The sequence below is a fragment of the Nanorana parkeri genome, unplaced genomic scaffold (genome assembly GCF_000935625.1).
Source record: "Nanorana parkeri isolate BGI_ZX_2015 unplaced genomic scaffold, ASM93562v1 scaffold525, whole genome shotgun sequence".
NCBI lineage: Eukaryota > Metazoa > Chordata > Amphibia > Anura > Dicroglossidae > Nanorana > Nanorana parkeri.
The window spans coordinates 204,524-266,927 of NW_017306793.1; the positions used below are offsets into that span (position 1 = coordinate 204,524).

The window sequence follows — 62,404 nt, forward strand, 5'->3', positions numbered from 1 at the left end:
ATAAAAAAAAAAAACGCAATAGGGTATCAGACTATTTGTAGAAATGTGTAACTGTCTGTGACCCAAAAGATTTGACGTTTATAGACGTATGAAAGGGTCTATTGTTTACCAAAGATTCACACAAATTTCACCCAATACATGGCTTCTAATTGAATCTTTTGTGAACATTGGTGAATGTTGTGTAAATCTCGGGTGAAAACATTGACACAGAGAAGAGTACACCCATCGCGGAGGTCAGATGACACCATTAACCACTTGCTTTCCGAAGCAATTTCTTACTATTTGCGCACACATGATAAAATCTGAAATTTTGGCTAGAAACCAGCTTAAAACCCCCAAACAATGATATATGTTCTGAAAGCAGAGGCCCTGTAGAATAAAAAAAAATGCTAGTTGCAATTTTTAGGTCACAGGATATTTGCACAAATGTTTATAAAACCAGTATTTTTAGGATACAATACACTAAAGTAACAGTGCGCCGGAACAGAATATAATAGACAGCTTTTTTGGTAAAATGTCAAGATGGAGTCAGATTGGAAAAATAGACACCAAAACATATCAAGCCTTAAAATTTGCACGCTCGCGTGAAATCGCATAAAACTACCATACCTCAAATTTTCCATAGCTGACGCTTTAAAAGCTTTTACTGCTCATCAGTTTAGTATTAACTTTGACTGATGACCCTAAAACTATTGCTCGCACTCTGAAGTTCACGGGCGATATGTAACATGTGTGGCACAACTTTCAATTTTGCATGTAAGCGCACCTAACGCGTGTTTGCCGTGGTATACACCGCACTGTACACGCGATCCAGCAGCTGTATAGCCGACGGATCGCTTGTATGTAAACATCCTTCTCCTGGACATTCCAGGAGTCCCCCGCTATACGATAGCTGCTCCCTGACGCCCGCAAGGGAAACATTTGATCCCAGAAATGGTTAAGGTGGCCATACACCTTATAACCATTGTACAACTTTTTTTGTACTGACATCTCACCCTCATTCAATTTTTGTTCAAACAGCCCATCATACACAGACCAATGTAGTCTGTGATTATCATGTGTCAGCACCACTAACTGGCCGATTTTCGTCGATCGAAAGGCCACATTTTCGTTTGCGCATGTGCAGTTTTCATCGTGCGATTTTTGTTGTTGTACGAAAACGCCACTAATCTGTCAATTTTCATCCAAGTCAACGACCTGCAACAATTCCAGGCTGCTTGAAAGATGAAAAGCGGCCAGTTGTACAGTAATAGAGGTTGTGCACTTCCCATCAACTGGCAGATTTTTGCACGAAAGCACAGTCGCGGCCGAAAATTGTCTGATAATTTTAAGGTATTTGGGCACCTTTACCCTGCTCTATCTAGCAGAGTAAACCTTTCTGGGATCCCATGCTATCTGTTTGTTTGTTTGTTTTTTGGGGGGGGGGGTTAAGTTCTCCTTCAGGTCCTCCTCTGCTGATTGACAGCAGCAGTGGGCGCCTTCTATCGGCTATCACAATTTGAAATGGCTAATAGCAGCCTAGCTATTCATCCCCCTGCTATCTGTTGTTGTTTTTTTTAATTCTCAAGGCAGCCGCTGTCAGAATACAAAAAAAAAACAGCAGATAGCAGGGGAACCTCCATTAGCTCTTCTGCTACCTGCCATAATTTCAGGGGGGTGCCCTCTCCCCAATCCACCTGAAGATCAGGCGAGTATATCTGCTTTATTTTATCCCCTTGACCAAAATGAGCACTTAACCCTTGCAGTGAGGGGGTAGCCCCACCGCAAAGGTTAATTATTACATTACCTGGAGTTCTTTTTTAAAACCCTCTGCCAAAAAGAAGGGAATGGATGAATAGATAGTGATGAGCTGGGGCTTGGTGTGAGGCAGGTGTCCTGAACCCACACTTTTTAAAGGGGTGGGAAATGCCCCTGCCGCAACTGATTGGGTTGGGAGAGTTACATGGTTAGTCAGGTTGGTAAAAGACAAGTCCACCTAGTTCAACCTATAGAGATTGGAGGGTATCGGTCACAGTTTTGAGCCGGCTTGGGTGAACTTCGTTCACACTTAACCCAACCTCATCACTAACTGTGAGCCATGTATCCATATGCCTCAAGCAATGACACATAAGCATTTCTAGACATATTTAAATGCATGCAATGGTATAATAAATGCATTTAAGTGTGTTCAGTTTAGAGAAAATAGAATTCTGTGCATCCAGTGGCAGATTAGACACTTTCAACGTGTCTAACCATGTGTAAATGTGAGTACATAAGCGCAGGAGAACTTGACCTGGAAAGCATTACATTTCTTTATACTTCTGGCATAATTTTCCTGCCTTTTAAATAAACCAATCACAGATGGCAAGCGTAAATATAGTAAATATAGCCTAAAAGGTTAAACATGCAATCCGAATTGTTTCTTATAAACAAAGTAGAACTTAGTTCACTGTTGTTGACATCTTCTCGTCAGCTTCTTCTGGGTGCAGGGTCTTCGGCTGTCTTGATTGGCAAGCGGGGATGACGTAACTCCCACACATGCACACAGGGGTTCAGTCATCCAGGCATAGAGGTGTGCTGAGAGTTACACAGAGCTGCACATGGGCAGCTCAGTGTACTAAGACGATTGCGAGCAGGCAGGCTATTTGGTTTGACTTCAGTAGAGACACTATATGGCAGTGGTTCTCAACCTTTATAGGGCCGGGACCTCTTGGTAACATTTGCCAGGTTGTGGTGACCCCCAACCGTAAAATTTAGGGATGCACCAATACTAGTATCTGTGTGGGCTCTCTGGAGGCTATGCGGGCTCTCAGGTGGCTAGTGGGACTCTGGTGGTGCCCAGTTGCGGGCTCTGTGGTGCCCAGTTGCGGCTCTGTGGTGCCCAGTTGCGGGCTGTGTGGTGATCAAGCACTCGCCTCTTCTCACTCATGCCTACTCCCCTCTCTTTGATCCTCTCCGGCGGCTGCTGATGCCGCGCCATCTAGGAGAACTGACACTGCTGCGCTAGGAGGAGGCTGAGGAGCCTCTTACCTAGAGCAGCACAAGGCACGTGGGGACCCCCTCAAGTTTGGGTTGCGACCCACTTTTGGGTCGCGACCCACAGGTTGAGAACCACTGCTCTATGGGGCAGATGTATAAAACCTCCATCCAGCATATAGCTGCACAAATCCCCCTCACATGACATTATGTTCACTAGATTAGTGCTTCTCAACCTTTTTCCAATCACAGCACCCCTTTAAAGGTATGGATTTTAAAGGACATTGATGCAAAGACACATCAAAGTCCCCCCTTCAAAACAGAAGCCCTCCTTTATATCAGAGCCCTCCTTTACATTAAGATCCCCCTCCTTTGACATCAGAATTCCCTGTTTCACATCAAAGTTCCCCTCTACATCAGAGCTGTGGCAACATTGCAGACTGTGGGAGCAGGCCCGGAAGGAGGCAGATTTTCATATTTTTTTGAATGGATCCCACCTTCCCTGAATTAGAGTTATTTATTTCCATGGAGGTGGTGCCAAAATTTTGAGGCACCCTTGAAGAAGCAAGAAAGCCCTGAGAAAGCCAGAAGGCACTCTGAGGAAGGTGGCTCTAAATGAAGCTGAGGAGCAAAACAATGGCCCTGTTGGCACCACTCTGTTCTACATAAGTCAATTCAATCAAATTTTTTGCGAAGGACCCAGACCTAAGACTATCGGCTGAACAGTGATTGGAGCCAATCCGCTGTAGTCACTGTTTAGGTATTGAGACGACTGTGATTGCCGACTGTCAAAATACAACAGTCCGGCAGAGGGGATTTCCCACATCCATGCACAGTGAATGGCCAGCTTTACAGTTTAGAGACATGTGCTGTTTATTTACATTAGATGTTTGGTAGCCTGCCAAAATCTGTTCTCATAGAAAAACAAAGTGCCTGTGTTGTGAACTTTAAACATTACTTTTTCCACACTGCTTGTAGATGCAGAGATAAAATGAGGGTGTCTTATGGTCAGAATATGTAAATATTTTAGTGTGCATGTTCACTTTAATATAACCCACTTAACCTGTTGTGGTCCAGAAATATTCCAAGTTCTCCAGTACTACTGCAATAAGAAAACCTTATTCAAGTCTGTGTGTCCTGCTGTCTAGTGCATTATGCTTTCCATCTCTATTTTGCTTTCCATCTCTGAACTAGTTTAGCACAGATAGAAAACACAAGTAGTGTGTCAATGAAAGTGACACTAAACTCAGGAGTAAATCTTAAAAATGCAATCAAGTACCTTATCATTTAACAAAAGGTGAGATTTTAGTCCATCACAGGAACAAGCTTGGAGCTTAAAGGAGAAGTATGAGTGATTTCCACTCATTCTTATAGTTAGAGCCGACCTGCGACAATGAAACTGTCACACGTTGACTCTATAGATCGGGTAGTGAGCGAACACATACCGTCGCTCACTCACTTCCCGCTCATCTCCTTGCAGAGAGCAGTGACTGTCAGTCACCGCTCCCCGCAGGGATCCCCCCTCTCCGATCCTCCAGCGCTGACTGGAGGAACGGACGGGAGAGGGGGCGGGCACAGCTGGCTCTGCCTCTGGATTGGCAGAGCCAGCTGTCAATTAGCCAGCTGGGTGGATCTCGACATTATTGTTGGGATCCATCCTGGCTGTGGCTCTCTCTGTATATAGTGGTCAATACCTCGCTATATACTGAGCTTTGGGTCACGGGAGGAGATTAGTATATGTCCATCCTAAAGAGAACTATGGGATAAAAAGGTTACCCCATAGTTCTCTTTTAGCACACACAGGGACCATGGGGAACAAAAGTAGCCCCCCTCCAGAAGGAAGGACAGTGTCAGCAACAATTCAGAGATGATTTGAGGATCTACAGCTGAGTGATACATAAATAAACTACATTATTGTTAATATTTTAGGTACTTTAATGTATTTTTTAATGTTTAGTGCCACTTTGAACTCTCAGATCCCACCCTGTGCAGATATTTTACTGCTCTTGTCCCCTCACCTATTTGCCACTCTTCTCTCTCTGCCAGCATCATGGTCTCTGGTGTGATGTAGTTGGAGCAATATTTTCCTTCCTTCAAAAGCTACAGCTGCATGCATGCCCTTTTTATGTTCTCTAGAAGCATGCACGTGGAATCAGTGTAATTTTTTGGTAGCCCTATTATCGAAATTCTCAATAGTAGGCAATTCTCGCTTACTATTGCTTTTTCCTAAAGCAGCTATGCACTTAATAGTGATGTAATTTTATGTTGGACCTCTGCATATTTTGTCACTGAAAAAAAGATCTGTGACCACATATGCAGAAGTCTGATTGTAGTGTGTCAAGATAAATAGACAGAGATAAGATGGTGGGGGTGAAGAGAAGCAGAGGAATTAAGAGTGTTGAACCTTTGTAACCAGTGGCAAACATAGATTAAAGAGAGGCCTTTTACAAATACCCTACCCCGCTCCTCACACATAGGAGCATTCACGCTTGCTACGTGGTGGTTCCTAGCATGTCCTTGAGCATCAATTTACACAACTTCCACCTCCTGTGAGCACATTCACACATATGTGATTTTCATGAGGTGCAATTATAGTGCCTTTTAGATGCATTTTACACAAGTTTATATTACTTTTCATCCTTATGGAAGATGTTTTTTTTTGCTGGAAGCAACATCAAAGATGTGCAAGTAGCATTTTTCTTTTTAATTTAAACCACAGTAAGGGCCCGTTCACACCAATTACACACACCTCCACGCTGTCCTTTCGAAGATAAGTGCAGGGGTACCAATATCTGATTGTTTCTGGTTAGTGTGTTTTTTACTTCCAGTCTCATCAAGTACTGAATGCACATCTTTATTGCATAAGGTGGTCCCACAGACTTCCATTATCATGTCTGTTCTCAATTTGTTGGATTTCTGTTTGTGATCTTAGTATCACAGAATGTGAATTTCTTTTTCTTCACATGCCATTATTTATTTTTACAAGTTTTCCAGCAAAAGTGGCAGTGTTAGTTGTTTGGACCATCTTTAATACTGCCAGAGATACTTAAAGCGGACCTTTACCCATATCTTCAAAATAACAACAAGCGTCTTATTTCTCTTTTCTTTCCCAGTCTTCTGACAGTGGCCATGATTACTAAATTCAGATTACTAGATCTCCCTTTACTTCCTGAACATCTGGCACATGTGACTAGACATGTGACTAGGACATGTGACCATGCACATCATCTCAGAGGAGGAAAATGCCTTTCCATGAGATGAGATTTCCCAGCAATGATCTGCTGATGTAACCTTCCCAGTGTGCATTTCTTTGGCAAACTGAAGTCATTTTGCCATTTCAAAGCAGGAAGTGAATGCTCTGCAAGTTTCAAAATCCCAGCATTTTACACCTGATATGTCTATGTTGTTATTATTGATCACACATGCATTGGTAGAATTAGATTTTTGAGTGTAATGGTCCGCTTTAAGCTGTTTTAAAGAAAAAGTATCATCACAACTTCAAAATGTTGAATCCCCTAGGGATCCAAGTACATGTAGCACTTGGTCCCATTCTGACCCAGCATCATTGTACAATAAAAGCACATCTTTGTCTGTTTGTGCTGGTTGTCAGCGCCACCCCAGGGAGAAGCTCAATATGTGGGCATTCCTATGGAGCGGCACAGCCACTGTCCCTCTCTTCCGGGGAGCTTTATGTTGTGATCCAAACTGATAGGCTGTACTACCTGGGGGCTTGTGTTGGGATCCAAGCTGACAGGCACCTAATCTACTACATGTACTAGCTGTTGGCTTGTGCTGTGATTTGAGCTGACAAACACCTCCTCTCCCTGCTGTGGTGAATGATGACACTGTAGCCACCACCCTCTCTCCTCCATGTACTGTCCATGTACTGTCACTAAGACCTTAAAAATTTGTCTCCTGCTGAGTTTGGTCGAAGGGGAGGGGGACACAAGTGTCAACCGTGCAAGCTCAGGGACCACAGCATTGATCAGAGTGGGACCAAGTGCTACATGTACTTGGTACCTGGGGACTTCAATGAGGATTTTGAAGTTGTGGTGAAACCATTTGAATAAAAGGTGACTGTTGTTATATTCTCTGGCAGAGTTGTAATTTGTTCCAACCTCTGTCGATATTACTTTTGCTGGTCATCTAGATCTGCATGTGATAAATGTTAAAATGTAATCCATAACTCCAGAGTAAGAACATTTTGTCTAAAAAGAAGAGGTATGTGTAGTATTACTTATAGTAATCTTGGTGAACTTTGTATTTCTTCCAGATCTGTGCCGCATGAAACTTTACCTCTGTGCAGAAGCTTCCTGTAATAAAGATTGGTCACTTCTGCTCTCTCTCCTTGTGCAGGGTGGCTGGTCCTCCTGTAGTTTTCTGCAGGCAGCCTATATCAGTTGGGCCTTCTCCTGCCTCCCACAGCTTTGCTCTGCTCTCTGTGTAATGCAGAGTGATAATGTCACTGCTACTTTGCACGGTAATATCAAATGTGCTACTGAGGAATATACTTAAATGAAGTGGTTTTTTTTGTCTGGAGTTCAGCTTCAAGGTATGTGAAATACTAATAGTAGAATCATACTGAATCATTTTAATATGTTAGCTACATACTGACATTACCCAGATTAAACCCCATATCTCTCTTCTCCTCTAGTGCATGTCCAAGCATTTTGTTTACTGTATTCCTGTAATGTGAGCTTTTATTACTACTCTATCTGGCTTGTAAAATATTTGCAAGGACTACTTTTAGGAGCTCAGTTGCTATTACGGTATGCATGTCCCTAAAACGATATCTCCCAAGAGCCCTTTCCCTACACAGAGCCAAGGCAGCATGATTGTTTGGATAAGAAAAAAATATATGCACAAGAGTAGGACAGAGAGGAGTGGCGGTAGACAGAGTTATAAAGTCCAGCAGACGGGACTTACAATGCTGCTTGTGATTTCAGTGCATCAAAGACACCGTGTTTGTTTCACCTGGCCCTATTACAGCTTGCACCTCTTTCCAACATGAGGGTGTCTCCTTGGCTGGTAGGTTCCTTGGGAACCACTTTTCTGGGCATGCTCCTGGCAACAGGACTACTTGCTGATGCCGATGGACACGGGCAACCCAAGAGGACAACACACAGAAGACATGCCTCTGCTCATCCTCCAATGGAAGTCCTCTGTCACTCTGTTCACTTGGAGGGGGAGAAGAGCCGGTCTTCTTTGTGGTCTCTTCTGGGGCTGACAGTGTATGTCGGCACAGGCAGTGTCCTCACATCTGCCCAGTTTTAGAAATGCTGGGTTATGCATGCGTGTTTGCAAATGAATGATGGTGCATGTAGTCACTGGGAAGAATGTTATGAGTGTGTGCTTCCTCATTTGGTGCACACAAAGTGGACTTACGGTATATCCTTTGTGGCTATTGAGGAATTTATTTCAAATTAAAGTTATTGTGCCCAGAGTTCAGTTCTGTTGATCACATATTTTTATGTATTAGTCATAGTCTGGCCATACACTATGCCAATTCACACAGTGGGTGCTGCTTTTGGCACCCTTCCGGCTGGCATCCCTCAATCAGCTGATCGAAGGAGCCTGTTGGAAAATCTTTTGAACAAACGGGGCTTGCAGGGAAACAGAGGATTTCTCCTTCAATGCTTGTTAGCGTTGAAGGAATCTGTTCTATTTTTTTTCCGTTCAGCCCGCAGGTTGAACGAAAAAAATAGAACAGTGAATGGCCAGCTTTAGACATAAGGATAGCTTTAGAGTCTAATGGCAGAGAAATAAAGTAACCAGCCTAGACTAGATACATGTGGTAAAGTCTATTGAGAAATTCTAACCTCATTGTATTGATTGAAAGTGATTAGTAGGTAAAGTGCAACATAACAATAGAGTAATAAAATGCAAGGCCATGGTAATAGATTTGTTAAAGGTTTGTTTATAGGATATCTAATCATTTGTAAATGGTAATAGAAACTTGAAATTCTAAATGCATGGAAAATAGAAACTCTAGAAAGAGCTCCTAGCTTACTTGATATGGGTCACTGCAATTTCTTAAAGCTCTAGGAAATGTTGTCGTTCTGATAAGTTTAAAGGAAGTACAACATAGAGTAAAAACTAACAACATCAAACTTGACCTGGACTGGGATCATTTATTTTATACTCCACACATAAGATACAACACTTTTCCTGGTACAGCTGTTGCAGCTGTTGGATGTTCAGAATCTATTCCAAAGGGATTGCTTTGTCTGCTGTTTCCAAAACCCCCCCACAAAAATTAGGGTTTACTTTCAGTATGAATAAACAATCTAGCACTTTATAACTGGTAAATGCAGTTTAGTATAGCAACTACTGTAACCTAGAACAGGTAGCAGTCAAAAGGAAATAAAGCCTAGATGTCCCATATCTCATATTCTTTTTACTTTGAGACTCCGTTATCTGAAGGGAAATTTACAATATATTTACAGTTCATTAAGATATTGACTTATTGTAATTAGTTGGGAGCAAATAACCTTATCAATAGGTATTATTTACAAAAAAGTGTGTATTTATATAATCTGTGAATATACTATGAAAATTAAATATAGAAATAACAATTTATTTTTAGTTTTTGACAGATACCCTTTAAATGTATTTGCTACTGAGAGATTTAACCACCTGTTGGCAGATGTCCCATTCATTTGCAAAACTCTGAAATCAATATGATGCTAATGAGAGAACAATCCATGAGATAACTATCAACAAGTTTATTTGCCCTAGTCTAAAACTGGCAAAACACATGGCAATTTCCCAGCCATGTCAAACACTTTGGGTTACGCTGGATTTGAAATACCAAATCAATAAACATAGACATTAGTGGTTTTGATCCAGCACAAGGAGATGGGATTAAACTTGCCTTGATTGGAACCAGCAGAACAATCTGATCACTTGCAATGAAGTTGCTGTAGATTTTTCTGACTTTGATCATTTTTTTTCACACCAGGGCGGGTGCGGATCAGCACGGTTTCCGCACGATTTTTAAAAAAGGTGGTTTTGGGCGCTTTGAATTTAGTTTCAGAGCAGAAACGCAAATAAAAACTCCCAAAACCTGCGCTGATCAGCGCAGTTCCATTGAAAGCTGTATGGAAACTGTGCAGATCAGCGTGGAAAAAAAAGCTCAGGGAGCAATTCGGGTGGGAGGTGGTTCGGATCGTGCAGACCCTGGCGGTCGCATGAACGGTCCCCATATCAATATATGGGATCATTCATGTCGACGGATACGCATTGCCAAATCCACACAGCCGAACCGCCCCGATGTGAACGGGGCGGTTATTTGTAGCCCAGTTCAACTGATTGAATTCCGGTGATCATTTGAATTCATGGGTGGTAAATTGCTGCTTTTTAAGCAACCAATTTCATTCATATGTTGGAATGTTAGTTGATAGAAAGTAGTTAAGACTGCTTGAACATTTCCACATATATGGCTAGTATTAGAGTCAGGTATGACCTGATTGAAAATAACAGACTCTCCAAAATGCTAACTGAACTTAGCAGTCGTTAAGCAGGGGTGCTAATCACATTTCCAAGAAAACAGATGACCTCTGGGGGAGCATTTCTAAAACAGTGTACAAATTACGGTAATTAAAATATGGAACAGCAAGCAGGTAAAAATGTTATGTTGAAAATTACTTTCAGGTAAGTGTTACAATAATAAATGAACTTTTGTACTTGCTGATAGTCCACAATCCTTTTTGTCTTAAAATGGCCATTCAGCAGTAAATGTTTAGGCTGCAAGATAACCTGGTTTTCATATGACATGCTTGTGCACTATTGAGTAAATGTCAGTTGACCTGCCCATTAATGTCTTTGAGGTAAAACAAATCCTAAGTACCGGGCAGTCTCTGTTTATCTACAGAGATAAACACGAGCTTGTAAGAAGAGACCCAACCTACTGGAGTGATAGCAACAGTTGTCTTCCACCATCCGCTGATGGTATCATTTGGACTCCATGCACATGGAAATTATTGCACAATAACCAAGCAATAGATGGTTTAAGGCAGAATTGGGCCCTAGGCAAGGCTTTTAGTACACCGCCAATCCCTTCTATTGACATTGAAATGGGTTTCAATCGGCAAAGTGAGGGAGTCCCATTTGCATTCTTTGTACTGCCATCGTCCCAATAGGCACCAACTGCCTAGAAGTACATTCTCCCTTGTGAAGTAACAGACAGGTGCACAGCTTTGACCACCTGCTTTACTACATTAGGAAGTGTGAAGGTTGTAGCTGGCTACCCAGGACATTCACTAGACCCTATGCAGGATACTAAAGTGGTTCTTGACTAGAGTAGTCAATAAAACAGAATGTATTACTAGCAATAGTGTGCATATTCATGACCAGGTTCATAGGAGTGAGTTAGAAGCCCACAGAACTTGGAAAAATAAGGTCCATCACAAGGTAATTTTACTTCATAGTCACGGCAATGTATCGGTAGAATAGACACTTCCTTAGTTGCTCTCATCATTGAATGAGGGTACAATAGGCTATAAACTGACAATTTCTAACCCGATAGCAGACTTCCTGCTTTGTCCCACACTGACATCCAGATTTTCATGTGCTCATGCTCATGTGATGGTCATCTGCTAAACAATTGTGCAATGATTTATTGGCTTATGACAGTGAGGTAGTTCTTGGTTGCTCAGTAGCAAGATCAGAGAATTATCTGAGAAACAAATCTGTAAAACAGGTACACAATATAGTGTGTTTAGCAACTGGTGTTGTGCCCCACCAAGGATCAAAGTCTGCAGTGGCTCAGTTCCTAACAGGTGCAAGTATTGAAGGTGTTAAAGTCAGAGAGCAAAGATCATAATGGAAATAAGAAGCAAGACTATTTGACAACATAGAAATGATTAATCAATGTTTCTGCTTTTAATTAGGTATTTACTGACCAGAATTATTTCCATCCTAAAGGAATAAAACAAGAAATTGTTTCTAGGATTCCCAACTAAAACCATTTAATCATCATCTGAGGACATCATAGCCAAGAAGGTAAAGCACGTCTCTGGCAGATTTAATACTCATTCATTGTGTGTAATTTCATTCACATTACAGCATATAGTTTGATGTTTGTTCTTCTTTTTCAATCCCACTGAATAATTTATCTTTAAACAGCACATTTTCTATTTTATAAGATGCATTTAAATGTGAATTCTTGCTGTTAATTATACAAGTAGGGTTGAATAAGAATAACATAGATAAAAAGATTAAAGAGATATACCCATTACTGTTTTTAAAACTTGTTTTTTACATATATTTTTCAATATAGCTTTCAATGTATTTTAAGGGAAGAAATGTTGGTGGAATGCATAGGAATTGCACTGTTTACTTGATGCTTAAGGGTCTATTTATAAATTGTTTTTTTTTTCCCACAAGATTCACCCAATTCACAAATGTTTTTCTAATATTTTTTTTTAGGAAAATGTGTGAATCCTGGTTGAACGTTGTGTGAAAACATTTATAAGTAGACCCCTTATATTGGATTGACCATTTAATTAGGATAATCATATGTCATATATAAATGTGGTTTTACTAGAGCAGATTTGTCCAGGATGTCTGATAACATGATAGTTTGAAGCTAAATGTGCACATTTATTTTTTAATGATTTAGGCCACTTTCACATGAGCTGAGCAGCGGTACAGATTAGATGTAACCGCTGTGACATCCGTGTACGTCCAGTTTTCATCTGGTACATCTTTCAATGAAGGAACAAACTGAAATGACGGAACCCTGTGACGGTCAATGGGGAATCCGATGTAAACAGACAGTCTGTTTATATCAAATTACTCCCGATCCGGCACAATCAGGTCCATCGAAATGGAACACTGTTCCATTTGTTGATAATGACCTGGCCGAAGTCGCGGGTAACCGGCTGTAAACAGACACCTGTCCGTTTACACACAGCTGCCATAGACTAGCATTGGTCATACAATCAAGTCCACCTGAAAAACTCAGAGGCGGACTCGATCGGACTGCCCATGTGAAAAGGGCCTTAAACAATTTGTGTATTAGGATTCCCCCCAGTCCCGTCTCCTCCTCCTCTATGCTTTAGGGCTGATTCACACCATCTCTAGACCAGATCTGGATGCATTTCTGCAAACGCGGTCATGTGCATTTTGGATGCATTCCTGTACTTTTTTAGTCTCAGTTGAATTTCTAGTGCATTTCAGTGTATTCTGGTTCATTTGCATGCATTGCATGTTTTGGTGAATTCCTGACCAGAAAAAAATAGTGCATGCAGTACATTTTGGAACTAAATGTAATGGTGTGAACTAGCCTCAACATTTAACCCTAGGAATGAATGGGCATGTGTTTTTGGACCAGACAAAAAAGTTGTGGTCTGGACATGGTGTGAATGGGCCCTAAGTGCAGAGTGAAACATGTAACAGGAGGAGCCTAGGCAGGCTGTGCATTCAATTCTAGTCAATAAAGTTTTATGCAGAATCAAAGCATAGCATGGAATGATCCTATTCCTGCACATACCCATGTCTACCTAGACCACCCAAATGATTTAATTTTTTTTAAATAATAGCACTAATTTATGAGCTAAATAATAAGATAACAAGTTAGACTTGCAAATGTTTTCAGCAGTTAATCTACAAGCCCTAGAATAAAAAATAATGTATCTATGATACTAAAATGGTATGCCTACACAATATGGCAAAGATCAATGTGGTGTTATAGCTCTGTGCACAGCCTTACCAAAGTAAAGAGGAAGTCTTCTAACTGGAGGTAATGGAACAAAAGCCAAACATATGTTCTAACGCTTCCCAACCCCATCAAAAACTGGAAGAATAATTCTGCATGGTGATCAGATTTAAAGTGACACTAAACTCAGGAGTTAAATCTTAAAAATGCACGTTTTTAGCAAAAAAAATTGTATTTGTGTATAACATGCTAGGAGATCCTTAAATCATCTCTGAATTCATGCTGAAACTGTCCTTCCTTCTGGAGATTATATTGTTGTTAATAGTTAAGGTATTTAAATGCATTTTTAAGATTTAACTCCTGAGTTTAGTGTCACTTTAAATAGTGCAAATTGCATTGCATTACTAAAACCTTCCAGACATTTAATTGCATGCACTTACTGTCATTTTACACAACCACTTAAATATAAAGAAATGTAAAGTACAAATATTTATAAAGCTGTCGAGCCTACAATGTTTCCAAGTTTTGTTTCTCTGCAGTTACAATACATTTGTTTGTATGGCACTAGCTGAGACATCCATTCTGTAGCTTGTCTGTGAACTAAGGACATGGTGTGGGGGTGGGATTATTACCCCTTGCATTTACATAGAAATTAACCTGGTTTTGCAAGTTATCTGAAAGAGCTTTTAGCAGTCACTTTTTGGTATTAGTTGTCTGTGGGAAAGACATGCTGAGGATCAGTTACCTGTCTATCGAAGCTTTTTTCTAGTTGTGTAAGTAACAAGCTATATCTTTGATTTTGTAACTCAACACAGCTAAACACACTTGCTTAAAAGAACTGTTACAATTAGGATAACTTATTTGCAAAAAAATGTTCATACTAAATATTTATTCAATGCAATGAAAAGATCAGTATTTGCAATGTGCTCAATTTGGATGCTGCATTTTTGGAGTTTGCAATAGGAACACATCCAAGGAAATGCATATTTTCCATATGTCTTCCCTTCTGGAGAGTTTGGTCAATATGCTTAGTTAGGAATTATGTTGTAAGGTAAACTATTATTATTTCGGCTTACAATATTGATGGATTTGCAGTATATTTAAATTCAAGTGTAGAATTCGGGAATTAACCAATTTTTGGTGTTTTCTTTAAACTGACTATTTCACTAGACTGCTGAAAAAAAGTTTCAAGCTAGTTTCTTCATTTCCTTTTCTGTTATAGAAGTGAGACAGTCAACAGATATTCCTTTCAATTCATGTATGTCAATTCATATATGTAAACACATCAAGCTTATCCTAGGGCTTGTTCACACCAAATGCAGACCAGATCTGCATGAGTTTCTGCACACACAGTGCAGTGTGTTATAACGTGTTTTTTGCCGCGTTTTTGATGCGTTCCGGGTCTTTTGGATAAAAATAAAAGTTTTTCGTTTAAAATGGGCTTTCAGTGCGTTTCAGGGCATTTGCATGCGTTTTTGATGCGTTCCAGAGCAGGTAAAATAGGGCTTGCTGCAGTTTTTTTACATGCTGTGGAACTGAACGCTGCGGTGTGAACTAGAGCCCTAAATACCATTGGAATACATTGGACACAGTTTTGATCCGGTCTGTTACTGCTCTGCTCCTGGAACGTGCTTGGTGTGAACAAGCCCTAAGGGTTTGTGTATTGCTCATGATACATGTTTGAGATACAATTATGAACTGGATTGCGTCAAGCAGTGTTCATTTGTGTTTATTGTCGCTGTTGCTTGGCTTCGAGTTCAGTGTATTTTGGTAATCAGAGCATGCCCTCTTCTGCTGTGTTTTAGCTATGTTTTTTCCTATATGCAAGTCAATGGGAATGGAAACAAAAGCATCTCAAAAGCAAGGTGTTTGTTTCCCTGAAAGCACATAAATGCATGCTGCATTTGAGTTTACACTTCTCACAATAAGATGATACAAAGAGCAATGACATGCAAAGTGCTCATAGTAACCAGTTATCACCTTTTACTTTGCCAGAACAATAAAACACGATTGCTGATTGGTTGCCGGGGTTTCTGTACTTTGCACATTTGCTAAGCTAGTTATTCATAAGTCCTATGGATAGTGTAAAAGGCCCAATTTTCCCTGTTCATATGTTAATTAGACATGTGCACTGACAAAAAAATGGTTTATTTTCATTTTGTTTTCATTCGGATTTTCCGTTGTTTAGGTTTTTGGGATTCGGGTCCTTAAGTGAATTCAGTTCAGGATTTGGACGAAATTCGTTAGTGGTTGTCTCTACGAATTTTCGTTTGTGGACTAATTTTCGTTGAAGCAAAGGGACATTAAACAAAAAAATGTTTTTATAGTCTGCAGAAGAGAAAAAAAAAAGCGTGGGGTCCCCCCCCCCAATTGATACCAGACCCTTTAGGTCTGGTAAGAATGTTAGAAGGGACCCCCCAAGTGGAAACAAAAAACGGTGTGTGGGGTTCCCCCCAAAATCCATACCAGGCCCTTTAGGTCTAGTGGAGATTTTAAGGGGGAACCCCACCCCCAAAAAGTGGGGAAAAAACGTGGGGTCCCCCCTAAAATTCCTTTCAGACCCTTGATCCGAGCACAGGCCCGGCAGGACAGGAAAGGGGGGGGGGGGGGCGATCGAGCGCCCCCCCTCCCTGCGCCTTACCAGGCCACGTGCCCTTGGCATTGGGAGGGTGTCCCTATGCTGATGGGAAAAGGGCCTCTTCCACACAACCCTGACCTGGTGGTTGTGGGGGTCTGCGGACAGGGGGGCTTATTTGCATCAGGGTACCCCTTTAATTAAGGGGGCACCCAGATGCCGCCCCCCCTTGTAAATTAGTAGGGTGTACTTGCACCCCTACTCATTCACTAAAGGGTTAAAATTCAATGTAAATAAAGAAACCACACTTTTATAAAATAATCCTTTAATTGAAAAAAAATCTGCTGACATAAAAACAGTTCCGCTGCACGACGACTCGTCCAAGCCCGATGAAAACTCACCGCAAAATGTCATCTCCTGCCACATAGTATTCGGGCCATAGCATTCGGGCCATAGCATTCGGGCTACGAATGCTATTCGTGAGCTCCGGAATGCCATTCGTGTCTATGAGCAGACCCGAATGGCATTTAAAAAAAAAAACATTTACTATTTGTTTACGTTTTTTAAATATTTTTTCAACTATTTTTTTACCCATTCATTTAACTGTTTTGCTATTCAGCTCGGTACCTCACAGGTACCGAGCAGAATAGCCGAGCTGAATGCTGCTTGGCGGCATTCGGCTTTTCACTTACTGCCATTCGGCCCCTATGAGAATAGGGGCAAACGGCAGCGAGTGAGCTGCCGGAGCTTCGGCTCAGCCGATCTAGATGTTGGATCGGCTGAGTCGAACTCCTTCTGCACTTCGAACATGCAGAGCATGTTCGGCTGACAAAAGGCAGCCGAAGGCAGCCAATGTACAGCTGATTTTAGTTGAAGTGAATAGCCGAACAGCGTTCGGCTCACTTCACTTCGGCTGGGTTATTCACTCGGCTACCTTCGGGAAGCTTTGTGAATAACCCCCATCGTTTTTGTGGTATGAGTGGTATCAGCCCTACCCATTGTCTTTAGCTAAACTATTTAACCACTTACCCTGTTGTCTTATCCACAGCATAGGGGCTAATTGACCTGTAGTCCAAGATAGGAACAGGGAGAGCTAAATAATCTCTTTGAGGGTAACACTGGCAAAGAGCACAGGACATCTCGTAATTTCTGACAAGATTAACAGGTTTTTTTAAATTTTATAACAAAATGCTTTTAAAATGTATATTTGACAGACCTAAAGGAGCAAAAAAGATAAATCCATTGTTAGGTTTTACAGAAACCTTAAAGTAGGCAGTTTTTATAACTGCGTTTTTGTTATGCCTTTGCTTGTAAATTATCTCTGTGTCACTTGAGCCTGGACTTAAGTTCTGATTATAACAGTGGCAAAGGAGCAATATTTCAAAATCTTACCAAAGATACACCAACATAACATTTTACTTTAAATGTTCTGCAGAGACAAACTGTACTTCCAGATGTTACTAGTTCTCATTGAAGGCTGAGATTGAAAGGGAGAGGAAAGCAGGACGTTTTTATCTGTAAGCTTAGCAATTATCAATAATTTGTAGGCCAGAAATCACATAATAATGAATTATTAGGTATTGTTCTGTAAGAAATAATGCCAATCCAATGAGCCAATAAGACCAGCCAGTAAGAGTAATGTATATCAATCTCATGTTATCAGCATGATCAGCACGTGACTCTTTAATTTGCTGCTTGGAATAACAATGGATATGGAAATGAGGCCACCAGTGGGAAACTAATGTAGGCTTTGAGGTCACTTTACATATATATGGCTGGGTAGTTTTCTCTGCTGATCTTTTCATAAGGCATTTGTTTCCTGCAAGCATTTTTACCCTATCCTGTTAGTGTTTTAAAGACTCTCTTTTTCCACTTCACTTTGGCTGTAGAGACCTATTATAGTGGGACATTGTTCAGGATTCTTTCTTTCACAAAAGCATTCCTTAAGACGTCACTAAAGAGAAAACATTTATTTCACTGTGCTGCACCATTGAGTGTTATCCAAGTTCTCAGAGCTCCCAATGCTAGTCTTGTACATAACTGCAGGATTCCCTCCTCACATATAGTAAGTTATTATTATTACTTTGTTATTTCTATTTTATATGCAACGTTGTGCTTTGATACTATGGCTGTTTACTAACTTACTATTTACTGATGGCTTAATGCAATGTTAGACCTTACTGACATAAGTTAATGCACAGTGCACTAAATTATGGGGCTATTTATAACAGAGAGCAGAAACCGCTGTGTGCAGGGCACCAGAGTGCTTGGTCCACACTGCACCTCTATTTAATGAGTGATTCATAAAATCTAGGCCACAACTTAGAGCCTGTGGTGCTTTACATTGTTCTCTGTATAATACTGCAGGAATCATTTAATTAAAGGAGGAGAACTTAGTCACATGACTTTGACAGATCATGTGACTTAGCTCTACTTCTCTTAACAATGCCCCCCCCCATTAATTAAAATGATGGGGTACTTGCTTAAGTACCAAACAACAAATAGCGGACATATTTGTAGTTCAAACCCGCTTTTAAACACTGGAATGACTGTGATGAAGTCATAAATAGATGAAGTTCACACTGTTATTGATTTCATGGTTCTATGTGCATTACCCATGTTGTCTGTTGAAGCAAATTACATTTTTGTTCATATTGTTGGAAACACATAGTAACTATAGTTGTGAGTCTATGTAAATGCTTTTATAAACATATAAACTGATGTGAATGCATGCTTTTATACTGTATACATGTGAATTGATGCTAATGCATCCTTTTATATACTGTACATGTAAACTGATACTAATGCATGCTATTGCATCTCGAACTAAAAATAAACACATAGAACAAGTAAAAAATAATCTATATGCCTCTGCAGACTTAAACTAAAATTCTGTAGATCTGGGGCTTTAGGCCTCATTTACATAAGTAGCATATGTCTACAGTATTGCACAGTGTACTAGTGTAATGTGAATAAATGCATATATCTGGAAACTTTATGCTTTTGTGTGTAATACATATTACCTGCAATTTACAAGTAGCATATATGTAAACTACAGTAAGCTAACTTTACCTGGTATAACCATAAATTACCATAGAAAATGTATAAAAATGGTCAAAGGGAAACTAATACCTTCCTTATCAAGGCAGATTACATACACAACTTTAAATGTTAAAACATATAATGTAGCAAAAAAAATTACAGGGTTATTCACAAAAGGGTGAAGAGTTTGGAGAAGGCAGGAGAAGTGAACAATCTAGGTCAAAATAGCTGATTTGGAAACATTCTCCAATTCAGCTCACTTTCCAGCTCACTTATGTTGTCCTAGATTGTTCACTTCTCCTGCCTTCTCCAAACTCTTCACCCTTTTATGAATAACCCTGATAGTTTCACCTTTTTTTTTTAATGATGTGTAATTATGTCTATATTAAAGATTACTGGTGGACTATAAAGGCTTGTGTAAGCAGAACAGCCATTTACCTGGGAGTATCTACAGCACACCATGGCCTCCCAAATGTGACCCTAAATCCGCTCCAAAAAGGGTCCTGCTGTAGCGACGCACGACCCGCGACAGCAGGACCCTTTGCCTCATTGAGAAGCATTGGAGAGCGATATCGCTCAATGTGAACGGGGCCTAATAGGCCTGGGAGGTAAATGCAGCATGTTCCCCAAAAAAACAATCCAGCTTCTGTTTCACAGGTCCTTTTTAAAACACACTCTGCCAAGCTATTGTGATCCTGAGACCAGAGGTTATTGACCTTTGTGGGACCAGGGCCCAGTAAATTCTTTCAAAAAGTTTATATTTTTTTAAATTCTTTCAAAAAGTTTATATTTTTTATAAAAATGAATGAGTGAAAAATATGTATTTACAAATGTATAAAAAGGGAGTATGAAGTAAAAAATACAAGTTACTGTAATTTACATAAACTCTTTGATAGTGTTTCTTAGTGACCGGGCTGCAGCCTTCCTCCTGCCGAGCCACAGCTTGACAGTTGTCATAGTGATCTCAGAGAGGTCATGGAGGTGGCTGATCTATTTTCTGTCCACACGCACTGTATGCTTTTTCCCCTGCTCAGCAGCACTGCTTTGTTTATTTACATTTTGTGTTGCAGTGCTGTGTGAAATGCCATGTCATCAGGGGGGGCATATGCAAGAACCAGAAGGACAGCTGGTTCTCAATGACATAAAAAAGGATGATGGTGACACATAATCAGGTGTAGATCAACGGATTAAATCAGAACAACTCTGAATTTGCTGGGCATGCATGTATGTATTTTTATTAAGGATTTCCTAGCTAGTAAGGAAAAAGGATTTAAAAAAAAATAACCAAGGATATTGAAGTTTCTTTTTAGGCCCCATTCACACTGAGCGATTTATCAAGCGATTTTTGCAGGGATATCGCTCATATTTCCACGCGATATCGCTCTATGTAGTTTCTCCAATCCATTTCAATGGAGCTGTTCACATCTCGTCACTCAATATCGCTCAATATCGCTTGTAGCTCCTACATGACCCTTTTTTCGAGCGATTTCGAGCGATTTTGCTCCTGATTACATACAGCCCAATAGGAATAAGTCTCTCAATATCGCAAGTCGCGCAATATCGCTCAATATCGCAAGTTGCTCAGTGTGAATGGGGCCTTAAAGACCTTGCTACAGTGACTTTTTATGTTCCCATTCTGTAATTTACATTATGAAAATGCAGCATGAAACAGGCATTATGGCAGGGAGATCTCGCTGGCACAACATTTAAGAATAAATATAAAGCGACAGTCTGATTCAGCCCACCAGGCTTCATGTATAAATCAAATATCACTTTTGAATAGACTGCCCTCTTATAAACCTACTAGTATTCGTCTGAGATCATTAAATCACTCTTTTGTTCCCTTTGAACAGGACATTAGCTAATTTCATGCAGTGTACCATGTCTGTAGCTATCTCTGATTGCTCACCAAGTGGTAAGTCATTTCATCCTAATGTTTATACTTTGTTTAGGATTTATATAGTGCTGGATGATAAATAAAATAGCTTTATAGACTATATAGATGTATTCACATCAATGCTTGTCCCCCTGCTACATCCCAGGGCAATTTGGAAAGGGAGCCATTTAACCAACTCGTATGTTATTGGATAGTGGGAGCAATTACACACAGATACACAGGAAGAATATACAGACCCCATGAAAATAGAGTCACAGCTATGATTCAAACCCAGAGCTGTAACCAAGAGTGCCACAACTTAGCCACCATTCTACCTTTTTTTCGCATATGAAATCAAGTGATCGAATAATATTTAATCACATATTCAAAAAGGTTTGCCCCACAGGACATTCTTTTAGGTTCCCCCCAAAAAAGTTCACCATTATTTATGAAATGCTTAGCCTTAACCCTTTGATGCCAACATTAATTTTCAATTATATAAAAAAAAAAAAATGATATGTGTTTTGGCTATCAAGCAGATACTAAATAAGGTGGAGATTGTTAATTTGAATATAGCACATACTATGGAGAAAAATATAGTTATGATGCAAATTATCGACATTAGGCATTTAAGTAATAAAAGTTATTGACCAGTACCTGCAGTAAACAATTCAAATGACAAAAATGATCAAAAATTAATAGAATGTCATGAACTTAACAAAAAGTCACATGGGAAGAAATATTTTTACTCTTGGAGTTCTCAAAACCAGTTTTTTTATCTTGTTGAGGCACAGGTAATCATTGCACTTCAAACATTTGATTACAGTCTGGCCCTTACAATTTGGGTGTTTGCAGCGTTGCTGTCCACGTTCAACCACTGGCCCGTGACCCACAGTATCTGAACAGACTTCCACTGGTGGAACCTCGATTTATCAAAAAAAATTGCTGAAATATCAACTTTGCACGTATTACTTTTTATGTAATCAAGCAGATTACACATAGATATCATATTGTAGCAACAAACAATAAGCTGTTGCATATTTTTATTTTACAAAAATAACTAAAAATTTAGACAAATTTTTTCAAAATTAGCAGTCAGCAGCCATGTGCATGACTGCGCTGAGGCTTTGCGTACTTCAAGCAGTTGTAGCTAACTATACTACTGCGACAGGGCGCGATCACTGCTCCCAAAACAATCTTTGGTACTTATTGAATACAAATAAACCGGCATTGGTGGAATGAACACACCGCCTTGGCTGCAGTCAAGCCGGGAGGGGTTTGATACAAAATTGCAACAACCGTCAAGAGGTTAAAGCAGACCTTTACTTTTAAAAATCAAATTCTACCAATGCATTCCTCTTTGTATGATGATTAACAATAACACAGACATATCAGGTGTAAAATGCTGTGATTCTGAAATACTTACACTTGCAGAGTATTCACTTCCTGCTTTGAAAGGGCAAAATGACTTCAGTTTGCCACAGCAATGCACACTGGGATTGTCTTGTCATTAGCAGAGCATTGCTGGGAAAGCTCATCTGTAATCTCACGAGATCTCAGGGAAAGGCATTTTCCTCCACTGAGATGATGTGCATGGTCACATGCCCTAGTCACATATCTAGTCACATGTGCCAGAAATCCAGGAAGTAATAGGAGAGCTAGTAATCTGCCCTTAGTAATCTGAACACACAGGACCTTTTTAACTCTGCCGTCGCAGCTTCCAGATTTCAACAAGTTAATTAAACAAACGTCTATATGCACCCTAATGGCTCATCCTGAACAGGGGCTATGTGGCAATGAATTGTTTTAAATGCAGATACCAGTGTGGGAAGACTCATTTATTTCAGTATCCAGAGCCAGGGCATTTCTGACATATTGTTTATTTCAGGAAAGATTTCATTTAAATTAACTTTTGACGCTTTTGCATAAGGTTTACACTTGTGTTTTTTTTTCTCTCCTCTTATTGCAGTATATTTCTATATTGGAGCAAATGACAGTGAAGAAGAAGATGAAGGTTTTGAAAATGATTACCAGTAAGAAGCATTTTCTAATATATATATATATATATATATATATATATATATATATATATATATATATATATATATATATATATATATATATATATATATATATATATATATATATATATATATATATATAGGCTAAACTACTATAGACAGTGGTAAAACATGCATAAGACAGGGACACCAAGAAACAGTCCAAGCAGGTTTGTCCTGAACCTTTATTGAGCAAGGCAGCAAACAAACAGAGCTTCAATACAGGAGGGCTTTGTACAGCAAGTCCAAAGCATAACAAACAAAACATCTGCTTGTCTGAGCTAATGGGTTTCTCATAATAAACAGGCAGCACATGTGCCTTTTTAGTGTTCTGTCAGCAGTCAACTTTTCACACCGCAGCAGGCTTTCCCAGCAGAGAGAGTAAGAAAGAGCCCTGAGCATCAGTCAGCTCACATATATGAAGACTCATGGACAGCCAAGACTAATAATGTGTGTAAATATCAGTGTGAGTGCTTCTGAAACAGGATCACACATGGTAAAATAGTCCTGTGGTTGATTTGCTATATAGCAAGCCATCTTCAGAACTACTTAACCAATGCAGCCCTGGTTTGATGCCAAAATGTAATGCTTAGGCATTAAAGTAAAGTAGAACTAAAGTAAGGGGAGAAGAAAAAGCCACCTGAAACTTTTAGCCATAATGTGCAAGTATGCACAGCATATTACCCCATTATGGACGCATTCCTTGTCAAAGCTATTCTCTCCAGCACTGCGCTCCTCTCTCACTGTCGCTTCCCTCTTCATCCCAGCCTTCTTTCTATGTTTGGAGTCTTTAGACACTTCATTGGATGGGCCCCAATGACGTAACTTTAGCAGATGCGCATGGAAGTTACTTCATCTCGGCATGCCGAGCTTGTGCATGAGCAGCGGATGTGCGGCTTAGCATACAGGAAAAAAATACCAGGATGCAGTGATGAGTAGTTCTGACAAAGGAAGTGCTCATGAATGTGAGAACTTTAAACTTGATTGATGGTAGAGAAAATTTGTGAGGAGCACTACAAACATTTGCCAGATTTCTTCATGCTTACAGTTCTCAGGAACACACCTGTCAGAAACAACTGTTGCCACTGAACTTTCTTATAAACTCCAATTTTGATAGACCAGTATGCTATATATTACCTGATATTAAATATAATCCAGTACCGTATACCAGATAAGTTACATTGTTTAAGTTTATATTCCTTTTAGCAGTCTGTTCACACTGTTTCCTAATTGCAACAATAATTTTTTTTTTGTGTTTACAGGCCTCATTCTGCATCTTGTATATCACTTTTTACCCAGCTGTGGAATGATATAAGCATTTGGGAGGAAGGACAGGATCCACCACTTGATCTTGCAATAAAAATACTAAGAATTCTTCAGGGACTCAAATTGACTTCTCAGGAAAGCAAGCAGTCGCAGATTTACAATACTTATCTGGTATGTTTTTAAGGTTCATGGTGCTGAGAAATGCAAAGCACTGCTTTGGGTTTTAGAATCACATATTCTTGGCATTTCTGTACTGTGCCAGGCTACCCTACTGCCTTTGTCTATAATCTGGTGATCCTGGAACACACCTGCTGGCAATGTTAGAACACACACTTAAAGTGTATTTCCACTTTTGAAGCCAAATTGGGGTAACACCTATTTTATATTTATTAAATGTTCCTATGCACATAGCATACGCATTTTTTTTTTAAATGCTTCTTGCAGTTTAAATTGCTTTTACTTGGGTTAGGGTTTTAAGGGTTAAAATTTCCTCTTGCTTCTATTTCTTTGAAATGTTAAGAGGGGCTGTGAGGGGTCTGAGGGGGCTTGTCCATTGTATATTAATGAAGCTTATCAGATAAACACAGTCCTTAAATTTCAGTCCCAAGACTTTCCATTGGGACAGACCACTATGAAAGGACTAGACCTGGAATCAGCCATCTTGCCTGTTTTAACAAAACATGTAAAAGGTAAGATTTTTTTTTAACAGTTATTTCTCAGTATGCTGTGTGAATAGGAACACAAAACGAACATACAGTGGGCTTTTCCTAGTTTTTGACTGCAAAAGTGGAAATACACTTTAAGGCTTCATACTCTCACAAACAGAAAGCCTGATGGAAAACAAGGCTGTACAAAGATGTTTTGTAGAGTCAGTAATTGGATTTAAACCTGCTTTGAAAATGTTTATGTGATTGGTGATGCAGGAAGCAGAGGAAGAGGAAGTTAGCCTGCATAGGCTTTAGGGAGTATTCTGCCAATATACTGCTCCTGTGTAGATGTGTGTGTGCAATGTCTGTGTAGATGTCTCTCCTAGGCCCACCAGTGTCTTAAAATGGCTCAACCACTGCTATGTTTTTATTGTTGTCTGTCTCTCCCTTAGAAATATTCCCTCACTTCTTCCTGTGGTAGTCACTGTGACAAAAAGTAAGGACATTAAAAAGCTGAGAGAGGTCATAAACCTTGGCCACTGTGCTAAAAAAATATAACTTGCTCTGTGTGTCACTGTTGCAGACATTTCTACTGATATCCTGCCTTGGAGACCACCACCACCACTAGGGAAGTAATTCAAAGGAAACCCTGTCTAAAAGGACAGACAAACAACCGTACAACCTGAGAGGTTCTAATTCTTCCCCATGATATTCAAAACTAAAACAAATGTCTTAGCTTGACTTATATTTTAAAAAGTAAAGAAACAAATGGTAATGTAAGAAGTATAAATCATTGGTTAAGATCGAATACGTTTTTCATTTGGGTTTCAGAATAGACGGGTTGCTAAGGTCTCAGCAGCTCTGCAGGAATACAAAGAGCAACTTTGTACACAGGTGAGTGTATTTTAATTCTAACATTCAAAGTAATTGAATATATGTGTTTTCCTAATTATATATATGTTAAGTGCTTTATTATTATAAAAGGTTCACATTACCTGAAATGTGTAAATATTATACAAACTTCTCTATCATTGATTTGCACAGATAAAAAATACTAGATAGATTAGAGTAGAGTAGATTTTAAAACTCTGCACAGCTTACTTACAGAGCCAGATGCTTCCATTATTATCCAGATGGATGTCATTTAGTATCTGGCAACCAACAGGAGAATGGAACCACAGATTCCCATATCCACAAGGCTTCAGAAGGAGTCATGTTGTAGGATGACCCTGCTGATTAAGGCTTAGTAATAAGGTTGTGTGTATATGTGCCATATAAATCTAAAATGGCCATCTACACATGTTGTTACCTTAAATGAAGGTCCAGATGACAGCAGTAGACATAGTAGCCCTTAAGCAAGCAAAGCTGAAGCAAACGCAGAGAGCTCTGTTTATCCAACTTACTACCTCCCAATAGGTCCAAGCATGAGATTGACACATGAAACGCTGGGCGATAGAGGGAATGTATCTTCGGTTTTAATCCAATACACTTCTATGCATGCATAGATACATGCTTAAATTGCCAGCCTATTCCAAACTGATTCCTTTTAGCTTTTAGTAGCTGCTGTTGACTTGCATGACCACTGGATTTCATCTTCCAGGGACTCTGGTGCTGAAATCCCTTCAGTTCTCAAGTCTGTCTACTTATTGTACTCATTACAGTGGTCACACTCTCTCAGCTGGGTTTTTCATTAATATTGTACAGAATCCAGCTGATGTGAGACTCACCATGTTGCATTAGCAGTATTCTATCAAGCAAGGCGGAACATAGGTAATTCAACTTGCCAACTGGGCTGATAGTTATCTTTATTGTGCCTTTCATTGTGTTGTACACAATTACTTCATAGTACTGTAATACTTTTGCTTTTGTTAAAGGTATTTTCCATTCTTGAAGAATGCGAACAGCAGGAACTCTCTGCTTTAAAGAAAGAAATACAGCAAATTAAGGTTAAAAAAGTTATATAATTAACATTTTTGGTCTCTGTTGTATTAATTAAAGGAATCTTTTGTATTTAACAAAATGTTCATTTTACAGAACCAGATTGAGCAAGCTAAATTAATGTCATGTCAAAAGGTGCACAGTATGCGGAAGGTGAGAGAAAGAACACCATTTATTACAGTTTTGTATCCCTTTTAAAAATAATTACATGTATTTTATCGTAGAATAAGTATAAGAAATTTGAATCTGTCTTGATATCAGCCTTCGGTCATACACTGCACAGCAGCACTTAGACTGTGATAGTGAGGGGCAGCAATAGGAACCAGTGAGGATCTGCTGCTTGGGCATGTGCAGCCAATAAGCTGCCGTCACTATTCGTGTATTTGACAGAGGCACACCCACTTCAAATTTTAAATCTGTAAAAACTGCACCTTGCCTTTCTACATGTCAGGTGTATTTGGTATAATATTCCTCTCAAAATGAAATTAGGAAACTGTAAAATATACCTTTTGAAATATATTTTATCAATCTTTTTGTAATTTAAGCACGTTGAAATGTTTGTTTATGGCTCAGCTTTTAAAATGACATATTTGTAAAAATGTGAACTTCTCTATCCAGTATACTAGACAACAAGGTCAGCACTCCACAGTCTTTGCTGTGTGTGAAATGATTTATGGCCTTTCTTGTAAGGGTCAGTGTAACCAAACTAACATTTTAGTCTTTGAGTTGAATTGCTTCCCAGTTTTATGTGTCTTGGAGCAATCTTTAAACATTTTCTGTTTCACCTCCATCTACAATGGCCATTACAAGAAGTCTGGTATTTTCCATTAATGTGCCAACAATGAAATTGTGTGTGGAGAAAAAAAAAAATCAATAAAGACAACCAAAAATATGAGAAGTGAATAGGTAAATAAACATACAAAGACCTATCTATGACCACATATCCTTGTTGAGTGGACTGCCACTTTAAGTACCTTGCATTGTACCTTTCTGTAAAATGCTTGTAATTGTGCTGTTAATATATCAAATGGATATAATATAGCTCGACATTGTTAAGGTAAGTTAGCTGTGTAGACAGAAACCTGATTATAATAAACTATTTATTATCCTTTAGAAGCATTCATTATTAAGAGATATTAAAGAAGCTTTGATTGGATCACAGCAGGTAAAAACGGTAAGGATTATTATTATTAATACATATAACAATAAATATTAGGTGCACCGATACCGGTATTTTGGTACCGAGTACGAGTACCGATAATTTTTTTTTCGGTACTCGCCGATACCAATTACCGAGTAACGGAAGTCCCATTCAGGAAGCCAGGTGGCGTGTAATGACTCGCCACCTGGCTTCCTGATTAGCCGGGAAGCCGGGCAGCGTGTAAAGAGTCGCCACCCGGTTTCCCGATTAACAAGAAAATCCCCTCTTACCTTAGTATGTGCAGCCTGTCACCCCCGGGGCCTCTCCAGCGAGAACGCGGCCTTTGTCTGGTACCCAGCCGGAGCCTCTGGCCGGCCAATCAGGAAGCTGGGCGCCGTGTAATGACAAGTGACGAGAGAGCATGGAGCCGATTCCCGGTCAATCGCGAAACCGGGCAGCGTGTAATGACGCGCTGCCGGCTTCCTGATACCGGAAGTACTCGTGCTAGGCATCGGAGCATTTGGGCGAGTACGAGTACTTGCCCAAATACTCGGAATTGGCACTGATATAGATACTAGTATCGGTGCATCCCTAATAAATATGATGGAAAAAAATAATATTCTTGAATTTAATAAGGGGGATACCCTTCTACCTCCCTTACCCTCTTCTCCTTCTCCTGCTCTCTTCCTCCAATGCTCTCTTCTTTTTCCTCCTTCATTGACATCTTCTAATACCAACCCTCCTCTTTTATTCCTTTTTTTCTTACCTCCTTTATTAATAGAAATAAATATAGTGCTTACATTACAACACATGCATCTTTCCTCGCTATTTCCATGACTACCTAAACCAAACACAAAAGATTTTCCAGTGTAGACAATCATCTGCAATAGCTCAAAAATAACCTTAGCCACCTTGATACACTGCATTTCCTACTTCACCTGCACAACTCTAGAAAGCAAAACAGATGCCCCTATCAGACAATCCTCCGTTGAGATGCCTAGTCTCATCAAGGTTTCATGTTTGAGTCTCAATATTAGTCTTTAGCTTGTACAATATTTCATTTTTCTTACTTTTTTGCTATCTATGTTCTCTACCACAGGATCTTGATTTTGGTAAAGAAGACTTATGTATTTTAATTTCACGGGAAAAAAAGTAAGCATTATCATAAACCTAAATTGCATCTATATTTTCCCAAAGCAATATGAATGAATATGAATGGTTGATGAAAGTTGTAGGTTTACCAAATGGAGAAATATTAAAGTAATGATAAAGTCTAAGAGGGTTATTCACTTACTTGCCAAAGGATCTAGCCGTAGCTTCGTCTGATCCTTCAGCTCACTTCGGCTGCTGCACATGTGAAATCAGCTGTACAGAGCCGTACAGCGCCGAAGTGAATAGCTGAATGCCTTCCACAGCTTAGTGAATAACCCCCTAAATGTTTTAAGCTATTTTAAATGCAGATTCATTCACTTACAATGGGTGCTGCTCCTTGATTTTTTGTTTCCTGCAGAACGGGATGTAACTCCATTACAAAAGAGAATTTTGTAATGGAGTTAAATGTACTTTTTCGAAGTGCAAGCAATGTAAGTATGTGAATTTGACCTGGTATTAGCCTCTCACAGTCATTGTACAGCAGAACTCAAACTGAGGAAGTGAAAAGCCTCACAAGGAGCCAATTAATTGTGCTGCAGTGCTTATATGCTACCAAAGGACATGTTGATGGTAGGAGAGAGCAGATTGGTAAAAAGATGAGAGACTCAGATAGTTGAAGACTCTTAGGTTCTTGGTATTAAGCCACTTAAACATAGATTTGGCTGTCAGTTTTGGGTCACTGTCCTACTAGGAGCTGAACGTCTGGCTTAGTTTCATATCTACTTATGTATAGCTCTGCATTTCAACAATATCTTTGGGCTGTATGCAGGGGCGTAACTAGAAATCACAGGGCCCCATAGCAAAATTTTGTATGGGGCCCTGTGATTTCTAGTTAAGTCCACCTGATAACCCAAACAGCCTACCTGTAGGTGACCCTGCAGAGCCCACCATAGACTCTCTATGGTGAGCGCTGCAGGGTCTCAGGTGGGCGGTCAAGCCCTCTTACCTGTCTGGCCCGATCCTCTGTCCGCCTCCTGCTCCTCCATGATCGCTTGCGGGCCCCGCCTCTTCTGTCACTGGGCCCCGCCTCTTCCATCACTGGGCCCCACCTCCTCGATCGCAGGGTCCGCCCCCATCGCTAAGATCCACCTCCTCGATTGCTGGGCCCCTCCTCCGAAGCTGCAGGTTGTCACTGACTCAGCAGCGGCTGTGAGGAGGTACGCGCCGCTGCACATGTGAATAGCGGCGTGTTTCTCCTCACAGCCGCTAGTGACAGCCAGCAGCCTGAAATGCCATAGCGACCCAGGCGGCCCGCACGGCATCAGGGGGATTTCCTGGCCAGGCCCCCCTGTGCCTCGGGGCCCAATAGCGGCCACCTGGGTTGCTATAGTGTTTGTTACGCCACTGGTTGTATGTGTTTAGGAGTTTTATACTCCCAAGTTAGACCTCACCAATACCTGTACATAATCAGCTACTGCTATCTCTTCCAAATATGTTTATGGTGTACAGTAGTTTGGTACTCCTATCAGTGATGTGCTAACCTGAGGTTTTTCTATCCTTTTTTTCAGAATAAATCGAAGAGGCTCTAATGGGGAGGATGAAGAAGAAGAGTCCACTGTAAAATGCCTGAGATTGCGTAGGCTCAGCTGGAGAAAATAGATCATCTCATTAATAAAGTTTTGATATTTCACCCAACATTGCTGATGGTTGTAAACGAATTCACCAGTCACAGCATAGATACTATTAAAGATTACCAACAACTAAAAATTACCTAAGATGATTTAATATGATTCATAGCCTGAATAGAACTGAGCCTTTAAACCGTATTGTATACTTTACATGTTAAGGGGAACAAACAGCTAGTTCTTGTTTGAAACAAATGTTTTAAACATATTATTTTAAAAGGGGGAATTTGCCAAAACTGACACAGACAGAATCTGGAGTAGTTGCCCATGGCAACCAATCAGCTTCTTTCTTCAGTTTCCTCAGCTAAACGTTGAAAATGAAAGATAGAAGCTGATTGGCTACTATGGGCAACTGCTCCAGATTCTGTCTGCTCCAGTTTTTATAAATTCCCCTCATAGATTAATAAACTATACGATTAAGGCACTCAAAAAAAATGTGACTGAGTGCACTTAGTCAGGTACATTTAATTTGGCAGGAAAATGAACACTGGTGATGTGCTAAATGTGGAAACCTGTAGCAACCTGAATTCCTCTTTCATCAGAATAACAATATGTCAAAATAAAAAAATATAATTTTGTATGTATATTTACCATATGAACAAGCTGTAAAAGGTCAGATTTGTTTATAATGACCCAAGCTTGCTATGTATGGCCAATTTAAAGACATCCTAAAGAAACTCCTTATCTGATGAAGTAAGTAACACAGGGAGAGTATTCTCCTCTTAGTGACTTATAAATACCAGGAAAAAGAAAGTGGATTGTAGTATCCATTCTTTGCTATAAAAAATAAACCCTGAGGTTTGCATAGATGGGCATATCTGTCACTGAATTTAAAGTGTGCCCAAGTAATGGACATTAAAGTATGTCCATATTCTTAACAAGCATGAACTTTAAAATAAGCCCTCACTGATCTCTGTAGCTGCAGGCACTGTGGAGCACTTCATCCTAATTTCATAGTAAACGCCCCAGTCCTTCAAGTCATTCTTTAGAGGATTATAAGGATACAGTGCTGCTGCTAGGAAGGGGAAGCTGAACTGCTGAGAACTTGAACAATGTTTTTGCTGTGAAAGATGGGGCTGAATTGTGCCATAGTGCATTCAGTTACAGAGGTTAATGAAGGTATGTTTTCAAGCTCCATGGCCTGGGAGGAAAGGGCACTGCTTCTGTTTGTCATAACTTGACTCACTGCCAGTGGTGTAATCATAAAAAGGTGCCAATGCTGGAAAAATAGGATCAACTAGGGTGTGTCATGTGTAAGTGGGCATGACTAAATGGGGAATTGTAGAATGTGTGCTTAATCACAATGGCCCTGCTGCACTTAACCCCTACGATTTGCCAGCTTCAACCCCCTTCTCTTCACACTGCCAGATAAACAAAGCCATGCAAATGTAGACACAAATGATTGAGTAGCTAGACCTGAATTCTAATCTGCACAGAAGAGAGACAAAGAGAGTAAAGCTGGCCTTCCTGTTTGGATTTAAAAACGTTCAGACAGGTTCTTACACTACATAGCTGTTGGTACATCTAAAGGAAATTGTACAGAGAGACATGGTTTACAACATTGATTATGTATAAAATAATTCTTCAGCAACTATCACAATGTAACAAACGTTTTGTGTCATACAAATCACAACAATTAGGTATAAGGCTCCAATCACATTCACAATTGAGGCCAGACTGCACGAGTCTCACAAATGTCTCCATATATGATCTGCTGTGGACAGGAGATGCTGTACAATAACATGACAGCTGCCACTGCCCGCAGCTGTGCGCAGACCAATCACATGTAATTGTACATTACACGATTCCCTGAGGATGACTGTGTCTGGACACAGATTGTTTGCGTCCGGGTTCGATTATCCACAGGTAATTGCAGCATCTGCAGTTACATGCAAATAGCTGCAGACAGTGGCAGCTGTCATTGTATTGTACAGTACAATTTGGTATGGTGGTGGTGTGAACTGAGCCCATCCATGACAAGGCAAACTGCCTTATTTTGTGTTGGGACTACATTGGAAAAAACGGTGTCTCATTCTCACCTCAGAATGTTGGAAGGTATGGATACACATAGGGGGTTATTCACTTAGCAAGACATCACAGCCGACTCTGCCCAGTTGTTATTGTTTAATGACAGATCAGCATCCCCAGGTGGGGACGCTGATCTGTCATTACAATGGGGCAGAACCAGTCAAGAGATCACGGCTTGCTTCGCCCAGCTGTCTTTTGCGTGGAGATCGTTCAGCTTCGGCCGACCTTTCTCCACGCTTAGCCTGTCACTACGGCTCAGCCCTTCTGTTCGAGTGAACCGAAGGGCTCCTGCGGCCGAAGTGAGCCGAAGGATCAGCCGAATTTACGGCTGGATGCTTCGGCTCATTCGTGAATAACCCTCTTAGTAATCAAAAGATCTCGCTGCTCTCCTTACCGAAGAGAAAAGACCCGTATGGACGGGTGGGTGCTTGTAGTGGCCACGGATAGCACCGTGATAAGATCAGAAAGAAAATAACGTCTCCAGCACTCCAAAGTATAATCAAGCAATAGTCCATTTATTGGCACATTGCCATTCAAATGCAAGCGCTTTCGGGGACTTTAGAGGGTCCCCTTCATCAGGCGTCATTCTGAGCCTGATGAAGGGGACACATGACAATAAAAGGAATAACGCCTACACAAGAAAACAAATACAGCCACCACATCTGAGGATCGCTAAGCTGAAATTTATTGCATTCTTGTTTTTGGTTTACATATGCTTTATTGGCTTAGAAAATATTGAAGCTAATGAGTTTGCATAACAACCAGGCAACTAGTATTTTCTGCACGAGATCATCACGGACACCCTTGTATTTCTCAAATGACAGGATTACTTTAAGGCAGCCTTGCATTTTGGGGATTCAGTAGTAAGATGGAGCAGGCTGAAAATGTACTGGTGACCAGAAGACCCTGTCAATCTGCAACAGCAGGATCTGAAATATGCCACTTTATGAAGCAAAGTTTATACATTTAACTCATTTGGGGCATTACCAAAGACTGGTGCAGCGCAAAATTCTATAATGCTATATCATTCAAATGCTATATTCTATATGCCTGCTTAATTAGTGCTAACTGTGACAAATCAATAAAAGTGGAAGAAGAAAATTTGTTAACCTGCTCGGCTCACTGACATCATCCAGGGAGCTGAGCAGGATGCTCTGGATGGTGTCCCGCTGAGCTCCTGGCAACCGGTGATGTCAGTGGGTGGACGGAACAGGCCGCCCCACTGTATCTGCCTGGATGACCAGCTGCAGCGCCCACTCCCCCCCACAACCAGCAGAAGCACACACAGCCCCCCTCCAGATCAGCAGCAGCAGAACATCCCAATTGTGCTGTGTCAGATTCCAGTGCAATTTTGGAGCAAATCTGAGGTAATCTTCCACTGAGATCATGAGATCATCTTCAGTTTTCTCCTCCTCTTCTTCCTGGCCATCCACATACACCCCTCTTTCCTCTCCTGGCAGCAATGCTGGTAATTGCCCCTACAGTATTTACACCTCTTTGGTAATGGTATATTTCATTGTTTTGGCGCACCCGGTCAGACATTTATGCATAGCACATTTAACCGGATTTGTCGCAAATGGTGCAAAACCACATAGAACTTGTCTTGTAACATAAACAGAAGGGAAGAAGGGACAGCGCCTTTTCCTTGTGTGATATGGTTTATCTTATGCAAACAGATAGAAAACTAATCACATGTACACAATGGAGACAAGCGGTATATTAAACCATACATCCAGGGCAGAGCCAAAGGAGCTCTGTATACATTTTGCATAAAATAAATGATATCACATGAGGAAAAGGCGCTGTCCCTTCTGTTGGTGTTTTTGCATGGTTTATAAGGATATTTCCCAGCTGTCTTTGTGGACGGTAGCCTCCCACAAGTGACTGGTGGGGAAGATCTTGGAAGAGTATCCAAGAGTCTGCTGAGCGCTGTGGATCTGATCGATTTTACTTTCTGAAGATTGTCTTATAACATTGTTAATATGGGGGTATAAAAATGTGCCAATATTTACACCACAAGACTATTATTTCCCTTGATTGATTCTCCCTGCTATATCTATACGGAGTGCAAAACATAAAATTGATGTTTTATTTACTAGAAAAATGAATCTTTTCTCTGTTGTGAAATGATAAACCAGCTACGTTACGGGATGACGGACATAAAAACTGCAGCGTCATACCAGAATAAGAAACTAAATGAGGAGTGGATGAGCCTGGCCTAGTGACTTGGGCACACTTCAATTTCCAGAAGCTACTAGCCACTTCCAGCACTGACAGCTGCTCTGGATCATCTCCCACTATATCAGCTCCATGTGTCTAGCTGTCCCAGTGGTCAGCTTTCTGTCACCTCCATAAATGGCATGGCAGGTGGCCTTCATAACACCATCAAGGGGGGGACTAGCGCTACTTAACTACTTTACAATCCTTCCAATTCACAAGTGTGTCCTAACATTTGTGACAAGAAAGTTTGTGTAGCTTAAACTTATCTCTGACTATTCATCGACCAGGATCTTGTCTATCGATTAAAAAAAACAAAAACCTTTATAAGAGGACACCCCCGCCTGTGTGCTTCTGGTGTCCCAGCATTCCACAGTCCTGGACTATTTCATTCACTTCTATATATATCACAGAGGACACAAGCTGCCTGAGAAGTCTCAAGAAACGTCCACGATCCCATATGCCAGTCAAGGTATGCTTATATGTTAAGATCATAGTATACATGTCTACACACCATTAATGGGACACCAACAAAAAAAAAAAATGATCCGTGTTATTTATATAATGGGCACAATGGGAATTTACTGGTGTCTTTATATTGTTAAACGCATCTTTATTTATCTATATTGACAGCCGTCATTCTGAAATATTTTGTCATGTTTATTAATAATAATAATAATATTATATGGCTACTGGCTTTAGTCCACTGCTTATTAGCCTTTGCCTACTGGTATAGACTGCCTCAATGGGGTTGATTTACTAAAGGCAAATAGGCTGTTCACTTTGCAAGGAAGTTTTCCTTTAGCTTGAGCTGGCTGTACATTAGTAGATTTTTATACGAACGTTCATAGGAAAAATCCCATCAGAACATTCGATAATACTATCAGTCTTGATAAATGCGGTTCGAAATCGCCTTTGATGTTGACAATCAATTTTGGAATGAATGGAGTTTCCGGGACAAAAGCCACATTCACTATTTTTTGTGTTTTGGAGAAACAAATTGCCATCCTGCTCCTTCAATTTTTTTCATCACTACGGTCAAAAACAATCATCAATTTAACCCCATTAACTATTAGAAATGAACAAACATTCCAAAAAAATGTTGGAATGAAATTCTACTGCTGTATGGCCAGCTTTAGTAAATAAGGTTGAAATGTGCTGACTGCCATCAACCAATCATGTGCCAGCATAAACTGTATGCTTTTTTTTTGTTTTTCCTTGTACATGATTGGATATTCTTTGCAATTCACTAAGCTAAGGAAAACATTTCCTTGCAAAGTGAACAGCCTATTTGCTTTCAGTAAACCAAACCCAAAAGTTTAATATGGTTGTCAGATTGTTTAAGTCAGGAGGCTTCCAGGTGTTATACTGTGCATGCACCGCTGCACATAATTAGGGGTTGGCTGGTACTTGCTGCTCAGCCCTCTGATGATGTGCCACTCTGCATGTATGTCATCAGTAGGCCAGCTGCAAGAACCAGCAAGAGACAGTCGACCCCCTGAAGATGTAAGTAAAGAAGATGGCGGCGTGGGACCCAGCGTGCAGATCGGGGGACTGCAGCCGGACAATGGTGGAGTTGCTGGATGTATTAGTATGCAATTTCAGGATTGAAGAAGGTAAGTGGGAATTAAAATAAAAAAGGGGGTGGAATGGGGTGGGGTGAAGTTCCTCTTTAAATTCCATTTTAGGAAATAACATTATGCTTTGCGGTAAATATTCATTTAATCCAGGGGTGGGCAACTCTGGCCCTCCAGCTGTGTTTTAACTACAAATCACAACATGCCTCTGTGAGACATGCCTGTAACTGTCAGTCTTGCAATGCCTCATGGGACTTGTAGTTCCACAACAGCTGGAGGGCTGGCGTTACCCACCCCTGTTCTAATCCTTTATTTGTGATTTTCTTATTTGATGTAAATCTGATGGGTTGCTATGGGTAACAGTTACTTTTAAGGAGTCATCTCCTGGATTTTGTACAGTTCTAAAAACAATTACACACTCATTCAGTCAAGGAAGTGCAAAGTGCAGTAACCCATAGCAACCAGTCAGAATCCATCTTTCAGTCATCTGACTGCAATAAAGAAAAATCTCACTGTTTGGTAGGGGTTGTTCAGCATACTTGATTAAATGGTGTAAAGAACAATGTTCTAAGGTCAGAAACCCTTAGCAACCAATTAAAAAACTGCCTTGCCCTAGTCCAGCTTCCATCAGTTCTGTTTACTGCACTGTTAATTGCATAAGCCCCAGTAAAGTCAGTGACATATACCCTTTAAGACTCCTTTCAGACGGGTGGTCAGATCAGGTCTGCCTGCCAGTTTTTCACATGGACCGGATCGGATGCCCAATGTAAGTCTATGGGCAGTGATATCTACTGTAAATGGATGGGTGTCCGTTCACATCCGCAGGATCTAAATGGATGGGTGTCCGTTCACATCCGCAGGATCTAAATGGATGGGTGTCCGTTCACATCCGCAGGATCTAAATGGATGGGTGTCCGTTCACATCCGCAGGATCTAAATGGATGGGTGTCCGTTTACATCCAGGCTGCCTCTGGCTCTGGCCAGATCTGGTAAAACAAACAAAACAGTGTTCCATTTAGCCAGACCTGATTGTGCTGGATTGGGGGTAATCTGATGTAAATAAACCCATGTCAGTTTACATCAGATGGGGTCCATGGGGTCCGATAATTTTAGTTTTTGGAAGGACACAGGTGTCCCAGCGGTGATATCCGGTTGGTACTGCTCCAATCAGGAGGGGATACTGATCAAATAGTGTGTAAGGGGCCTAACTCCTTCATTATTTTTTTTCTTTTAAACTGTTGATGTGCCCTGACACATAGTGTGGAATTAACAAAAGGAAATATGTCAGTTTTGTGGTGTACATTTTGGCGTGGTGTTGAATCAGCTGCGCCAAATCATTTTAAAAATGATATGCAACAGTTTCTCTAAATTTCCGACCACATGTGTCAAAGTAATGAAACCCTTGTGCCAATTTAAAAAAAGCTCTAAAATATACATAATTGGCAGAGTGGTGTAAATACTGCAGTGAAGAGGGGTGACAGTGACGATCAGCACTGGAGAGTAAAGGAGGATGTATATTGACAGGCAGCAAACTGCAACAATGCAGGAAGTAGAAAAGTGAGGATGATCCCGGTGCAAATTTAAAGCAGATTTGCACCAGTAAGTGCACCACCACCATGCAACACATTATCGAATTGGCATGCACCTCTGTATTTAATATCACTTCTTCCATTTCCATATTGTAAAGTGAAGAAATCAGAATGCTGTGTGAATATTATTATTATACAGGATTTATATAGAGCTAACAGTTTGCGCAGCGCTTTGCAATATAAGGAAGACATTACAATCACAATACAATTCAAGACAAGATGGTAAGGAGGGCCCAGCCCATAAGAGAGGTTGTGTGGTAGTCTGTGGACAGGTGGCAGGGACACGTGGCTCCATGTTTCCATAAATGGTAAGCGTTCTGTCCTCTGAATACACACAGCTGTTAGGGAGACAAATGTGTATTGTGCAGGAAGGTTCCCAGACCCCACAAGTTACAGTCTCTGTCTGATATACAGTCTTCAGTCAGGGTAAGTCTATCTGTGATTCCTTTCTTATGGCATTTGAACAAAGTATAGATAGAAAAAAAATATTCTTGCGGGAAGGCTACAGCAATTGAACTTTTTACCTATATAGTAACCAGTCATTTATTGATGCTAGCATTGACACTTATGTAGTAATAAGCTGTCAATGATAATACATCTTATAGGGACTAGATTTACGTTTTAGGCTCTATGCACATGGAGTTCTTGTGTTAAACCCAGGAGAAGTTATCTGGGAAACATAAACAACTTTATGTTTCCAAGATCCCTTTTTCCTGTGTTTAGATCAGTGGTTCTCAACCTGTGCAAACAAACTCAAGACCCACATTTGTACTTGGTCATTAAGTCACACCACACTGGAGCGGTACCGCGCTATATGGTGCGGTCGATTGAACTGTGGGCGGAAGGTGTGTTTGGGGTGCCATTCAAATGAATGGCAGAGCAATGCACCTCCCACACCAGAATGTGCGGGAGGTGTGATTGCATGGTACAGGGCGTTAATCGCATGGGGCTTTGCGATTGACGCACCATACTAGTGGGAACGGGCCCTCAAAAACACGGACAGACACAATCTCACAGACATTCTCATACACACTCCAAAAAAAATATATATATTTTTTTAAGATCCACCCTGTCTCTCTACCTTACGAGAACTGGAGTGGATCCTCAGTCTGGGGTCCAGTGAGGGCTGCTGTGCTGTGACAGAGCTCCATCCATATGTGCATTGCTTGTACAGCTCCCTGTAGAGGTGCCGTGAGCCAGAATGTGATGTCGCTCTGGTTAAGGCACCTCCACAGGGGATGCAAGGGAGTTGTAAGCAATGCACGTATGGATAGAGCTCCCTCGTGGCCATACCCCCAGCCCATCCCACCTCAAGCTGACACTTGGCAATGGGTAGCATATTTTGAATGGCTGCTTGGTGCAAGAACTGACAGTGCTGCGCTACGGGGAGGCAGAGGAGCCTCTCACCTAGTGCAGTGGAACGCACGTGGCGACCCACTGAACACAGGATTGCGACCCACCAGTTGACAACCACCAGTTTAGATTTTCCTGAGTTCAGCTGCGTTTACATGCATTGAGCCGTGTAAAACTAGCCTAAGCGCTCCTAGGATGCAGAAAAATCTTGTTTTTATAATTGCCACTAGACTGAATACAAATAGATGCTGCTAAATATCTAAGTGTGCACTTAGTCATAAGTCATAGCAAAGTATTACATGATTCCAGGTGCATTTAGAAACATAGTATGTATCTTAAAGAAGAACCCCGGAGGAAAAGAAGTTCTTAAGTGCTGATTTTCATCTAGGTGCAAAAATAACAAAGTTATACTCACCTGAATCTCACAGCTGGCTGGCTGTTAGAGCACTCCAGCCTCTCTCCTCCTACGTTCCAGTGGGGAGTGGGGGAATTTATCAAAACTGGAGCAGACAAAATCTGGAGCAGCTGTGCATGGCAACCAATTAGCATCTCTATTCAGTTTGCTCAGTTAGCATTTGAAAATGAGACAGAGAAGCTGATTGGTTGCCATGCAAATCTGCTCCAGATTTTGTCTGGCCAAGTTTTGATAAATTCCCCCCAGTGTATTGAACATGATAGAACCTGAGACCGCTGGAGCAGAGGGAGAGAGAGGCTGGAAGGACTGTTCTAACAGCTACCCAGCTCTGAGGATCAGGTAAGTATAACTTTTTTATTTTTGCACCAAACACAAACAAGCACTTAACCCTTGAAGTTCTGGAGTTCTTCATTTCTGAAAATCACTCAACCTCATAGTTCGAGCCGACGTGTGACAATGAAACTGTCACATGTCAGCTCAATAGATCGGGAAGTGAGCGAACACATACCGGCGCTCGCTCACTTCTCCATCATCTCCCTGCAGTGAGAGGTGACTGTCAGTCATCGCTCCCCGCAGGGATTCCCCCCCTGCCCTCTCCGATCCTCCAGCGATGACTTGAGGAACGGACATGGTGAGTACAGCTGGCTCTGCCTCTAGATAGGCAGAGCCCGCTGTCACTCATGCAGCTTGGTGGATCTCGACAGTAATGTCGGGATCCATCCCGGCTTTGGCGAGGCGGTCAACTATGTGGGAAAACACTTACTCCATAGTTCTCTTTTAATGTGTACATGTGGCCTTGCTGTCATTGTACAGCTGGTGGATATTCCTGTTTTGTCCTGCAAAGTCAGCCCCATCTGGTGGCTTGTGTTAGGAAATGCTAGATAGACTCTAATGTGTATCATTAAAGGTACTACATCAATGTATTTATTTTGGTTTTATGTATTTTTTGCAGATGGAAGATCCAATTCAGCTGAAAGAAGATGGAAATACGTTTTTCAAGGAAAACGATTTTGTCCAGGCTATTGACTGCTACAGCAAAGCCTTAAAGCTTGCTAAAGATAAGAAACTGCAGGCTCTTTTGTATCGTAACAGATCAGCCTGTTACCTTAAAAAGGTGTGTTATAAGAAACCCAAACAAGAACTACAGCCATTCATTCTAATTCTCAATAGAGTGGCTAAAGGATAGAATTTATATTCAACCCAACTCCCGACACAAGAAAAAACTACCCTTGCAGTGGGGCACCCCCACACTGCAAGGGTTAGATGCTTGTTTTTTGTCTAGGTGTAGACAAGAAATACTTACCTGATTGCTCGCTCCAGCAGGCTCTGTACAATTGTGCGATTGGTCACGTGAAGTTTCCTCTCTAAGGTGCTTCCGATTGCAGTCACAATCTAGCCCTGCTACTAGCTCTGCATTGTATGTAATGACACTATAGAGCTGCCCACCACCAGGAGCACCAGGGGCAAGAGCAGAATGCCAGAGCCTGCCATAGCGTGGGTTAAGGTAAGTAATATAGCCTCTTTATCTCCCCCTATACCTAGTTTTTGATACTGTCTGTGTCCCTGTTGGTGGCACAACAGGAAGTGAAGGGAAATATTCACAGCATAACAGAGACCTACAAAAATCTGACACATTCTAACACATCCACACCAAATAAAAAAAATGAACGTTTGGGCTGGACTCTGAAGTTCAACTTTAAACCATAACAGAAGCCCTAGCTACACAATAGATTTGGTTAAGTTAGGTTAATGTATTATTTATATTGACAGATTTTTTTTTCCTTTTTAACAAAAGATGATCCCATTTTGGTTTTAGATAGATATTCTGTGCATATGTAAGATCTTAGCTGCCCTGGACCCAGAAAAAAAAAGGATTTTAAATGACAATTTTACTGTTCTGTTGTCTCATGCAAAAACTTAACGAGGAATTTGTCCAGTTGGATCAATGATCAAACAGACCAGACAGGCTGTGTAAGTAATCAGCATCCATGGGTTCTTCCGGAACACCATGCCTAAGGCAGGACTCTGCAGAAAGTGCAAGGAGTTTAGGCCGCCATTGACATCAAAGGACCGTTAGATATGCAAATCCAACCTCCCTGAGGTATCTATGTGAACCGCCTGGTCCCTAAACATAATTTGTTGTTTCATGAGTGTTACTTTGTGGGAGAGGCAAGCTGCAGTCACGGTTGTCTCGAGTTTATCAGTGGCAGACCAAAACAATTGTTACTGGGTGAGGATTTGCAACCTGTCTAATTGCTTCGCCCTCTGATATGCCTCAACTAGTCCAATGTCCCATAGATGTTTACTCTCAAGATCCCACACCCTCTCCAATTTCAGATGCAGGATGTGCGGATGAGGAGATTGTACAGAAATTGTCATTTCTCACAGTCCTTCATACTGCAAGCTCAGCAGTGCTTTCCTTGCATCTGCTTCTTTCTCTAGTATACTATGTTAATCCTTGTATGCTTATTTTGTTTTTACACTGATTTCAAAAGGGAATGTTGGTGCAATGTAAATAAAAATATTTTGGAATCACGTGTTCATAGGTGCCCCTGGATCAATTAATTTTGTTATGCTGTCGCAAGGAATTATAGATGATATTGGTTCCTGGCAGTATAACTGAGATTGCAATCATTACTGTTGTGTAGTCTGTAGTGGGATGACATGGCATACAAGTCTGGTCTTAGAAGAAACAGAGTAAGCAATGTTGCTGTCATGTTTATGTATTCTACTCATAACTATGTATATACTACTGTATAGACAGAGCTTACACAACAGGATATGGATACTTCTTTTTTTTAAATGTCCAAAGAAAGTGTGAAACATGGATAAACCAAATCTTTACCCTTTCGTTGTGAATTTAGCCTAATGCGTATTGTGTGACTTTGTGCTGACAAAGAATAATCACTAAACCCAGCATCCATTTCCTTTCTTCTTGTTTTAATGGACTGACTTTTTTTTCTTCTCCTTACATAGGAAAATTATGTTCAGGCAGCCTCAGATGCAACTAAAGGTAAGAAGTGTAATAAAGTAACACAATGTTTTGCTAGACTGCCTTATATCTGTAAACCATAATTTCACTAAACATTTGAATTGGGAGATGTAACTAATCAACAGGCCATGATGTAGTGTTAACAGAAAAGTCAAACACTAAGAAATTACACAAGTGTTTTGTTCAATTTTAGCTATTGATGTCGATGCATCAGACATAAAAGCCCTGTTCAGACGCTGCCAGGCTCTGGAGAAACTGGGGAAGCTGGACCAAGCATATAAGGATGTTCAGAGATGTGCAACACTAGAGCCAAAGAATAAGACCTTCTTAGAGACTCTGCACCGTCTGGGTAGCAATATTCAGGAAAAAGTAAGACCAAGACCATACATGCTACAGCACCACACTTTAATACAATATAATGTTTGCCATATTAGTATACTCAAATTACAATGTGGTAAACCTTGTCTAATAAATATATAATTGATAGTTCTACGTATCTTAAAGCAATATATTATGTTTTGCTAGAATGTGCATGCCTAGCTTACTCAACAAAGCAGTGCAAAGAGAAATAATAATGTTCAAAGTAAAGTAACTCAAAACAACCAGTCAGATTTAGGTTAAATAAAAGAAGAAATTGATTGACTGCTATGGGTTACTGCATGCTGCACTTTACACTGTTCTCTACTAAATAAGCCTGAAATTAAATAATCAACATAAATCGTGTGCTACTATCTAATCACGTTGTTCTTTTATTTCTTACTTCCCACAGCTTCATGTTCAGTTCTCCACTGACTCTCGTGTTGAGAAGATGTTTGAGATTCTACTGGATCCAAACAGTGAAAAAGAAAAACGAGAGAAGGTAAAAGAAAAAATTGCTGCAATTATAAATCCCTGTGTTGGTGGCAACATTAATAACTACCAGCACTGGTCCCAGCAACTTCAATAATAACCACCAGCACTATTAAACCAGTGTTATTTAACATCCCAAATGCCTACTACACTGGTGTGAATCCTCTAGCTAAACAGTAACGGATACCCCAAAGAAGTATTATAGACTAACAATGAAAGTGTAGGCTGACAACTGGTTTATGGTAGAGGACAGTACCACAAAGCAGGTTAGATCATGGAGCTGGGCCTGCAGAGTAAGAACCACATGGGAGTACAGTAGAAGAGGGAGGTCTAGGAAGCTGGAATAGATAAAGCCTGGAAGTAGGATCAGGATTCCCTGAAGTAACAGGATGGTCCCATATGAGAGCTGGAGATGTGGGATCCCCAAGAGACCCTCTGATGGCAGTTCAGGCTTAGCTGCATGCTGACCCCAAGTCGTGACGTCTGGGTTCACCCTGTTCAAGCATCACAGACCACAAGTCAGAGGTCTTTAAGAACAGTCCAGAGGTCAGGGCTGATTTTGGCATGGATGGTTGGGAGCAAGGCAGAGTTTGGAGTTGACAGCAGACATGGATAACCAGGAACATGCCAGAGGTTAGGATGGGCAGCAGAAACAGTATAACCAGGAACAAAAAGAGGTCATGACAGGTGGCAAACATAAATAACGAGGAACAAACCAGAGGTCAGGATGGGCAGCAGACTCGGATAACCAGGGCACCAGAAGTCTGTGCACAGGAAGCATTGGGGGATACAGGCTGGCTAGCAGGAAGGTGTACCAGGGGCATGGCAGCTAGCTTCTAAAAGTGATGCTAGGGCAGCAAGCTGTGAGCTGCAACCGAGTTTAGATAAAGTAAGTGACAGGAATGAACCACTTTGATTGACCAAAAGCTGACAGGGGGGAGAAGGGTACAACACTGATTGGCTAAAAAGCTGCTACAACAATAAGCAGGTGGGATCAGGTGATGTCTAAAGTTGCTAGACCAAGAGCAAGGTAGGAACAGAGCACATGTTAGTAGAACTACAACTAACACAACAGCTCAGCTGATTAACTGTGACACATATGTTTATAAAACAACAAGTAGCAGATTAGTTGCCAAGCTGACACAGCAAAATGTAACCCCCCAGCATTGGTGGTCAGTGGTTACTTACCTTATTACATGCTCCCATGGAACTCTCACTCTCCCCAAAGAGGCAGGGACTTTACTTGTACTGTTTGGTTGAAGAATACTGCATGAAACAGTACAGCCTTTATTTTATTTCCCGGGTGCTGGAATATGTTTCAGCAGAAAAATACCGCTGTCACTTTGCTAGCCTCTGGTGCCCAGCAGGTGGCAGACCCAGCCCAGCACATAATGGGCCAGGCACAGAGTTGGTGGGCCACATGTGGGCCATGGACAGCATTTTGGCCACTGCATGCTGTAGAGTCCTAAACATTTGGCTTTGTCTGTAAAGCTGGAAACATTGAATGCTATTGCATAGTCACCTTTTAATGTTTGCACATTCTTTTTGCAGGCTGTCAACAATCTGATCGTTCTAGGCAGGGAGGATGCAGGTGCTGAGAGAATTTTCCAGAACAATGGTGTGAACCTTCTAATGCAATTGGTGGATACCAAAGACCCAGAGCTGATTCTTTCTGCAGTGAGGACCTTTTCCGGCATGTGTACTGGCCACAGGGCAAGAGTATGTATCTCTCATCTTTTGAAGCTTGTAATTTTCCACTTATGTAAATAGCAAGTCGAGATCTGTCAAACTTTATATTTTGTATTGTCCATGGTACATGCATGGAACTTGGTGCCAAAGGAATTTATTATTTATTAGAATGTGTGTCTCCAGTCAAATACATATTTTTTATCTTTGTGGCCATGATGGGGAGCTTTCCCCCCACTTCCTGTCCTGGAAACAACATGTCAGGAAGTAAGGGAAATGTATAACAGGAGATTTTTGAAAGCATGTGGATTTTCCTGTTTTTCAAACATTACATCTTTTTGTACTTTAGGCTACAGCTATCCTACATCTTGTGGGCATTAATAAAATCTGCAGCATTATGGCAGTAGATAATGAAGAAATTGCTATAGCTACATGCAACCTGATACAGAACATTGTGGACTCTCTGACAGGAGAAGATCGAAAAGACCATGGGAAAGAAGAGGCTTTGGTTTTAGGTAAGAACTCTGGCAAATCTGGATATAATATGACTCACATCCAGTTAGAACCAATGTAGCCTACATTATATGCACTCAAGAGAAGCGTTCTAGGTGTTTGGGAACATACAAATAAACAGTACACAGAACACAGCCTCTTAAACTGGCCATACATGTTGGAATCTGAATAGGCCATCTCTGTACAATCCCCATCAGATTCATCAAAAAAAAAGTGAAAACCTGCCTGAACAATCCAGTCAAGGGCCCATGTACTAGTTGTTGGCAAATCTGAAGAAGATTATCCAATGTGTTTGTGACATATATGGTCAGCTATAGAGGTAGTTTTTTCTTTAAGAAGAAACAACGCTTGGATTGGTCGTAGGTTGAAGTATTCTCCAGCTCTCTAATTTTTACCCCTTCCATTGTCTGATCAAGTTTCACTTTGTAATCAAAGATTATCAACTGTTGTTGTATCCTTTATTTTAATATGGTAACTTATGGTTATCTATGTGTTTTGTCTTGTCGCAGACAGCAGGAAGGACCTCCATACGATCACCACCCACTTGTTGGAGATGCTTGTTAGTAAGAAAGTCTCTGGACATGGCAGGGATCAGGCTCTGAATCTGCTCAATAAAAACATCCCTCGCAGAGACCTGAAGAATAAAGACAACTCCAAATCTCTATTTGTGGTTGATGCAGGTAAAAATAAACATTTTCAAACTCTCAAAATAAAGTGAAACTGTGGTTTTAATAAAACATTATACAATTCATCACACTAATTTATTTTTTGTCTCAAATCATTTTTCTAGCTTTTTCTTTCCTTTTTTAGATTGTAGTAAAAGTAACATTTGTATTCTAAATAATTGTTAATTTGCTATAATTGTTTATAGAATTGTATATTTCAAATTAGAGTGCCACAACTAAGAGATAGTTCTTATATTAATCTAATGTTTTTTTTAAAAAGGACATGATTTATTCAAATGTTGAATAAATTAATAACTGACTAAATTAGTTGATGAAGGAACAAAGACAAATGTAAAAGAAAAATGCAATATGAAAACTAGGATTAAAGGAGAACTATGGGGTTAGGGCTTTTCCCCATAGTTCTCCTAAGGGTAACGGGAGGACACAAACTAGCGTCCTCCCGTCACCCTAAGCTCAGTTTACCTCGAGCTGTAGCTCGTGGTATACAGAGACGCCACAGCTGAAACGGATCCCGACAATTATGTCTGGATCCGCCCAGCTGCATGAGTGACAGCTGGCTCTGCCTATCTAGAGGCAGAGCCAGCTGTACCCGCCCCCTCCCCTGTCCGTTCCGCCAGTCAGCGCTGGAGGATCGGACAGGGGAGGGGGGAATCCAGTCCCTCCCCTGACAGAGCTCTGTGCCGTGACAGGATCGAGAAGTGAGCGAACGCCGGTATGGGTTGGCTCACTTCCCGATCTACTGAGCCGACCTGTGACAGTTTCATTGTCACAGGTCGGCTAGAACTATGAGGATGAGTGAAAAGCACTCACCTCATAGTTCTCCTTTAAGATTTATGCTTCAAAATATCATAGGCAAGCTATAATGGTTTTTGATAAATTTTATTTAATTGTGTGTTTTAAAAGTTCTTAAACAAACATTTTATAGCATTTTCATACTAGTTATATAAAATTGCACCTATGACATAGAATTACTACATAAATACTGTCCTTCTCTGTATGTTTGTCAAAGTTTGTACAATCCCCTCTTTTAGCCACCACTAAGGATACACATAGAAAGACATCATAAAAAAAAAACCTGTAAAGGGAAAATAAATGTAACTCTTTGGAAAACCGAGATAGTGAGGTTGTCCGTGATCAGAGTTGAATATATAAAGGAATTTTATTTTTCTGACAGGATTGAAGAAAATTTTAAAGGTTTTGGGGCAAATCCAAGAATTGCCAAATAGCCTCCCACTAACAGTGAATACCCGTTTAAATGCTTCTATTCTTGTGAATAAGCTATATGACGATCTGCGCTGTGACCCTGAAAGAGACAACTTCCGTGTAATATGTGAGGAGTACATAACGTAAGTAAAATAACAATAATTTACAAAATAATTTTAAAAAGTCAGTGATTAAAGCTGCAAATGTTCTTTTGGTTTTTATGATTCCGGTTGAAGAAAAGATTATTAAAACATGAAGGTAAGGGGGCGTGGCCTGAGCATGGCGGCGAGTGGCAGCTAAACGGCTGAGCTCTGCAGACCGGGGGTGATTATCACAGCAAACCTACCAGATACAAACCAATTGTACATGTACCCCAAGGGTTATACATGCAAAGTTTTCTTCTGCTTTTTATAAGTAGATTTTAAAGTAACAGTACACAGTCTTACCAGATAGCATACCATACTGCATCTAAAACAAATCTGATCAGATGTTTAGTTATTTTAAATACATAAGGAAGGGGTTGTTAAACTTTGTACAATTTCAGATCGCCAATGGATTGGAAAAATATGACCCCCATACCACTTTTGCCAGACTTTTGTCATCTTCAACAGTCCTATTGGCTACAAGTATGACTTTAGAAGATATCAATAAGATGTTGTACTTTATACATATTGATAGTTGGGAACAGAATGAATGCAATAAAATCATAAGGATTTTTACCATATTATTAATAGAAATTGGCAAAACACAAATACACAAGTTAGCTACAATCAATATTTTTTGTTTTTGTGAATTCAAAACATGGAATCAAGGTAGTGTTAATGACAATGTTAATTTTGACTGCACTAACTTATCACCTGGAAATACTGGGAAGTGGGAAGACATCTGTGTTGAGTGATTGAATCCTGATTGGTTTAAAACCTTGCCATCTCAATCTGTATTGATACATGTGATAGTTAATCTAATTTAGCAACAATTTAAAAATTATGAATAGATCCAGGCCTGTATCCTCATCCTTTGGTTTCTATACCCCCAGTTGGTATAGATATGGTACCTCCATTTAGCAACCTCTGATATAAGGTATGGTTAAATATGCTTAAAAAATATGTATGCCAAAAGCTATTTGAGATACGGGTGGGCCACACCAGAGGGTACATGGTACATATTTCAAATTGTGAAATATTTCATATTGTCTCTCCATTTTTCTGTCTCTTTCTTTATCCTTATGACAAACATTTGTTACATTTCTCAGTGGTAACTTTGACCCAAAGAATATGGAGAAGAACCTGCATGCCATACAAACTGTGTCAGGTATCCTGCAGGGACCATTTGACCTTGGAAACAAATTGCTTGGGCTTCAGGGTGTCATGGAAATGATGGTTGCACTGACAGCATCGGAAAATGAGATAGACCAACTGGTTGCAGTGGAAGCTCTCATTCATGCCTCAACAAAATTCAGCCGCGCCTCTTTCATCATTACTAATGGAGTGTCTATGTTAAAAGAGATTTACAAGAAAACAAAGAATGAAAAGATTAAGATCCGTGCTTTGGTGGTGAGTATGAGCAGAACTGAAATCATGCCCTTTCTTTTATGCTAATATCTCTGATTACTGTGTCCAGTATGTGACTTCCAACAATCCACAGTATATATAAGTGTAGGTGCTTAACATTGACTCACTTCTAAGAGTTGCCCCAACCTCAAACAGTGCATGCTAGTAGGTGACCTGTTGGACAATTCCCAACTGGGCAGCCCTGAAAGCTAAGACAGGGCCTGCCAAGGTGGTTAAAGGGCACTAGATCCCAGATGCAGGAAATAGTGGCTAGAACTCTGGAGTGCTCTTATCAGATGAGCAGCTTTACAGCTGGTAATGCACAGAGGATGTACTAGGTTCAGATACAGGCAGTGCCAGGTCACAGGCTGGGGTCGAAGCACCAAATTGTAAGCAGAGTCAAAGTCAAGAACTAGTAGAGGTCAGCAACACGTTGACAGTGAGGGACATATTATGCAAGTAGAATCTTGGTTAGAAGTTCTGGCTGGAATTGGTGACGGAGGTAAGTAGCATTCATGACAAGGGAAATCCAAGGGCAGGTCAGACAGCAATCAAGTCAGTAACTAAAATCAGGCAGAAGGTTAAAGATAAGAGATCACGGAAGCCGGGCGGCAGGTGATGACTTGCTGCCCGGCTTCCTGATTGGTCAGGAAGCCAGCTCCATGCTGTTTGGTTGGCTCCATGCTGATTGGCCAGGAAGCCAGCTTCCCAGCCAGTCAGCATCGAGCTAGCCAAACAGCATGGAGCCGACTTCCAGGCCATTCAGGAAGCTGGGCGTCGGATAATGGCCAAAACAGTCTGCAATTTTGAGCAGCTGCTGGATGTGAACTGGTTCTCTATTAGTGTTTCCTTTGGGCTATCATATTGGGCAAGTTTACTGATATGGTCTATGGATACACTTGTTTTTTCGTATTATGTAAGTATATGGATGTTTCTTTTTGTCAGAGAGTTATCCATTTTGCTTGACTTCAGGCTGTGCACAACAGGAGCAATGAGACAAATGGGGTTGATTTACTAACCTTATAAACACACCATGAACGTGTATACACCTCTGTAGTGTGTTCCCTCCCAGCATGATCTATGGGAGGAATCGAAACACCTTTGTAGTGTGTACACACCCAGCAGGTGTGTTGTGCAAAGCCCTGCAATGAATTTCAAGGTAATGTGGTGTAAATTAGCTCTATGTTATGTTGCTTGCGTTGATGAATGCAGGAATGTAAATGCATTAGCTAACCATTTTTGTCTAAACTGTGAAGCAGCATTATATATGCATCATGTGCATGATTTTTCCATATATGGCATTAGTGGAAATATGCTTTTAGAGACTTTTTGGTTGATAAATACGTTTTGCTGTGTGAAAATCACACACACCTGGTGCGTGCGTGTGTTTAGGTTAGTAAATCACCCCCAAATATGTTTTACAAGACTGAAGATCATTTAATAAATTCCTCCCTCTGCAGATCAAAAGTAACTCTGTGCCAATATAAAACATGGCCTTGATCAGATGCAGGTCCATGTGTTTCAAACACAAGAAAAGCCATTATAACTCATACCCTAAGTAATAAGCAACCAGATCTGCACTAGATATATTATTTTGAAAACTTGCTTGATAAATTCCCCTTTAGGTGTCTTATTCAATTTGTTTGACTCTTGATTTGCAGGGTCTTTGCAAACTAGGATCAGCTGGGGGTACAGACTATGCTTTAAGGCAGTTTGCTGAGGGATCTACTGACAAACTCGCTAAACAATGCAGGAAGTAAGTACCTATTTTAAAAAGCAATCCCTATAAAATATCAATCTTTTTATCATTCATGTTTATTCATTGCAAAATATAAGTGTCTGCAGTATAAAAGCTGTGTTAAAGCTGTCACCTGTTTCCAAGAAGACTACAAAATATTTTTCCAATAAAACCTTTTAATATATTTTGTATGCACAATATACTGCTTATATTTATATTGACTTGTTCTAGTTAAATAATAATACTTGGCAAACAGTTGTTAAGCAATTTGCATAAAATCTGTTGTATGTAGTGTCTGGTTGTCTTTTCCATTCTCACCTGCAAAGTGGATGGTGTCTCTTTGTAGGTGGCTATGTAATCCCAGCATTGACATTCAAACGAAGAAGTGGGCAGTTGAAGGCTTGGCTTATCTGACTTTAGATGCTGATGTGAAGGATGATTTTGTTGAAGATGAACAATCTCTGCAGGCCATGTTTGAACTATCTAAGGTTTGTACAGCTATGTGTGGATTGGATATGCTATTTCTTCATTAATAATATTAATTATTGCTATATACAGAGTATCTGACATCTCTGTTTTCACTCATACAGACAAGTGATAAGACAGTCTTGTACTCAGTGGCAACTACTCTGGTCAACTGTACAAACAGTTATGATGTGAAGGAGGCTATTCCTGAATTGGTACAGTTGGCCAAATTCTCAAAGCAACATGTACCTGAACAACACCCAAAGGTAAGTCTTATATTGGAGAATGGAACATTGTAAAACAGATAATGGACAATGCGTGTTTTCTTGCACCCAACTGGGACAACATTTTTAATTTTCTGGGAATTTTCTAACCGAAAAATCCTTGTTACCCAGGGCCATGCCACATTTAGGGCATTACCTGTACAGAATATTCTATACCAGCACTTATTGAATGAATTAAACTAAATTGCAGATCTGAATATTAACCACACTTTATCACAAAGTGGTTCTTTTACTAAGACAAATATTGTTATATACAGTACTTGGTTCTGTCCAGTATCTGGCCATTTGGCTTGAGTCAACTGTCTATTCTATGTTACAAATATATGATTTTTCATATGTGTTCTGCTAGGATAAAAAAGACTTTGTGACCAAACGAGTCAAGAGACTGTTGAAGGCTGATGTGATCTCCACCCTTGCTTGCATGGTGAAAGCAGACAACTCTATCCTTACAGATCAAACAAAAGAGCAGCTAGCCAGGTAATATCATCTAGAACACAAGTTATATTTACTACTAAAGTAGTACAGATATAAATACTAATTTTCTCTATAGCTCATTGGTGCACCTGGTAGTATAGAATTATTAGTTACACAAGCATGTTATATGCATAGTAATAAAAGAAAACAAAAAAGAAAACATCTGTCAAAAGCAAACTGATCAAAAGTACTAATAAAATTGACCGGTAAACCATTATAGTTTCCCTTTAAATGTTTGCAGCAGTTCAGAGATCAAGCTTTGTGAGAAAACAAGATTTGTTTTGTTAAAATTTGTGTTGGAAGCTGTTTCTGTTGATTTACACTGTACTGTTTTAGGGTTTTCCTGGCACTGTGTGAAGATCCAAAGGACAGAGGAACTATTGTTGCACAAGGAGGCGGCAAGGTAAATTGCTATATAACATCCCTCACTATGTATTAAAATGATTCACTTGATAGCTTTTCTTAACTAAGGATGTTCAGCAATATCACCTGTTGCTCCTTATGTTGACAGGCCATGATTCCACTGGCTCTGGAAGGTTCTGAAGTTGGGAAGACAAAAGCGGCTCATGGTCTGGCCAAAATAGCAGCTATATCTAACCCGGACATTGCATTCCCAGGAGAAAGGGTATGTATTGCTAAGGGATCAAATGTCTACATCTATTCTCCTTACCCTGACTGCTGTGTCGGCAAATTACTATTCAGCCTTGCAGATGGAGAGCTTAAAAGGAGAACTATGGGGTTAGGGCTTTACCCCATAGTTCTCCTAAGGGTAACGGGAGGACACAAACTAGCGTCCTCCCGTCACCCAAAGCTCAGTATACTGCGAGCTACTGCGAGCTACAGCTCCTAAGGGTAACGGGAGGACACAAACTAGCATCCTCCCGTCACCCAAAGCTCAGTATACTGCGAGCTACTGCGAGCTACAGCTCGCGGTATACTGAGACGCCGCAGCCGTAACGGATCCCGGCAATTCTGTCTGGATCCACCCAGCTGCGTGAGTGACAGCTGGCTCTGCCTATCCAGAGGCAGAGCCAGCTGTACCCGCCCCCTCCCCAGTCAGTTCCGCCAGTCAGAGCTGGAGGATCGAACAGGGGAGGGGGGGGGGGATTCCCTGCAGGGAGCCGTGAGTGACATTCATGGCTCTCTGCATGGATAGATTGAGAAGTGAGCGAGCACCGGTATGTGTTCGCTCACTTCCCGATCTACTGAGCCGACCTGTGACAGTTTCAATGTCACAGGTCGGCTCAGATTATGAGGCTGAGTGAAAATCGCTCGCCTCATAATTCTCCTTTAAGGTTTACTAGGGTGCATAGGAAGATAACTAAACCGAACTTGCATTCTCATTTTCCACATAAAAATTAACTGCCTACTTTCATCTTTAAATTAATCATTATGGATAAGCATTCTCTTATACAATGACACTGTAGATTGTTCATCCGGGTATCAAGTATTTTTTTCCTCAATTAAATCAAATTGGACCATGCTTTTTTGCCTTCCTTTGAATCAACTGTGGGATCAGGTTCCTAAAATGAAAGTTTTTTTTTGTAAAATAATTTTATTTTCAAGGGTGGAAGTACAAAAACAACATAACTGGTATTGTAGCAATGTATCGGCAAATAGCAAACATACGCCAAAGTACCTGTACATAAACTGTAATATGAAAGTTTTTTAAAATTCATTTTTGTATTATGGATGAAAAGTATGGGTCATTTTCAACCTAACTATGTAACTATACTTTCTTATAAAATATACTTCTTAAACAGGTTATAAATGAATTATGTAACTATTCCTGGGTGAGAAAAGGCTACTATGTAAATATGTGTTTTAGAGTTCACTCTTTATGAGCATTTTGGTATCTTTCCAGGTGTATGAAGTGATACGCCCCCTGGTCAATCTTCTAAACACAGAGAAAGATGGTTTGCAGAACTATGAAGCGCTATTAGGCCTGACCAACTTTGCTGGGAAAAGTGACAAATTAAGGTAGGTATTATATTCTGTAGTTTTGCACCAGAAATCATAATCTCTATATTTCACATCAACACATAAATGCCTCAAAAATTAAAGAATAGTCTCAGATCATTATCTTTAATTCTAGATGTTCATACTGTATTTTAGACATGTAACCCCGCAAAAAAATGTGTTTTGTTTCATTTCAGATCTATTCGTATTTAATTTTTGTTCATTTTTCAGATTTCTGATCCAATATTCGATTTGGTTCAATGTTTGTTATTCAGATTCGGATGGGGTTCTTCAATTAAAAATGAACTCAATTAATTATTTTTGGGGTGTTTTTAAAAAATAATTTTAGTTGGTCATCTTAGTCCGTACTGGTCCTCTGAGTCTGTACTGGTCATCTTAGTCCGTACTGGTTATTTTAGGCTGCAATGGTCATCTTAGTCCATACTGGTTATGTTAGGCCGTAGTGGTCATTAAACATGTAACCCACAAAAAAAAAAATATTTTGTATTTGTGTTTTTTCTTTATTCCTTTTGCGGGATATTAAACGTTTTTAGCTCAGAACCATTGGAGATCAACATAGCGTAATCTCAAATAACATGACAAAAGATCTTCTCATTAATTGTTATGTAGATTCTACGTTTTTTTCAATAGCTTTTCCAAATTGTGTCGTTAAATTCTAAAAGGCAAAATCTGATTAACTAAAGAGTGTTTTATCAATTTTTATGTCTAACATCCTTGAAAATGCTTGTGAACAGTGAACAGTCACATGTGCGATTTAGTTTATTTTTGAATGTAATTAAGACAAAATTTTGAAACGAAAATTCGGATTGTTTCGGTTTTGGAAATTAAGAAATGCAGATGCATGAAAATTTAATGAAATTCATCTGAATTTCCATTTGGAGTTAAACAAAATGTACATGTCTACTGTATGTGTGTCAGTGATTGCTGCACATCATTGTAATACATACTGTTCTGATGCATAAAAGCAGGGTTTGGCCTTCCCTGCAGCAGTGACTTTTTTTCTCTAGAATGACAATTGGCATGAATACTTAGAAAGAGAAAAAAAGTTCCTGATCAAGCAATATGGCCTCCCTGCATTGATTGCTGGTTACTTTGAAAATTCACCAACTGAGATTTTGGAAAAGGCTGAAGTGCCAGCTTAAAGGAGAACTATGGGGTAAGTGTTTTTCCCCATAGTTCTCGTAAGGGTCACAGGCGGACACAAACTAGCATGCTCCCGTGACCCAAAGCTCAGTATACTGCGAGCTACTGCGAGCTACAGCTTGCGGTATACTGAGACCGCCACAGCCGGGACGGATTCCGACAATACTGTTGAGATCCACCCAGCTGCGTGAGTGACAGCTGGCTCTGCCTATCTAGAGGCAGAGCCAGCTGTACCCCTCCCCTCTGCAGGCTGTGAACCCCTCCCCTCTGCAGTGACAGTTACGGCTCTCTGCAGGGACATGATCGAGAAGTGAGCGAGCAACAGTATGTGTTCTTTCACTTCCCGATCTATTGAGCCAACGTGTGACAGTTTCATTGTCACACGTCGGCTCAAACTATGAGGATGAGTGTAAACCACTCACCTCATAGTTCTCCTTTAAGACTTAGGTTAAGGTTAGTTATCAGGACATTTTATTTTACCTGTTTTCAGCACTGAAAGCCTCACACCATCAATTATCAGTGTCATGTTTTTGATGTCGAAAAAACCTACATACTGTCTTTTATAACTGCCCCCTGGGACGTTTTTTTTCAGAGTTATATCAGGCACATCAATCTGGTTGGAGGCCCTGAGGCAGATCAAAACTAATCTAGATTAATGTTATTTCCCTGCAGGCCTGGAATAGCTTTCAAATCCCCCATGAAAATCTGGCACCATAAACAAAATGATCATCCCGCATAATGTACACAGAGTATGTCCAGTATGAGGTTTATTACTTGATGGGTAACAAAAGTAAATTCTATTCTATTACTGTTGGAAACTAAATCTGGTAATGTATTAGTTTGGTACCAAGTGCAACTATTATTGATTGATTTAACTCCTAGATTAGACAAGGAACTTGTCTACTCCTTAGATTAGACAAGGAACTCTGCTAGGTGCTAAAAAAGTTCACGTTTAACTTAAAAAAAAGTCTGCCTTCACAAACAGTAAATAGTGGGAACTGCTAAGAATGCTAAAAATGATGAAATAGTTGAAAAGGAATGTTCTACATAGCTAAGTGATCTTTTTTAAATGTTTATTGTATAGGACAAAAATCATTAAGGAGAAGGCCCTTCCTGAGATAGAGAATTACATGTTTGAGGATCATGAGCAGATCCGTCAAGCTGCCACTGAATGCATGTGCAACTTGGCAGTAAATAAAGAGGTAAGTGGGAAAGACATGCTTTACTAGCAGCTAGGGCATTAATCGCTTCATGAGTATGAGTTGTAATCTTTGTGGAGGGAATAGGAATGTACTTGGAATAGCATGCATAATACAAGGGTGGATACTACTGTGGGCTTTCAAGTTAATACTGATGCCAATTTAATATAACAATGCTGGAAACATACACCTGTCCAAACACGTGGTTATTGATGAGGGTAGTGTAAATATTTATTTCTTGGTATTTTTGTAGTCTCTTAGTCTTAAACGCAGTGCTCATGCCTCATTCCAAACTGAATACACATTTGCAGGTAGAATCAAGAAGTTCCAAATCCTTAGACTGACAAGAATTAGCAATTATCTTTTATTTAAGAACACAGTGGCACATCATGCAACTTGTCTAGGTTACCCTGCTCTTTAAGTACTGAAACATTGCATTGTGTACCGCTGTGTTCTTTAATAAAAGATAATAGCCTTAAATAGAACTGAAGCCAAAATGTTTTGAGTTAGATTTAGTTTAGTTTAGTGGATAGATTATGGGAGGGTTCTAACCCCTGTGAGCTTTTTTTCCCATCTGTGTCCTATTATGGAGATTTCTCTGACTGCTTTTCCTGACTTCCTGTCATATAGCCACAATAGGAAGTGAGAGGAAATCCTTTCAAAGAAAGGGAAATCCCTGGTAGTCAGCAGGGTCACCAGAACTAGTGTCCGCATTGGAAGATTTCCCATCTATTGCTGTTCTGATGACAACCCAAAATTTGGGATTTCCTTTCACTTTCAGTGAAAACAGTCACCAGGACAAATAGAGAGGGTGAACGGGTGTTCTAATTCCTCTCCACTCTATTCAAATTTAAAGAAAAAAGTTTGGGCTTCAGTTGCACTTTAGAGAGCTTCATGGTGTTGAGACTAATATGTTTTGACGGTAATCCTAATTTCTTTCATAGTATTGCTCTGCATTAGCACATCATCTTATTGCTTTGATTTTTTTAATGCATATTTATTTTATCCATGCATCTCTTTTAGTTTACAAATAATCTATACGAGATATGAACTGGATGCTCCGGTGGAGTTTCTAGCAGGTGCAATGCACACCAATAGAAATAAACCTTTCTCTTGAGGGGCTTTTACACTTCTTTACACAAAGTGTAAAACCACTTTACAGTTTTAATTTATTTGCAAATAAAATACAAAAATCTCCATCAGCTTTAGTTTGTGGTGTCATTCATGTAGATCCAGGAAAGGTTCTTGGCAGAAGGAAATGATCGTTTGAAATTGGTAATATTGTTGTGCGGTGAAGAGGATGAAGTGAAACTGCAGAGAGCCGCAGCAGGAACCCTAGCTGTTCTGACCACAGCCGAGAAAACGCTATGCCACAAGATGACACAAGTGGTAAGCACAACTCATCGCAAGCTAACATTAAAAAACCTTATTTATATGAGAGTATATGGAATTTTTTACTCACAAATTAACTTAAACAGGGATGATTAATTTGTTAATAGACCAATGAGAAGCCACGCTACTCAGAGATCTCCTTCAGAAAAAAAATTTGAAGGTAATTTCGAATGCTAAAAAAATATATACAGAAATAGGAAATCTAATTCAATAATCATGTTTAACATTTAAAACAGAGAACATGCTGACTAAAGTAAAAGCTATCTTCAGGGTAATATCTGTCTGCCATAGCTAACCTACTTCTGAAATTCTACCTACTTGGCCATTATGCTGACCTAGTAGCATCAATACTTTCAAAGTCACTGACCTGGAACAATTATTGAGATCAGAAAAGTCAGAGTCAAATCAGTGGTTATTATCTGTGTACTTTTTCTGGGTAAATGATACACAGAATTGAAGCTTACGGGTCAGCATAACAGGCAGGCAACTAGCATTTGGAGAAGGAAAAGGTGCCCTTTAAATGTATAGCCCAGGAGTGTGTATTTACTTTCATGGGCCTCAGTTCTTCGGTAACTTGACTGCAACTATTGCATAGCTTCACACTGATAGTCCATGGTTTAGCAATGATGATATCACCAGTGATTATATGTTAAGTTAAGATATCAGTTAAGGGACCTCCGCATGTCATGAATGGAGAAAATGGAGAGACATGGCAGAGATCACTGGAAGAATTTATAAACACAAGGGGGGGAATTTATCAAAACTGAAGCAGACAAGATCTGGAGCAAAATTGCACGGCAACCAATCAGCTTCTATCTCTCATTTTCAAATCTTACCTGAGCAAACTGAAGAGAGATGCTGATTGGTTGCCATGGGGAACTGCTCTAGATTTTGTCTGCTCAAGTTTTGATAACTCCCCCTCAGTGTGTTTTGACCACTTGGGACCATCCAGCAATGGAGTGGGAATCTCAAGTCTTGCTAATGACTTTGTTTTTTGGGAATGTTGGGGCACCTTATAGTTCGGTTATTCATTAAGCTGGTAAAGGTTTTGCCTTATAATAGTAACTTAAAGAGGATACACATTTAGTTGAATCCTATTCTCAGTGCATCCTCATGAATATTTGTAGTGATGGGAAAAAAAGGGTATTTCTGACCAGGTTTGCTGCCCAGTGCACTTAGGTCCCTTTTGGACTGCGCAGTGGTATTTAGAAACACTGTAAAACTGCTAAAACAGTAAAACAGGAAAGTGAAGGCTGTTAGATCAGTGTCTATCTGACAGGATTTCTATTTGTATAAACCATTTATATATGTATACTTTTTTAGACTACACAGTGGATGGAGATCCTGCAGAGACTTTGCCTGAATGAGGACTTACAGATTCAACACCGTGGAGTTGTGATTGCCTACAACCTGATAAATGCTGACAAAGAGCTTGCAAAGAAGCTTGTGGAAGCTGAAATGCTGGAGATCCTAACTGTTATTGGAAAAGAGGAGAAGAATCCAAAGAAGGAACACATTATTGCTGTGGCCAGGGAAGCCCTGGTCAAATGCTTAGATTATGACCTAATTAAGCCTGTTTCTTGAGTGCTCATATAACACAAACCCAGTTAGAGCTGCATTCCTTTTGTATGAATGGTCGAAATGGAGTAAGTGTACACTTGGTCATTCTGTTAGTGGGCAGGTTCACACCATTTTCCGGACCAGATCTGGCCTGGAAAATGGTGTGAACCTGCCTGCAGTTCCAGTGCATTCCAGACCAGACAAAATGAGACAAGCAGTATTTGTCTGGTCTGGTCTGGAATGGACTGCGCTGGTGTGAACAGAGGCCAGAAATAGCATAGGGATACATTAGGATGCATTTTGGGTCCGGAAACAATCTTGTCTGATCTGGAGATGATCTTGTGTTGGGATGTGAATGGGCCTGAGGCAGCAGCTAAAATGGCTTCCCTCATTAAATACTATATAACTAAAACAAACATTAATACAATTGTTATTGAATATTTATCCTTCAAAATATGGATGTTATGCCTAGCAACAACAATATGAGCTATATTTATAAAGCCGCATATGTAATGTTCTCTAAACATTTACTGCAGCTGTACCTTCCTTATGCATGTGTTTTAAAATACATTGATTGAGTCACCAGCAGTTAGGTGAATGTTGCATTCAATGTTTTATAAATATACCCCTATGAGTTTGTTTTTAGTACAATGATTCTATTTCACTCCTCAGTGCAGAGACACCTGGCTTATACAGCTTTGTGGTTATATATGAATCATGTCTCATAAGTAAAACAGTTGCCATGGGACAGCTGTAATTGGACTTTTCAGTTATGGTTAAAGGACAAGTTCACGTTTAGTAAAAGCTACAAGTCTACCCTCCCTATTCACTTAGGGGGTTATTCACAAAAGGGTGAAGAGTTTGGAGAAGGCAGGAGAAGTGAACAATCTAGGACAATATACCTGATTTGGAATAATCCTCTAATTCAGCTCACTTTCCAGTTCAGCTATGTTGTCCTAGATTGTTCACTTCTCCTGCCTTCTCCAAACTCTTCACCCTTTTGTGAATAACCCTGATAATCTTGCAAATGCTCGGCCAGCACTGAAAAAGATTTAGGCCCAGAAGATGTAAACAACAGAGGGGTCTGACTGGTGGTTTTATAGGTTAGTTTAAGTATAGGGGCTGAGGGCCATGGATTTCTACTAAAAGTAAATTTGTCTTTTAAAGGACAGCCGTCCCTTTGGATAAAAAAAAAACAAAACTCTGTATAAGCTCCCCCACCCCACATTAGCTATTATATGAAAATCAGACCTCAAATGCAGCACAGTCCCAAGACTGCCTGACTTTCCACTGTGCAGAGTATTGTTTATTTTATTTCCCAGCTTCTATGCTTCAATTGACACTAAACTCAGTCGTTAAACCTTAAAAATGCATTCAAGTGCTCTATTGCGCTATTAACAAAAATGTATCTCATTGGTGCATCACTCAAGTCATCTCTGAATTGGTGCTGACACTGTCCTTCCTTCTGGGGGGTGGCTACATTTGTTCCCCATGGTCCCTGTGTGTGTTTTTAAAGTAGCCACTGCCACCGAAGGACAGCGTCAGCATGAATTCAGAGATGATTTGAGGATCTACAGCTGAGTGATGCACATATAAGATACATTTTTGTTAATAGTTAAGGTACTAAATGTATTTTTAAGATTTACCTCCTGAGTTTAGTGTTACTTTCAGTGCGTAGGTGCAACCATAAATTGGAGAGCTGAGTCTGGTTCTTCTATTCATCTTTGCAGAGTTTGTTGTCCTGCCTGTGTACAGGCGCCAGGAGAAAAATTAAAGATAAACAATGCGTGACGCAGCGGAAACCCAGGCAGTGTAATAGGTGAGCATGCTGCATTTGATTTTTGGTGTAATAGCTAAGGGGAGCGCATACAGGGTTTTTAATCCAATGGTATACCTTTATTTACAGCTTGTACACTGGATGGAAAGTAACTGGTGTTTTTTCTATTGTTTTAAAGGTTTGTGCAACTGGTGTTTTTTCTATTGTTTTAAAGGTTTGTTTAAAAAATATATTTATATAAATGTTTTAAAATATATAAAATAATGTTTTCTTATGAAGGCTGATATGAGGTTGATATTGATGGGTTCTTTTTCCCATTTCAAAATATGGCAGCATTCGTATAGTTTATATAGTGGATCTGTAATAACACTGAATTGGTATTTTTTGTGGTTTTCTTTGTTCACACTGGGGGGACTTTATCAAAATTGTAGCAGACAGAATCTGGAGCAGTTGCCCATGGCAGCCAATCAGCTTCTCTCTTCATTTTGTTTAGTTAAGATTTGATAATGAGAGCTAGAAACTGATTGAATGCTATGGGCATTGATTTAATTTTTTTTATAGGACAACCCATATGAGCACTACACATTGACATGCAGGAGAAACATTCCATGGGAAGGAAAGGTGGTAGAAATTGTGCCACGATCACTATTGTTCCTCTCAGAGCAAGCTGCGGATGTCCTACTTTGTAGTGTATCTTCTCTAAATGTGAAAGTGCTAACACAGCGCTATAGGTTAAGTATAAATATTTCCATAAAAATGGTAAAAAATTATATATATATATATATATTAAATACCTT

At 40.1% G+C, this 62,404-nt stretch overlaps 2 protein-coding genes across 2 annotated transcripts; both read left to right on the forward strand.

The window, feature by feature from the left end:
- Positions 1-20,931: 20,931 nt before the first annotated feature.
- LOC108791070 lies at positions 20,932-30,911 on the forward strand. The gene is made up of 9 exons (XM_018561449.1): positions 20,932-21,147; positions 23,078-23,141; positions 24,431-24,605; positions 25,913-25,975; positions 26,956-27,027; positions 27,116-27,172; positions 28,134-28,193; positions 29,260-29,312; positions 30,821-30,911. Exons 1-9 carry the CDS (start codon positions 21,102-21,104, stop codon positions 30,909-30,911), a joined length of 681 nt encoding a protein of 226 aa, XP_018416951.1. The 5' UTR covers positions 20,932-21,101.
- Positions 30,912-41,053: 10,142 nt separating this feature from the next.
- UNC45B (unc-45 myosin chaperone B) lies at positions 41,054-59,854 on the forward strand. Its single transcript, XM_018561464.1, has 19 exons — positions 41,054-41,230; positions 43,093-43,129; positions 43,302-43,477; positions 43,878-43,967; positions 45,509-45,676; positions 45,993-46,158; positions 46,666-46,836; positions 48,017-48,188; positions 49,298-49,598; positions 51,257-51,351; positions 51,680-51,821; positions 51,924-52,064; positions 52,432-52,559; positions 52,893-52,959; positions 53,068-53,181; positions 54,421-54,536; positions 56,764-56,881; positions 58,109-58,267; positions 59,594-59,854. The coding sequence occupies exons 1-19, from the start codon at positions 41,054-41,056 to the stop codon at positions 59,852-59,854; spliced, it is 2,799 nt and encodes a 932-aa protein (XP_018416966.1).
- Positions 59,855-62,404: the final 2,550 nt, after the last annotated feature.

Coding starts and splice junctions, on each gene's coding strand:
- LOC108791070 (XM_018561449.1), top strand. CDS start 21,102: ATGCAGTGTACCATGTCTGTAGCTATCTCTGATTGCTCACCAAGTG. Junction 28,194..29,259: donor GATCACAGCAGGTAAAAACG/GTAAGGATTATT, acceptor TCTCTACCACAG/GATCTTGATTTTGGTAAAGA. Junction 29,313..30,820: donor TTAATTTCACGGGAAAAAAA/GTAAGCATTATC, acceptor CCTTTTTTTCAG/AATAAATCGAAGAGGCTCTA.
- UNC45B (XM_018561464.1), top strand. CDS start 41,054: ATGTATTTTTTGCAGATGGAAGATCCAATTCAGCTGAAAGAAGATGGA. Junction 43,478..43,877: donor GTAGCAATATTCAGGAAAAA/GTAAGACCAAGA, acceptor TACTTCCCACAG/CTTCATGTTCAGTTCTCCAC. Junction 52,560..52,892: donor ACAAAAGAGCAGCTAGCCAG/GTAATATCATCT, acceptor GTACTGTTTTAG/GGTTTTCCTGGCACTGTGTG.